Source organism: Podarcis pityusensis, assembly GCF_964106645.2.
Source record: "Podarcis pityusensis genome assembly, chromosome: 1".
NCBI classification, from domain to species: domain Eukaryota; kingdom Metazoa; phylum Chordata; class Lepidosauria; order Squamata; family Lacertidae; genus Podarcis; species Podarcis pityusensis.
This window is the reverse complement of record NC_138028.1, coordinates 84,586,549-84,658,235: the sequence shown is the minus strand read 5'-3', so window position 1 is coordinate 84,658,235 and position 71,687 is coordinate 84,586,549. Positions and strand designations below refer to the sequence as shown.

Genomic DNA, 71,687 nt, shown 5'->3' with positions numbered 1-71,687 from the left:
ACAAAAGAAAGTCTTAATCAACATGGCATGGTCTTAAAAATAACCTGTATTTTAACTGGTCAACTTTGGCATAAGTCAAACGCTCCCTGCCTCCTACATGTCTCTCTTCCTGTTTCATCCATCTCACTTCCTCCATAAGCCTGAAATTACCTAAGAACCAGATAAACACGAAAAATGATGATCACAAATAAAACTGAGCAGAGTACACAACAAAAAATTAGGAGTCAAATTGCAGGAAAGTACTTACCTTGGGTAAACATAAATTTTAAAGAGGTGTTTAAAGATCACTACTGCCTCCACCTCACAAATTACCCAAGGGAGAGCAACCTAGAGGATAGCTCAGCAAATGGTCATTTGCTGGTGATGGAAGGACAAGCAGGGGCTTTATGGAAAATTGTAAAGATTGGCTTCTACCTCCAGTGAGAGGCCACCTGCCAGGTATCCTGGTCTCCAGTTGTTTAGGGTTTAAAAGTCAGCATGGAAACTTTGAATTTGGTTGGTAGCCAATTGGGAGCCAGTGCAGATATTTAAACAGTGGTAGAAAGCTTTACATCCTACTAAGCAGCCTAGCAGCTCTTATATAATATTTGTGAATCTTAGGTTGTTTTTACTCTCACTTTCACACTTATTTTTAATATTTGTTTTGAGTTGACTTTTTTTTAAAAAAGAACAACTAATTAATAGCAACAAAACAGATTGGCCTTTTTTTGGGTTTTTGTTGCTATTAATTAGTTGTTGTTCTTTTTCAACAACAGGGGACAGGGATATGTACATTCCGAAGTGTAACTACCCTACTTTCCCCACCCTCCCAATGCACACCACCCCAAAGCACTGCTCACCTTGCCATAGCCACCCTTGCCCAAAACACGTAGCAATTCGAAGCAGTGGGGCCCAATGCGCTCTGGGCCATTGTTGACAATACTCTCAGAGATTTCAATTTCCTCATAATGACCTGGCACCAATCTGTGGAAGGGAAAGAAGGACAAGGGAAATAAAGGAGCAGCAGAGAAGGTCCTTCAAAGTGAAGTCTGACAGTTAAATATATAAAAAGAGTGAAGAGAACCACTGAAACCACAAATTGTCATATGTATATGTGTTGTATAAAGGTATAGGCAGGGACTCCAAGATAAGTTAACTTAAGAAAGTTCACAGAAAGCTAATTTCCCATTTCCTCCTTCCCCCTGCAAAGCCTCCCTGAACCATGTGGAATGGAGCATTATTGTAGAGAGGCAGGACCAGGAAATTTACCTTCTGTGAAGTTCCTTAAATTACGTTACCTTAGAACACAAGGAAAGAGTGTTTAGAAATGAAAGAAAACCATTACTCCTCTGGCAATCTGACAGTCTAGATCAGGGGCAGGCCAACTGGATCCTTACCTCCTCCACCCACCGCAGGCCAACTCTGACAGGTGAAGAGACTGTGCATTCAAAGAGCTATAAATGCTGATCAGGGGTTACAACAAGCCTCTTTGAAGACAGTTTTCCTCTGCTAAATGGCAGAAGAAAAATGTCTTTTTGCAGATGTGGTTTGAATCCAAATCATGCTTGCAAACAGGAAACTTTAATGAGGCTAGCTCTCGGCACCAAACAGCTGGTGAGGAACTCTCTAGCCCAGGTGATCCCAGTGAGACTTACTTGCAGAGAGCGCCATTTGCCAAAGGACAACCCGAAGGGCACTTTTGGCTCCTGATTTGCTCCTTTGCAGCTGTATATTTACCTGCCCCACACCTGATGTCACAAATGACATCAGGTGTGAAGCAGGTAGTCATGGTTTGGGGTAAATGGCCTCAAAAGCAAAATCAGGACCCTTGCTGAAGTCTAACTAGAGAATTGACTTTCCTGACAGGTGGGAGAGGAACAGCTTTTTCACACTGTGTGAGAACACATTAGTCACATTCTGACTAATCTACACAGCAACTGCTGCTTGCTCACTGGAACGGAACAGAACAAAAGTTGAAAACTAAGGCAAACAGAGTAGATAAGGGTTCTCTGATAGCAAAAGGTACTGAAGGGTATGGATACACTGGTCCACACTTTCCTGAAGTCTTGTTACTGTAGCTACAGGCACAAGACTAAGTTCACATACTCAAGATCTCATAAAATTCCTAGATTGTCAGCACTGAACCCACTGCCAAAGAAATATAAGCTATCTCTGATGGCTAAATGGAAGCTCTGTATCCTGTTAAATGTCCGACACTGCTACCATCACCTCCATGCCCTGCTTTGTGAATGCCCTGAAGCATCTGATCTAGCTGGCTGTTTTTTGGAAAAAATATATGCTCAGCTACACAGGCCTTAGTCTCCAATTCAGCAAGGCAATTATATTACCTCCAACATATTCCCTATGAGAGTGGTAAACAGTGGATTGCATTGACAGTGGAAATCGAGTGGTGGTAGTTTTAATAAATTTTGCATGTAGCATCCTGGTTAGCTTTACTTCTCCCATCCTATCCCTTTGTTGCCACCCTTCCATCAAAAGGCTGACTGTAAGCTCCTTAGGGCAGGGCCTGTAATTTGACTTACACATTCCTTTGAAGTGCCGTCATGTAACAATGACAGCACCATATAACAAAATGACAACATGCCTTTGGGCTTAGGGGAGCCTCTAAGTACTAGATGCCAAGACCATATGACTAGCTGGGACTACAGATGGGCCCCCAGTGACTCACCACGGCAATTCTTGCCAGTCTGCCTATATCTCAGACAAGAAACCTAGTCCAGACAAGCCTGAGAGGCAAGAGGGACAGGGTAAGCTGGTTGTGGTCAAAGAAGCACAGCAAAATCCTCCCAGGGATGCAATGCAGGACTTTGTATTATACTCACTCAGAGCCTGTGTGGCGAAGATCTGGGTCCACCTCCTGAAAAGAGGGGGGGAGAGATGGAGAGACAAAGCAGAGGTCAATCAGTACCAGAGAAAATGGAGTGTCCCAGCCCGTGTGGGAGACGTATTAGGCACTAAGGCTGCAAATATGCTCCACTGAAGCTCAGAGGGGCTGCCTTCTCAGTAGACATGCACAGGACCGCACTGATGGGCTGCGATCCTGTACCAACATGCCTTGAAGGAACCCCCTTGAGCTCCGTGGGGTTTACTTCCGAGTAAGGATCTATATTATTGCGCTCTTACTTACTGCCTTAACTTGCTTCTTCCCTCCCTCCTTTCCACTCCCCAGCCTGCCTTCCTGCCTTCCTTGCTAGGCCCACCCCCTTTTCCCTTCTATCAGTCTCTAACCCGCCTCACCAAGGCCCCCAGTTCAGGCTCCTCCCCGTCGCTCCCCTCCTCCGTTTCCAGGTCGATGTCGAAGACGCCGGCCATAGCAGGGGATCCCCGATTACCCCCGCGGCCTTCCAGGCCCCGCCTCCCTGAGTGTCGTCATCTCCCCAGCGACGCGGGTGTTATCGTCGTCATGGGACCGAGGCTTCCGCCCTTTCTGCGGGAGCGTATCATAGAGAGGCGGGAGAAGAGTGGCCGCACTGGCACCTCACTCCCGGTTTCCTGTTTTAAGGGTGCGGGGAAGTGGTCGTCTCCATTTTACACCGTGAATAAAGAGGGAGAAGTGCAACACCTTCCTGCACGCGCACCCCTTTCTACACACACACAGTCGTTTGTGGTGTGTTGGCAGAAGGGGCTTAACCCTTCCGTTTGTCGCTCCAATTGTAGCGACAAACGGAATTGTAGCGACATACAGTAGTCTGTTTTAACCCCACTAAGCATCTCGGGTTGCATAGGCAACGCGGGAAGCAGCGTTATACTGAGAAGACCATTGGGTCCAACTAGCTCAGTATTCTGCACACCGACTGGCAGCGCCTCTCCATGGTTTTGCGGTTTTTAAAAATAATTTATATACCGCGCTATACCTGGGGGGGTCTTAGGGCAGTTCACAGAATAAAATCAAAATATAAAACCACAAAATACACAATAAATATAAAAACAACAGACCACCCCTGGGGTGTGTCCCAGCCCTACTGGAGATGTTGGAGATTGAACTTGAGACCTGGAGGCAAAACAGATGCCCTGCCACTGATAATACAAATAAATTATTATTTATACCCCACCCATCTGGCTTGGTTTTAAAGCCACCCCAGACGTCTTGCCTGCTGGGGGAAACCTCAACATGATAGTGAATTAACATTTTTCTCTCATTCAGAATGTTACAGCTTCCAATCTAGAATAATAAACTTGACCACAACCAGCTTATCCTGCCCTTCTTGCTTCTCAGGCTTGTATTTAGTAAGGCATATATGCTCCTTAAGGGACGCAGGTGGCGCTGTGGCCTAAACCACAGAGCCTAGGGCTTGCCGATCAGAAGATTGGTGGTTTGAATCCCAGCGATGGGGTGAGCTCCCATTGTTCGCTCCCTGCTCCTGCCAACCTAGCAGTTTGAAAGCACGTCAAAGTTCAAGTAGTTAAATAGGTACCGCTCTGGTGGGAAGGTTAATGGTGTTTCCGTGTGCTACTCTGGTTCGCCAGAAGCGGCTTAGTCATGCTGGCCACATGACCTGGAAGCTGTCTGTGGACAAACATCAGCTCCCTCAGCCAGTAAAGCGAGATGAGCGCCTCAACCCCAGAGTCATCCATGACTGGACCTAACGGTCAGGGGGTACCTTTACCTTTACTATATGCTCCTTAAGGTCAGGACAACTTGCGGTATCTTTGCTCTCCATCCTCATCTAGATTTGGCCCTGAAAGTCCAAGAAGTGTGGGTGCATGGAGGGTAAGTTTAAGTCAGCACATGTGTCACTGCACAACCTGACTAGATAAAGTCGCTCAGATTCGGGAAGAGGTAGACGCCACCGTGGGAGCAGGGCCGGGGCGGGGGAGTGCTAGAGTCCTGTCTAGTCAAATTGTGTGGGATCAATTCCAATCTGTTACCTCCGAGGATGTGGACAGGCTGCTTGGACAAGTGAAACCAACCACCTGTCTCCTTGATCCTTGCCCATCCTGGCTTATAAAAGCTAGCCGGGAAGGGCTGGGCGATGGGCTTCGTGGGGTGGTGAATGCTTCCCTCCGTGAGGGAGCCTTCCCAGACCCGCTGAAAGAGGCGGTTATTAAACCGCTTCTTAAAAAACCATCTTTAGATGCGGCCACGATGGCCAACTATCGCCCAGTCTCAAATCTTCCATTCCTGGGCAAGGTGATTGAGCGAGTGGTTGCTGAACAACTCCAGGCACGCCTGGAAGAAGCGGACCATTTGGATCCCTTCCAATCGGGATTCAGGCCTCATCACGGGACTGAAACTGCCTTGGTCGCACTGGTTGATGATCTCCGGCGGGCTAGGGACAAAGGTGAGAGCTGTTTCCTAGTTCTGCTGGATCTCTCAGCGGCGTTTGATACCATCGACCATAACATCCTTCTGGACCGTCTTGAGGGGCTGGGAGCTGGGGGCACTGTCATACAGTGGTTCCGCTCCTTCCTCCTGGGCCGTGTTCAGAAAGTGGTGGTGGGGGATGAGTGTTCAGACCCTTGGGCTCTCACTTGTGGGGTGCCTCAGGGTTCTGTCCTCTCCCCCATGCTTTTTAATATCTATATGAAGCCGCTGGGAGAGATCATCAGGGGGTTTGGACTGGGTGTTCATCAGTATGCAGATGACACCCAGCTCTACCTCTCCTTTAAATCAGAACCAGTGAAGGCGGTGAAGGTCCTGTGTGAGTGTCTGGAGGCGGTTGGAGGATGGATGGCGGCAAACAGATTGAGGTTGAATCCTGACAAGACAGAAGTACTGTTTCTGGGGGACAGGAGGCGGGCAGGTGTGGGGGATTCCCTGGTCCTGAATGGGGTAACCGTGCCCCTGAAGGACCAGGTGCGCAGCCTGGGAGTCATTTTGGACTCACAGCTGTCCATGGAGGCACAGGTTAAATCCGTGTCCAGGGCAGCTGTGTACCAGCTCCATCTGGTACGTAGGTTGAGACCCTATCTGCCCGCGGACTGCCTCGCCAGAGTGGTGCATGCTCTGGTTATCTCCCGCTTGGACTACTGCAATGCGCTCTACGTGGGGCTACCTTTGAAGGTGACCCGGAAACTACAACTAATCCAGAATGCAGCAGCCAGACTGGTGACTGGGAACAGCCGCCGAGACCATATAACACCGGTCTTGAAAGACCTACATTGGCTCCCAGTACGTTTCCGAGCACAATTCAAAGTGTTGGTGCTGACCTTTAAAGCCCTAAACGGCCTCGGTCCAGTATACCTGAAGGAGCGTCTCCACCTCCATCGTTCTACCCGGACACTGAGGTCCAGCACCGAGAGCCTTCTGGCGGTTCCCTCACTGCGAGAAGCCAAGTTACAGGGAACCAGGCAGAGGGCCTTCTCGGTAGTGGCGCCCTCCCTGTGGAACGCCCTCCCACCAGATGTCAAAGAGAACAACAACTACCAGACTTTTAGAAGACATCTGAAGGCAGCCCTGTTTAGGGAAGCTTTTAATGTTTGATGTATCATAGTATTTTAATATTCTTTTGGAAGCCGCCCAGAGTGGCTGGGGAAACCCAGCCAGATGGGCGGGGTATAAATAATAAATTATTATTATTATTATTATTAGTGATCAAGAGGTATGTATGTGAAGACATCAGCTTTAGCTTCTGGTTCTCATGCTTTGTGGAGTTTGAGCCAGTTCAAGAGAGCGTTAATTTTGTTGCTAAACCTGCAGGGTTTGTTGTTAGCTGAATCACACCGCAAAGCCACGGTGCCTATAAGGGAATCACAGCTGGTGACAGCTTTCTGCTTTTACTAGAAGTTTATGCTATGTGTGCCATTTGATTTTTTTCTATCTACACAAGTCTTAATTTTTCTGCAAAAATTCCACCTTCTCTTCCATGGAGTGAGGTTGTTCAACAGTGGCCTCTTGTGATAGTTCCAAGTACTGCTATGTTATCCTCTACGTTTACATGGATCAGAAATGAGTCTTGCTGAACCAGAACTCTTCAGTATTTTCAGACCCAGAATCCATCTTTAGGTCAACCAAGAATGCATTTGAGAATCCACTTCTTAATTTTTCTACCATTTATTTGTTTGGGGGTAGTATAGCTGTTGTTACACACCTTAGATCAAGTTGTGACACCATGCTGCCAGTAGGTTAATGTGCTAATAGACCATAGCTATAGCCTGCTTTGGCTAGTGTAGCAAATCTTGCAGCACAAATCACAAGGTATAATGAGGAAATGAAAGATGTTTAACATATCTGCTGACTGTTGTTTATTTGCATAAACACTTGGTAAATCTTAGGTGTGAAGAGCTGTAGCACCAAGAACACAGAAGATATTCAGTCTTTCCATTCCATCTGTCTAGTTTCCACTCACAAGTGTGACACTTTTGCAAAATATATATTTGATTGTCAGAATACTTTTCCTGCATGTACTGGAAACAATTTCAGAATTATGTGAGCATGCCCTCAGGGTTTGTTTGTTTTACATGTTCAACATTTTAGGAGTGGGGGTTTGTTTGTGATGTCCACGAAGTCATTGAACTGGGTAGATGTGTGTGTTTTTAAAAAAAATGTTCAGAAGGATGTACATTTGCATCCAGACCCATCAGTTGTAACATACGACAAGCTGCCTGTACAGAGAACTGGGTCAAGTCCCTAGTCCTTGGAACAACAGTTCACCCAATGTTCCCATGGGGCTTTATCGAGCTAGAAAGATATGTTGTGTACAAAATAATGTTCTGAGCTAAGGGCTAATACAAACAAGAAAATCAAATGATCAAACTTTTATTCGGACAGGTAGGGGTGCATGTTAGAATTTCACCCCGAGACTTTGTGCTTGTCCTAGCCAGCAATAAACTCTTTACAAAGGCAAAGTGGTGCAGTTTAGTGTTCAGGTACCTGTGGCCCTAAAGCAGTCTCCAGCAGTCATAGCTGAGTTCTGCTCAGGCTTTGAAGTGACTCCTTCCTGCTTCTGCTCTTCGGTACAACTCAGGCCTCCGAAACACATTTAGTTCTCGCCATTTCAACAGGCCCCCAACTTTCCTTTCAGCTCTTTGTGCTGGTTCCTTGACCTTTCTTCTCCAACCCTCTGGTTTGCTTTTCTCAATTATAACAGATTCCTGGAGCTTTGCTCCTGACCTGGAGAACTAAATGTTGAAAAGACGACTCATATCACAGGACCAGACTTCTGGAAAGTTCTGTTCTGTAGAAGGCAACATCTCAGAGAGACTCCAAGGTTGAGAGGAGGCCGCCCTCTGCAAGGCCCAACAGATTGCTAGGCTTTGCAGACTGAGCAAGGTAGGCCAAGAGATACTTTTGATATTAATTCATTTGCATCCTGGACCTTATTCCAGACAGTGTTGTAAATAATGTGTGTTAGAGGCAACAAACATTCAGTTTTGAGCAACAATTTTGTGAAGATCTCCATTAACCCTTATTATATCACAACGATAAGACAGAAACAGAATCTTCAACATATTTTACAGGGATAATAACAATTTATAACAGGGAAACTTTATAAATTAGGGTGGGGGCTCAGATTCGTAGTTTTGCTTTCTATGGCAAGGGAGTCACAGAACCCAACTATATTTAAGGAAGTGAGATAATCTCCTCAAAATAATTGGGGGGTCCCCTTATTCTTCCATTCATTCATATTCACCTCTATTTTTCTTGCTCCATCGCTCTCTTTTTCATTTCCCAAGATTTCCTAGGTTTCCTTCCTTCTCTGTTGTTTTTTATTCCTTACTCTCTCTCTGTTAATTCTTACTTTATTCTTCTATCTTTCATGTTCTTTCAGCTACAAAAAGTTCAGGGGAGAACAGTGTACTGGCTGCTTGTTCAGTGGGACAAGAATCTTAAAGTAAACCTTGGTGCTATGTTGAATGCAACTCATAGATTGCCTTGGACCTAATCTTCCACCTTTTTAAAAAAAGTGTGGTTCTGAATCTATCACCACACATCTGGTTGGACATATATTTGCCATTGCCTTTCCCAGTGGCAGCATTTAATCAGCATGCTTATTTTTTTACACAATAATTTAATTTCACAGCACCAAAATGAAAAAGCCCTTTAACACAATTTTTAAAAACAAAAACCAGGGGTCCCCCCTCCCATTAAGCAGCATTTTAGTATTGTTTCTTTCCCACCTCATCTTCTAATTTGCTATTAAACACTTCTAATTTGCTGTCTCCACACACAAGACCATGTCAAGCTCACTAGAATGGGAAGATAGTGAAAATGTATACTGACAAAGAGTGCTGCACTCCTGAAATCTGAAAATTGCAAGTGTACAAAATTGCACATGCAGCTTACAATAGTAGAGCAATGGTTGTGTAGTGTTAGGAGCTACCAGCCTTAGACATACCCAAATACATCTGAGTTCAGTGGAAACTATTGCATCGTAAAGATGCTTAAGACTGCAGACTAGTAAGAGTGCGCTTAACACATTCTTGAGTTGGTTTGTTTTTAGAAAAAGGCAGTAAATTAAATCTCCTAGGATAGAAATCTAGAGCGATCTATTCTTCACTTTTCAAGAACACTTGTGCTGGTATGGGCTTCCTAATTAGACCACTGTGGAGTAGGAGTTAATGGCTTATTTGGGATGTGCTGATGTTAGAGTTAGTAACATGACTAATTCTAAATTAATTTTTTTTAACGTATGTTTGTACCCCCGCCTTTCTTCCATCCCAGAGTTCAAGGTGTAATGTACATGGGGTTCTTGTCTGATCTCCCATCAAAGCAGTGTTAGAAACTGAAATATGAAAGCTAGGAGCTAAATGGCACCTTAAACCTAGGTTATGGGTGCAAAAACGGAATGTCTAGGCGAGCTTTTTTTATAACAAGAATACAAAGCTGAAAATGAACGAACTGCAGTTAAAATATTACATTCATTATTCACATGGTCTAGTCCTTCCTCTGCCCACCCCCCCAAATATTCTTAAGAGGGTCTCTTCTCCAGTCTTCAGAGAGTAGCTGGAAGTAGGGAGGCAGAAAAAGGTCCGCCTTTCCTTCCACTCTGCAGTTTTAATCTGAAATCTTAGGCACAGAACTGCACCCAGAGCTCAGAAACTTTGCACTAATGAAATTCCCTGTTGCAAAATGTGCCTAGAACAATGGGAGTTTCAAACACTGCATCAAAGTACTGACTAGACCCAAACAAACTTTGGGTCTGACAAGGTTTGACAAGGTTTTGTATCATATTCCCTCAGACCATACCTTGGAAGCACATCTACCTTCTGTTACACAACCTTGTTATTTGTCTTTAAAAGATCCTTCACGTAATACTTGCCTTTCTGCAATATGCATTGGCTTTGTAGGGCTTCAAACCACTACTTTTGGTTTAATCCACAATGGTTACGATTCCAAAAAACAAAGCGTGTACAGTGTACACAGACAGGATTATTACTGCAGTAGCTCTTAGCTCTAAACAGCTCTCGAGTATATAAAACTTTGAGCTGGAAGCTACTATTGCAAAAACAGTGGATAAATTTGGTGTTTGCATTAAAATGGTGCCTGTGGATTAGGAGATTGCAACTAAGTGCTATGTGGAGTTTATTAGTTGGGTGTGTGGGTGTGTAACTAGAGACATGCAGTTGAAAGCTCTTAGCAGGGAGGAATCCACAGAATTCAGATTCCAAATTGGAGTTACTGGATCTCATCTGGGAAAATCAAGATTTGGATAGAATCATGAGTCCACTTTACAGTGGATTCCTTTATGAGATGGTCTGAGTGCTACAGCACTTCCTCTGTGCCCATTTTTTTTTTAAAGACCCAGGGAAGTCTTCCAGCCATCCACAGCCTGGAGTGGTTAGCAGGGCTTCTTGCCACTCTCACTCTCAGAGTGAATTATACAGCAGAAACATGGCTAACAATGTGCAAACACTTTAAAGAACAGGACACGATGGACTTAGATCCATCCCCATGTAGTACAGTGGTACCTCGGGTTAAGAACTTAATTCATTCCAGAGGTCCGTTTTTAACCTGAAACTGTTCTTAACCTGAAGCACTTTAGCTAATGGGGCCTCCCACTGCCGCTGTCACACGATTTCTGTTCTCATCCTGAAGCAAAGTTCTTAACCCGAGGTACTATTTCTGGGTTAGTGGAGTCTGTAACCTGAAGCGTCTGTAACCCGCGGTACCACTGTACTGGGACAGACTGGCCTTTAATGTGTCCATCTACCTCTAGAGATCAAGTAAGCTTAGAAGGTTTGATTTTGACATATTGCTGTTAAGAAGAGTTAATTATTGTGCTAGTGAAGTGGAATTAGAAACTACTGTAGCTGCTTTCTGGTAGCCCATATATGCAGCTCAAAGCCTCCATTGTTGATGAACTAGAATCAGACGTATTTTTTTACTGTAACATGACATCAAATGAAGTGTAACATGATGAGATTGGTTGTCACCTGCTTTCACAGGTGCTAATAGATGTTAAGAGGCGTCCATAACATTGGTTGAATTCCACATGGAAGCCACTCCACTGTTCTCTGATGCAATGTCATGTGGCTTGGACCTGCAAGCTGAGATTCCTGCATCGCAGGGGAATTGGACTAGATGATCCTTGGGAAACATTCCAACTCTACAATTTTATTAACCTATGCAAATATGAGGGTGAGTCAGATAGCTTGGGTAGTTTGCTGGTTGCAGGGGAAAGCCCCGCATAATCTGCCCTGACCACATGGTTGCAAAATTCACACACCATGTGGAATTGTATTGCAGAAAGATGACTTCCACATGGGTGCATGTGTAAAGCACAGGCAGCAGGAATTCCACCAGCCATATCAATTCTGATGCCTGTTGCCGCTTTTGGAAAATGGCAACAATCTTTACCTAATCAGAAAGGAGGGAAAATATGTAAACTTTACATGATCAGCAAGTGGGGGGCAGGAATGACATTCTATTACTTCCAGCAGTCTATAAATTCCAAAAACAATCTCCCATGTACTTCAGCAGTTATCGCCAGTACATTGATTACAGCTGCACTGTGATGTTGGGATTTTTCAAAGATGTTAAGACTTGTAGGTATAGATGGGTCCCCACAAACGTAAGAGTCCAGCTGGATCAGGCCAAAAACTCATCTAGCCTAGCATCCTGTTCTCACAGTGGCCAAGTGGATGGCTGACAGATGCCCACAAGTAGTACATGAGAGCAGAAAAGCACTCTCCCCACTTGTATTCCACAGCATCTAGTAGACATACTACCTCTACTAGAAGTAACACAGCCATTGTAGCTAGAAGCCATGGAGAGACTTATCCTCCATTAATTTCTGCACACCCCTTTTAAAGCCATGCAAGTCAGTAGTCATTACATTTCCTAGCAGCAAATTCAGTAGTTTTCAAGTATGTGTGCTATGAAGAAGTAATCTATTTTGTGTGTTTCTTGTACTACTTTACTCCATCTTCTTTATGGCATTTTTTTGCCCCTTATGAAAGCAATCAAGTCCATTCCCTCATCTCCTGTCTTCTGAGCTAAACATTTCTAGATGAAACTTATTTCCTTGACTCTTTACTGTTGGGTTTTTCCGTGGTAGTTTTAGCAACCCTCAAGAGTCCTCTTTATTACCCTGTTGATCTTGTTAGCCTTCTCAGTGGCTTTTGATACTTTGGATCAGATGGGAAGAACAGCTAGCTTTTTGGAGCTGGCTTTTCAGCATTTTTCCTTTTTTGTTTTCCCACCCTCAAAGGGTTGTTGTTTGTGATGCTCTTTGGCATGGGGTGTTCCAGAATACTTTTTCTCATTAATGCCGCTTAATGTCTACATCATCTATGAAGGCACTGGGACAGCCTTGGAATTCTGTATCACTAGCTAGTCAGGACTGACAGGCTGACGCAACCAGTGTCTGGAGGTTGTGAAGGAGTGGACTAGAGGGGAAAAGCCAAAGGGATCCAGACAAGATACTGCTGGTGGGGTAAACCTAGGCTGTAGAAGTGATTAGTGTGTCCATGATGGATGTGGTGGAGATATCCCGATTTGAATACATTTGTAATCTAGGTATAGTTCTGGATCCAACTCCTGGATAAGGAAGTATTGGTGGTAGCCAGAGGAAACTTTTACCAATGGTGACCGTTACATAGACTCTGCTTTTTGGAGGTACTCCCCTACATTTATGCATGCTTTTATAGCTTGACTACTACAATGCGGCCTGTGGTGTTTCCATTTAAGATCACCAAGAAACTGCAGGAATATATTCTTGCTCATCTCCTGATGGACTCTGGGAGGCATTAGCATATTCAGTTAGTCTTGTGGCCTCTGCACCGTCATTCTGTTAGCTTCCAGGGCCAATTCATGGGACTTACCTTTAAAGCTCCTCAGGGCCTGAGACTTGACATGCCTTTGGAGCCATCTCTCCCTGAATCAATCCAATAAAGAGCCTTGGTTCAGGAGCATCTCCACCCCCATTGCTCAGTCTGGACACCAAAGTCCTCCTCTGAGGGTCTTCTGGCGGCTCCCACACTTTGAGAAGTTACAGGGAAGCAGGCAGAGGGCCATCTTGGCAGTGGCATCCTCCCATCAGATGTCAAGGAGATAAAGAACTACATAACTTTTAGAATACATCTGAAGGCAGCCCTGTATCGGGAAGTTGTTAATGTTTGCTGTTTTACTATGCTTTTATATGCACTGTAAGCTGCCCAGAGTGGCTGGAGAAACCCAGCCAGATGGGTGGGGTATAAATAATACCCCTTGTATCTTCACTTTATGAAGTCCAAACATCAGCTGTTAAGAGAAGGGCCTTTCTGCTTTTTAAAAAGCTGTAAGACTTACTGGTTTAACTGCTTACTCTTTAGCAAGCTGTGGTTTCTGTAACTAGCATGTGTTGTTTTTAAGTCTGCAGTTAATTGGTTAGCAGCATGAGGGCAACTGACATGCAGAAACCCAAGACCCCATTAGTTCTAGAAGGTTGGGTGGGCTATCTTTCTACAAAGATAGGTTCTCCGCACCATTGGTAGAGAACCTCTTCCACTATGCTAGAAGCCCTCTGTTGTGTCCTTCACTATGGCATTGAGACTTATTAATATAGACACTGTGGCTGTTGTCTTCTTTTCTTAATAAAAATCATTTGCTGGTTTGGCACTCCAGATATGTTGTCCAGTTCTAAACATTCTGGTGGTATCTCAGTCCATCTATTGCCATATGACTTTATAGAAATCAGCAACTGCAGACTCCTGTGCCAAATCCTGCCTTTAGAGAGGTGGCTCCTGGCCCCTTCAATTACCAGCTTTAGAGGTGGAGCACTGGCCAGCCACCCATCGTGATCTTAGTGTTCTTCTTAGTGCAGGAAGACTAGGTATTCACCAGAGATTTATAGAAGTTACATTGTGATCTGAGACATTTGGTAGGCTCCCAGCTCAAAGGCCAATGGAAGCGTGGATTTTTCTAACACGGGTAATCCTCTCATGGGGATACGTTAAAATGTTACCTAACTAATAAAGACCCATGTAAGTTTGCTCTTATTCTTCACCTATGTAGGTTAACATGCAGCTTGGTCAGCCCTCCGTATTCTGCCGCTAAAGCCCTGTACGGTATAGAGTTACACATGCTGAAGGACACGCAAGATTGTGAACATTGTTTCTACCCACGTGGTCAGCAAATGACCTTCATGCTGGCACTCCTGTTGAAAAACTAGAGAAGGCTTAAACGGAAGAGAGGATAAAAAGTGGGGAGTGCATTTCAAGGCAGCACAAAAACCTGCAAGATTTAACTGGCCTGACATCATGCTGCTTATTCAGAGCCGTTTACAAAGCACACTGATGTGTTTGGTAACCAAGAGAACACAAAAGCACTGGCCCAATAAAATATTTTTATGTGCTCTTGATATTCTCCCCCCCACCCCAAGTTTTTCTTCCCTTGGCACTTATTTTGAGGGAAGAACTAGCATGGATTAGATGTCAAAAGACAGGGCTCCCTGAGTTCTGACCTCTCCCAGTATCCCTGGTAGAATGGTTAAGGCTACAGAATGTCAAATGCCTGGGACTTGTGCATTCTCCATGGCTGAACAGAAGTGGCTTGGCAGTTACTTCCTCTCCCTTTCTCCACTGCTCAGTCCCTCTGCCAACAGCACCCCTTACCCCATTTCATTTTACAGCTTTGGACTTTTTACCCTCCAGCACTTTCCTGCTGAAGCACTTTTCTCACGCTGCATCACGGCAAAAGCATTACAAATTCCATGACATTATGGAATTACTTCATGAGCAGAAGTTAATGCAAATTGAGAAAGTTTGCCAGACCTTTTCCCCCCTCTCTCTTTCCCTCTCTTCAATATGACTACTGCATTCCGGTCACGTAATTAGGTTTCTTCATGGTACGTTTTGTATCTAGAATTCACGAGCTTGCTGGTCTTAGTTAAGTACAAAGATAGTTTTGTGAAGAGAAGGCAGGAAATGTGTGGGGTAGATCCAGCAAATGAAGCTTTGGTTCCAATGGCAAGGCCTGAAAAGTATCAGGATTCATTCCAAAGCAGCAGAGAAGACTACTTTTCACAGGTCATTCATAACTATGTAGGTGAGGGGTTGGTTAAAGCAGAACCAAGGTAAGAGAATGACAGCTACACCTACCTCACCCTCCTTATTGGAGAATGTCAAACCCCTCCTCTCAGTCATTTTGGTTAAAGAGAACAGTTCAACTGAGTAGCTCTGCCTAAACCTGCAAAGTGCTTAAGACAAAGAGAGAGCTGCTCTTTCCTTTCAGGAATTGGGGAAGGGGATAAATTCCGGTTCAACTGCTCTAAACACCCTAGGTCAGAGGAGAGAATACCCTTGGGCAGAGCAGTGCAGAAAAGAACATCTGGTCTGGGTGCTGAATGAAGCCAGTCTTTGTTCTTCACATAAGATGATGAACAGCCAAACTCTGGAACGCTATTTTCCACCCCCCCTTTGGGAGCAGCTTCTTATAGAAGCATCTGGAAGCCTCCCTGAAGTGAACAGGTCCATGAGGTGGGGGGTGGCGGCTGTGAAGAGACTTCTCCATCCAGCGAAGTCCTCCAAAGTCCACTTGCTTCTCAGCGGATCTTCATTCTCTGCCAGGTTTTCTTTCACCAGCCAATAAGCAACTGGATATTGAGCTCTGGGGCAGGTGCAAATAACACCTCTGCAGTCTGGATGTTTTTACACGGCATTTTATTGTGGGGGAGGAACTATTATGCCTGCCTGGTTACAGAAGTGTTGGGAAGGATAGGCAGGCAGGAAGGCAGGGTCACCAACCCATGTTAGGAGGGCACACTTAACTAATGGTCCTGCTGTTAGTCACCCAATCATGGGCACCCTGAATCTCTGTTCCTGCCTCCCCTCTCCCCCAATGGGATCAATATGCCTGTCATTTTAAGCCTCACAGGCTCTGGAATGTCATCCCAGGCCCTTCAGGTGCTCCATCCTGCAACTGCTCTTTCAGAAGCTGCAGGAAACCCATGAGCTATTAAACAAGTGTGGTAGGCTGATGGACCCTCGAGATGCTGTTGGACTGCAGCTCCCATCATCTCTGATCATTGGCCATGTCTGGTTGGGGCTGACAGAAGTCACAGTCCAACCGCTTCTGGAGGGCCAGAGTTTTCCACTAGCGTGCTAAACAGACAAGAGATGCTCTTCCACCATGCCAGTCAAAACTGCTTTTGCTTCTTTTTCCTTTATGCTGGTTATAGGCATTTTTAAGGATGCTGGTACTAAATTGGTAATGTCACTTATTTGGGGATGCTAGGACTATGCACAAAGCATTACTACTTCACCATAATTCAGAGTGGTGGCAAGGTTGTGGCTTGTTATTGCAGAAACACTCAGGAATGCTGGCACTATGGTTTCTTAGTAGTGTAGGGTCTTCAGGGGCATTGGAAGGGGCTTCCGTCGGAAGGCTGATTATTTTAAGGTAAGTCAGGAGTGCTGGTGCTGTTTTTCACTGGAGATTCTCATATGCTAATGTGTTACTGGTGGGTGCTTAGAAGCTGTCACAGCAATATCCTACTGTAGGGTCTCTCTTGGGACACTGCAGGGAGATTGTTACAGCAGTTTCTCTTGCAAGCACTGAAAACTTGGTTGGCGGCTTCTCCCAGCACCTAAGCATGCATGTCAGAGATTGCCACAGCATCACTGTTTGCCCTCTTGTTATTTCTATGGTCATTTTATGAGCACAGTATTGTGCATGCTCATTAGCTCCTAAAAGGATCACGCGGCGCTAGGATGTTACTGCGGGGGTTTGCAAGTGCTGAGTCAGTGGAACTAGCTTGTTAATGTCTTACATTCTACTGCTCTGTAAACATCTGTTATTGCAGGCTTGCATATGGTCCTTTTGTTACAGTAGGTTGGCAGAGGAGTTTGCGGGACTTTCCCGTAAGTAGATGTTTGCATACAGGGGTTCGATGTTGGGGGGGGGGGAGAGAATGCTCAGAGTCAGATTTGCACTATTTTGCTCTTGCAGGATCACTGAAGTATTGTGGCTGGTGGGGACTGTAATAATTTTTTGACCCCAGCCCTCTTTCCACTGATTTTGGAAGCATGAAGTAGGATCTCTCCAGGGGATGCCTGGCCATGAGCCAACAACTTTTCCCCCAGCGGAAGAAAGGGAAAGTGAAGAGGCGAGATCTTGCCTCTGTGTATGGTGGCGGGGAGGAACAATGTAGGACCCAAGGTTGTAGTTGGGGAATTAAGCAGAGCTGCAAATAACGGAAGAGGAGATGACTTCAAAAAGGGTGGGACTCTGCATTGAATAGGACCCCCCCGCAAAAGGAGGATGTGAGCCCATTCAAGGGTGTGAATGGTGTGTGTGTGTGGCACTTACCAGAGATGGCACCAGATGGTGCCACGCTCCTTCCTGAGGGAGACAGCAGCCACTTGAGAAAGACTGTAGGAAATAGGGTGTTTGTGTAATAATGCAAACCCCAGTGGTGAGTTGGGAGCAAGGGAAGGCTAATTTAGGAGCAGGGGCAGGCAAGGCTCCCTCTCCGGAGCAGGCCCAGGCTCAGCTCCAGACGGAGGGAGCCATATCTCCAAGGCTATTTGAAATGCGAGAGGAAGTGGGCCACAGGGTAGTGTGGGGAGTCGATGCCCAGCACCTGGCAGATGCCCAGCAGCTTGAGGCAGGCCTCGCGGCGGCTAGAGCTGGCACAAGCCACGTTGCAGTAGGGCTCCTCGTACTCGCTGGACACGAGCTCGTCATCGAGCAGGTTGAGGCGGATGACGCCACGCTCATGCAGGGCCTGGAGCGTCTCCAGGCTGGCCGTGGACTTGAGGGCCTGCAAGTGCTGCGAGACCAAGCACATCACTCCCACCAGGTGCATGCGGGGGGAAGAGCGAGCAGGCAGGAGGGGGACCACCCCACAGGCAACCATGACGGAGGCCAGCATGATGTCCACGCCGTAGATCTCCTGAATCCAGTCGCGGAGGTAGAAGCCGCCCATGCGGGGGTTGATCTCGATGAGCTTGGGGCCGGATGCGGTCAGCTTCAGCTCCACGTTGAACACGCCGTCGGTGAGGCCGCAGCCTAAGCAGCACTGGTAGGCAGCGCGGATGAGCTGCGCCTCACGGTCAGGGGGCAGGCAGGTGGGCATGCAGGCTGCCGTTTCGGTGAAGTTGGGCACCCGGGTGGGCCCGTTGTCAGAGACAAAAGCCCCCAGCATCCGCCCTTCGTACATCACCAGATCCACGTCGTGCTCAGTGCCAGAGACATACTCCATCAACAGCATGGCGTTGCCCCAGCCCAGCCCGATGCCCGGGTGGTCTGAGTCATCCTGCAGGTCCCTGGAGATCTTGTCAAAGTGCAGGTGGCACTGCTGTGCATCCTCCACCAGCTTGACCCCCACAGCCCCGGCCCCGTACTCTAGCTTCATGACCCCAGGGAAGCTGATGTGGCTCGCAGCCCGCTCCACATCCGTGTGGCTCTCTAGGTGGCAGCAGGGCACGGCATAGAGCGCTGCCGAGGGCCAGCGAGCCCCCTCTTTGCGACGGCGCAGCAAGTGCAGGTGAGTGCGGCTCTTCTGCTTGGCCACGCGCATGGCTGTCGGGGAGCTGCAGCGCAGGCCCAGCCCTTCGCACACCAGTGCCGTCAGGACCATGCAGTCGTCCCAGTAGGAGAGGCAGCCGTCCAGATGCAAGCCCCGCTCCTGCACAAGCCCCAGCAGCTTCTGGGCATGCTCTTCATCCCTCTTGTGGTCTGTGGTGTCATAGTGGATGAAGGTCTGCACCAGCTGGGAGGCAAAGTGGTTGGGGTCGGACTCCACCAGGTGGATCTGGGGATGGGAAAGATCAGAAAGAGAGCGAGAAAGAAAGAGGGGGGTGGAGATGGGGAGAGAGAGAGAGAGAGTGGGGTAGGAGAGAGGTAGGAGTGGGAGCAGGGATGGGGAAGAAGGAAGGGCAGACACAGAAGGGCAGAGATGCAGAGAAGATGGGAGAAAAATCAGAGATGCATCACTACTGACAGTACCAGAGAAGGACAGCTCCTTGGGACCAGGCACGGCACAACAGCCCCTGGGAAGTAGGCTCCAATCTATGGGCAGCAACTCCCCATCTTGCAGGCATCCCATTTGTGCTCAGGTGGGACAGCTTCCATTGGAACCCACAGGTTTGGCGGCAGGGGTGGGAGACAGGATCTGATCCTTCTCTACATGCCTGCTTCAGCAACAAGAGAATTTAGAATGAGGAGACATTGTCCTCTAGGTGTAGGAGGAAGAGGTGCTGGGGAAGGACCCCGGCTGGCAAGAGGGCGGAAACAAAAAGCTGAGCCAGGTGGTTGCATGGGTGTGTGTGCAAAAGGGAGTCACTCTTCTGCTCTGTGTGTCCACTGTGCCTCCTTAAACTGGATTCAGTTTGCATCAGGGAGGTGCCTCCATTCAGCTCACTGGGCTTTGTGAGCCATAAGCATATCCATTGTGTGCCTTTAAGGCTTACGTTACACCGCTTAATATAAATAGCTTAAGTAAATAACTAAACAAACAAATAAGCCGAGTGGATGGGTAAGGCAGCCTTAACGGTTTCACTGATGATGATTTTAGCAGGGACATATAGCAACTCCAGAGACATGGGGACATCCAAGCAGGCTCCCCCCACCACCACTTTAAAGTAACTCCAGAGCACAGCCATTTTCCAGGAGAATAAAGGATACAGACTGTCCCATTGTGAAGACCGTAGCTGTTGACATAGACTCTGGTCAACATGTTTTGTTCAGGGTCTGAACTGCAAAATGGCAGCAAGACTCCAACAGGGGCAAATTCAGCCCTCAGAGGAATAAACTGGCATCAAGGCACTTGGGCTTTTGAAAGAAAAATGGGACTAGTTGCTGCTGGCTAAACCACCAGCTGTCTCCTCCTGCCAATTTAGTTTTCATTTCATTACAACATCACCACCACCCCTCCCCACACATACTATCCCCATATCTATTCTGCTTGTCAGTCTCCCGCCTATTCCGAGGGGGGGCCCTTTGTGGCTCCAAAGGTAATCTAGAGGTCCCAGAAACAGGATAACCCAGGACAGTTCATTCTTGAAACTGCACTGTACACCCATGTCCTCCAAAGGAGACAATAACCAGCATGGTTATGTCCCAGCACCAAGAACGGAACAGGGTTTCTCTTCTGAGTTTGGAGAAGCCACAAAACTACAATGTTTAGGAAGGTAAGAATGAAAGTCACTTGGAGACCTTTAGTTAACAAGTGACTAACAAGTCTAATAAATAATGATACAAGGGATGGGAGAGGCAAAGCAGGGGTATTTCATTGAAAAGGTTCTTTTTATGCATCCCTGCTGCCTCAGCTGTAAGGCTCCCATCCCATTTCCTTTAGCCTGTGACTTTAAACAGCTGCACACTGTGGTGGAGAAGCAGTGACAGAAGACGCTTTAGCCTCTGAAGCCTCCTGGCTGCTATAGAAGGCCAGGAACAAGGAAGCAAGTGCTGCTTGGCAGTGGGCAGGTCACATCCCACAGTGGCCGATTCTGGAGCCAGACTGGGATCTTGGGGATCCAGAACCCGCACAGCAGTCGTGCCTCATGTTTGCTTCCTACCATTTTTAAATGGAGGCAAGATGTGGTTAAGAAAGAAGCAGACCTGGCTACGCCTGAAATCCTCAAGAACTCACTTCCATCCCCAGTGACTCGTCCAACTTAAAACTTGGTTCCAGACTGGGCTGTCCGATGCCCTGCTCGAAGTAATCCTGATAAGATGGCCAGCCTCAAGAATAGCATGACCGGGGAGCAGCAATGCAGCAAGCAGGCCAGCTCCACTGGCGTAAGTGCATAGCACAATGGTGAGCCCTTTTGATTGGCAGGGGGGCTGTGCCTTTCTCCCCTCTCTGTGCTTAGATGGCACCCATAAAGTTTATATTATATGGACGGGGGCTTTAGGGGGGTGCTGCTCTAGTTAGTCCATCCTGCAGCCTGTGGGGGGCTGCATGGCTCCGGTTTCCGCATCTTACTTTTAGCCCGTAGTCCCTGGCTGCCTCCCAGACGAACTTTTTGCTGACTCCGCCGGCCCCAATGACCAACACGTGTTTGCCCTCCATCAGGTGGCACTGCGTGCGACGCATCATCGTCTCCACCAGGGGGCGTGCTGCCTCGCCCGCTGGAGCCCCCACCACCCGGCCCATGGACTCGAAGACGGAGCAGGTCTCTAGGCACAACTGCGAGTTCATCTCCAGGGCCACCAGCTGCAGCACCTGTTCCTCTGAGCTTAGGAGAAAATCCACACCTGGAGAAAGGAGAAGCAAAGGAGGCCCTGTCAATCAAGAACGTGTGGCTGAAGATCACTGAACTTCTGGTCAGCTCAACCATTAGCCAAATCCCAAGGGTGAGTTGATGGAACAAATAACCCCACTGAAGTAAGAGCTCCTTCATTATACGTATGAGCAGCCCTGGTAGGATCTGCTCTAAAGGTCCATCTCATCCAGCATCCCATTTCACATGGATTGCCAACCACATGCCTGCCCACAGGAAACCATCAAGGCAGCAGTACTCTTCTGTCACCCACTAGGATCTGATAACTGAGCATCCCACCCTGCTTTCTGAACATGGTGCTTTTTACAGGGCCAACTTGACAGAATTATCCTCCAAAAATTTATTTTATTTTTAATTCCTTCCCTAATGATTCCTAATGTGGAATCTGCACTTTTCACTACTGCTCCACACACTGAGAAGTTGTGCCGCTGCTGCTGTACCTCTCGCCCCGCCAGTTTCCTCGCCTGCTGTCAGGCCAAATTTGCAGCTGCTGCTGGCTCTCTTGCCTTAGAGGTTGGCAGCTGGCAGCAACCCTTTTCCTAGGAGCAGCTGGACCAGCCCCTCATTCCGTAAAGGCTGGAGTCTTAGACATTGGGCCAATAGGGAACATCTCTCATCGAAATGAACTATTGGGCCAAATATGTCATAAAGACAGAAAAGGCATGAAAGAGAAGAAACCTCAAAGGTGCACTAAGAACAATGGATTAATCCAAGTATGGGGACCTGTGGTCCTCCAGATGTTGTTAAACTCCAACTCCCATTAGCCCCAGCCAGAATGGTCAAGGGGTGAGAAATCAATAAATAAAATAAGCAAGGGGAGAAGAGTGTGCATGCAGCTTTTGTACATCTGCAGGCCACTGCCATCAGGCAGTGAGAGAGAGAGGATGAAAAAGTTTTGTACAGTACACGTCATACAGTGGGAAATAAATCTAAATTAGAATTAATGGTGTCTCATAAGCTGGTCAGTGAGATCAAAATGTAACTAACGGGCAGCAACTGGGTTTGTCATTTTTTTGTTTGGTTTTAGGAAGAATGATTGACGTAGGAACCTGTTGCTCAAGCATTTTATTGAGGCAAAGAGTTCACAGAAGGCATTACAGCAGAAGTTTCCACGATAGCAACTCAGGCTCCATCACTGGGCTGCAGAAACTTAAGGGATTGGTTCTTGCACTACCAGAAACATACACTGAAGATATTGGGGAATCATTACTTAAGACAGTTTCATGTCCACATCAGAGGCCGGAACAAAAAGGTGTCTGCATCTCTGGGGCTGTGGGATTTCAGGGTCCCAACCTGCCACTGGTTCAAAAGGAGGAATTCAGCACCACACTTTGCCAATCATTCTACCAGTGCAAGGATTTCTGAACACAAGGGCTTGGCAAGGACTTCCCCATAGCTGATTAAAATTGAGTTTTGCTTGCTGGTGCATGGCTAAGTGCAGCTGCTTTGCACTGCTGCCCCACAGCTGATGGAGACTGGGCTTGAGGAACGCTGATAGCCTCATGCTATTCTGGGCATCGAAAGTGCAGGGCCCCACAGTGTCTTAGAAGCAGCCTCCGTAATGACTTGACAGGGTAACTCACCAATGATGTCGGTTTGTGCTCGGCGACCACCTCGTTGCTCAACTGACAGGCCAGCTTCCATGTCCATGAAGGCCTTCATGGCTGCTTCAGCCTTCTGCTTTATCTGGGCATGAATGGCTGCAATCTGGGCCTCATCCTTTAGTCCCCACTGACGCAGGCTGCTCTCCAAAGTCTGGGGCACTGTGGCCTGGTGCTTCAGGGGCTTATCTGCCCGGCCCACACCACACACTACCTGAAAGAGAACCAAAAAAATGCATGCAGTCTCTCTGGGCTGCTGTCATTCAAGCACCTGTTCCTCCAGTTTGTCTTAACATCTCCATACCAACAGTCCAAATTGGAATCTCTCTACTTTCTTCTGTTCATACAGTGGGTTATGGTTGTGTGCATGCAAGGTGTCTGTGGGATTTTGTGCCGGGATCTATGATTTCTGGAGTCTTTCCAGGTGAAGGTTAGAGACTGTGAGTGGGACAGTTGATAAAATAAGCTAGCCTGGTTTCAAATAAGACATTATTTTGGAGTCAAAAGATCACCCAAATCTACCAATACCAATCAGTGTTTGTGTGTCTTCCCTACAAAACAGTTTAAAACTGGGCAGAGCCACTTATTTCCTTGCCCTCAACCAACAATTTGTTCCCCTGAAAACAGGTAAGAGGAACGGACTACAGTACAGGGCTACAATTTTTCTGCCAGTGAGGATTCCTTGGGCTTTCTTCCCCCGATCTGTATTGGAGCTGTGGGCTTTGGTTACCTTGCTTAGCAGAGGCTGGTCTTTTCGGGATCTGCAGACAACAGCACATATTCGGACTGCTAGATTGGGCTGTGGAGATGAATTGCCTGGAATCGGAGATGTAGGAGAGGGAGGGAGAGGGAGATAGAATATATCAGAGAGGCAAATTGATAGGAGTGGGGCATGTGGAGGGGAGTGAAAAGAAGAAGGGGTGCCTCCAGACTGTCATCATTTTGCAGGAGGGATTCAAGTGCATGCTGGAACTTTAGCTTTGCACGTTTACAAGGTACCAAAGGGCTCTATTGGCTTAGCACAACAAATGCACTTTTAAAAGAAATACTTTCTGTGCTTTGGAAAGTGACAGTGCGGGATAAACAAATGACTGGTGGAAAGACATGTAAATACCCCAAATGCCAATCGGGGATGAATGCAGGACAAATTGCCCTTGATGTATAACTACCCCATAAACAACTCAGAACACTTGTCAATAAAGACCAGATGTAATCAAACCTCTGCATAAGCTTTCTGCAAGCAATTTGGGATGAATGTTCAGTAAACAGGTCATCAGAAGAGGCCCAAAGTCTGGAGTACAACCAACAATGCAACATGCCCCTGAAGGATTATCAGATTCCAATATGGTAGCTTCCCCAACCTGCCCATGCCATCTTTTGCCCACTTAGATCCCTTCAGGAAATAGCTGGTTCAAGGCAATTCTTTCAGATGCTCTGGAGTGGGCAAGAGATGACATGAAGCAGTCAATGGGAGTGACTCACTTATGGAGTAAACTATCATAATTGTGGGCGCTAATTTGGAGGACAGTTCATTATGTGGACCGACCTCAGTGAGAAGGGATGAAAATATATCCCTTACATGGGGAGCCGTTCGTGTCAGGAGGGCCAGGCCGGACCACATGAGCAGTGGGAATGAAGGCCTCCAGCAAAATGCTCTCTTCCTCTTCCAGGGTCTCCAGCAGCGTGAGGACAGCTTGAAGGACGCATCCCTGTTCTGACTTAGCATGGAATGACACAGCTTGGGCTCCGTTCCAGCGCCAGCCTGATGGTTTTACCACCACCTATAAGGAAGAACAATAGAGACAACACTTAGGCTCAGAGGATTATCTTGGCTCAAATTCCAGGAGTGAGGAACCTGAGGCCCTCCGCATGTTGCTTTACTGCAAGTTGCACCCACCCTGACCAATGGCCATGCTAGTTGGGGCTGATGGGAGGGCCATCAGTTGGCAACCCCTGTCCCGGATACAGGAAGTGCACTGCTCTTGCCATATAATAACGCACCTTTCCAAACCTCCTGTTTGTAGCTTTCCATCTGAGGTTCAGGGCTCCTCACCTGGCTATAGGACTCCATGGCGCCACTCTGCAGGAAGGCTGCTATTTCCTCCTGCAGCAGGTTGTCCTGCCCCTCACGGCCGCTCAGCTCCACCATGCGGACACGCTGCTCCTCTGTCACACTTCGCAGAGGCAGCGGGCGCTTGAAGGTGAAGGCCAGGGTGGGGGGCACAGCCACGCATGCTTGCTGGTCCATCAGCTGGCGGGTCAGGAGCTTGTCCTCCAGCAGGCGAGCTAGCTCTCCTGAGCCCCCCGTGGGGCAGTCGAGGTCTCGGGCCAGTTCTGCTGCCGACTGGCCCTGCACCTTGCAGGGCCCAAAGCAGCCAGTGAAGTAGGTGACACGGCGCGGGGGTGCAAACTCTTCCAGGGTTGTGCGGCCGCCGAGTTCAAAGGTCACGGCCTTGAAGACCAGCAAGGACGACTCTCCCGGGTGGGATTCTGATGGTGCCTTTGAGAGCCAGGCTGGCGACAGGCAGAGCAGCATGTTACCTGGGGAGGAGAAGGCAGAGAGCAAACCCAGCCCATGAGCGTGTGCAAGATAAGACTCACACAGCAGAGAAACGTGCCCTGAGCTGGACCAGGGTGGCAAAAATCTCTCCCCTGCTCAAGGTTCTGGGAGGGGTTGCCAAAATGTGGCAGCCTGCGCGACAGTCGCGTCAGAGTAATCAGCAGCAGCTGGGAGACTTGGCGCCTTACATGCTCTCAGTGTAGTCAACACCCTGATTATCTGCCCCAACAACTGCCTTGGAGCCAACTAAGCGGGAGTATATCTTATTCTGGCTTTCTGGAAAGTGTTACTCTGTCACGCTTTCCCATAAGTCACCTATGAATGGAGAGAGATTGAACAGGGGAAAGGAAATGGAATCATCTGTTGTGACATCATTAGCACCTCTTCTACATTTCCTCCCCATCAGTAGCCAGTGGCACTAATGCTCCATTTATATCACATTAGCAAAACTGGTCTGTTCATAATGCCAGTGCTTTTAGGGCTTACCGAAGTGACAAGTCAAATTTTACCCTCTAGAATAGGCATGGGGGAACCAGTGGCTTTCCAGATGTTGCTGAAGGTCAATGCCCATCACCTCTGTTAGCAATGCAGACTGGGAGTGATGGGATTTGAAGTCCCAGCAACCCTCTGGAGGGCCACAGAGGTTGTCCAGTCCTGCTCTAGAACCACAGACTTGGCAGGGTAACTTGGAGGACTTCTAGTGCACCCCACTGCAGAGTCTGGCCGATGGCTGTCCGGCCTCTGCTTAAATACCTCCAGTGAAGAAAGAGTCTACCATCTCCTAAGACAAGTCTGCTCCACTGTCCCAACAGCTTTTACTGCATCAGGGCATGTCTCCTAATGCTTAGTTGAAATCTGCTTCCTTGCAATTTCCACCCCCTGGAGCAACAGAGAACATGTCTACTCCAGCTTCTGTGTGATAGCCCTCCAGGTATTTGAAAACTGCTATCATGTCTCCCCTTAATCTTCTCCAGACAAAATACACCCAGCCTTCTCCACCAGCCTTCACCATTCTGGTCACCCTCTTTGGAACACAACCCAATTTTAATCTTTTAAATCTTTAATGCATTTTAATCTTTCAGGGGTCGTCGTCCCCCGTCCGAAACTAGTCAGTAATGCGGTATTCAATCCAAAGTTGAGGAGGGGAGCATGCCCAAAATATAGAAGATATACTTAGATAAGACAAAACCTTCAACTATAAATGCATTACTTTACAAAGTTGAAGGTTATTGCCTCTGTGTGGATATATATATGCTTCTTTGTTTTGGTTTCTCATTTTATGCATTGGCTATCTGAAACTAAACCCACACCCTTTTGTTTACCTCCAGTTCCACGGCAACAGATGGAAGGGTGAGGCATTTCCTTTGACCCACAGAAAAGATTTTCATCATGCAAAGTAAAAGTAAACTAAGAGAAACTCTTCACCATCACACACTCCCTTACTGAGATATTATGTGTGTGTTAACCCACAGCACTGGGGGCGGGGAGAAGCACTTCTTATCTTCTAAGCCAGCCATACCTGCAACTGAGCTGTCAGATTATCAGTTTTGGTCCATTAAGACAGAGTTTCAAAATCCTCCAGTTTTGTAACCAAATTCTCATACTCTGGCAGCGGGGAGGCAAAGAGGAAAAAACCTTCCCTCACACAGCAGCACTATAAGCCACTTCACCTCCAATGAAGTGCCTTGCAGTAACGCAGCTGCTCCATCCTTCAGAAATGTCTCACCTCGGGCAGCAGTAACCTGAGGCATATCCACTGTCCCTCCTACCTAATCTAATTTAAAGGGATGCAGAGTTCTTAACTCTTTTAGACCGCATTCACACCATACTTTTGAAGGATTTTGATGCCACGTTAATCAGAAATGGCTTCCCCGAAAGAATTCTGGGAGCTGTAGTTTGTTATGGGTTCTGAGAGGAGAACCCGTTCAGCTCCCAGAGCTACAATGCCAGAGTTCCCTGTGAAGAGGGATCTATAGTTTAACCACTCTGGGAATTGTAGCTCTGGGAGGGGAGTGGGGCATCCTAACAACCCTCAGCACCCTTAGCTAGGCATGGCCAAACTTGGCCCTCCAGTTGTTTTGGGACTACAACTCCCATCATCCCTAGCTAACAGGACCAGTGGTCAGGGATGATGGGAATTGTAGTCCCAAAACAGCTGGAGGGCCAAGTTTGGCCATGCCTGAGGGCCTTAGCCAATGACACCTCCCAGAATTCTTTGGGGGAAGCAAGCCATGACTATTTAAAGTGGTATCGTAGTGCTTTAAATGTATGGTGTGAAGGTGGCCTTAGGGAAACTTTGCCCTTTTCCACTTCGCCAGCAGCACTGAGAGAGGCATGCAGCCCTCACTTTACCTCTAGACGTTGGTCATTTTCAGATGGAACACAGGAAGTAGCTTTATACCAAGCCAGGCCACTGTTACATCTAACTCAAAATTGTCACAACACTGACTGCCAATAGCTCTTTAGGATTCAGACAGGGGACATTCCCAGCCCTACCTGAAGATGCTGGGGATTCAACGTGGGTTCAGGGATCATGCAAAGCAGATGCTCTAGCCACTGAGCTACAGCCTTCCAAAGAGCAGTCCCTACTCTCAGTCTCCCAAACTGATCATGTGGAACCTCAGGATTCCCGATAGTTGCAGGGAGGGAGCTGTGTGTATGTTCAGCATTTGTAGAATCTGTACAGTCAGCCTAACACAGAGAGGCTGAATGGGGACAGCATATGCAACCCTGCTTCTTTGTACATGCACTGTAGTCTGTCTGAAGACCTAAACAGAGCGGGGGGGACGACCCTTTCCTCATAATCTGCTGCTGTAGGGAAGCAGCACATGCAGAACCCTCCCCTAACAGTCGGGGCAACAACTGCACTAGAGAAGGAAAAAGCTATTCCCACCCGTGTCACACGCTTACGCTTGAGATTCACCAGCCATGTTGGGAATGGCTATTTTAGCTGGTACCAAAATTAGCGGCTACGCTGGGCAAATCTATTTCTAAGTGTATATGTGTCGGACAGCACAAAAGACCTTGTCTTTGTACAGAGGTCACCACGTTCCCATACCATGACAATACTAGAAAATAAAACCACGTGGAATTAATACACACAGGGAGAAGTGGAGGTAAAGTAGGAAGGAGCCCTCTCATCACACAGTGACTATGGAGGGCTCTGGAGATCAAGCTGGACTGCAGGACCAGAAGACTTTCGGGTGCAGACCTTTCCATTATTAAGACTCATTTCCTTGCCACCTTAGCAGATAGATGATTGAAAGCTACGAGGCCACAGAAGCCACTCTTGTATCTGTCAGCTGGGAAAGAGACTGAATAATTTCAGTTCTACAAGTGCTCATAGGTTGGGCTAGTTATTAGCTCTAGGAAACCACAGCACTTTCAGAACATAAAAAAAGGAGGGGGGGGGCATTATTTGGATACGCCCTGCTCTAAAACCACACCTTTAATTTTCCCTGCAGCTGGGAGCTGTCCAGTCTGGCTTCAAAATACAGAGGTCACCTTTTGAACGATCTCTCTCTCTTTCTCTCTCTCTCTCACACACACAATTCTAGTTTAAACAGCAACATAAAAATATGATGAAGTCTTAATTGCAAGCAGATTGTGTGCATTTTAGAGGCTGGATTTCCATGCCCTGAACACAGAAATGGTACCTGATCCTTTCCCAGAACCCAATGTTGCATGTGTATTCTGCCATTGAGAATCCGGCACTTTTAAAGTGCGAATTAGCCCTCGGAATCCCAGCAGAAATGGTGCCAGAGCATTCACTGATCCGAACAAAGAGTTGCCAAGCCCTATGGGAGGCTGAAGGGTGGAGGGATTGTGCCTTGGTGTGGGAGGTTGGAGAGTTGACCTTCTGGTTTATTCCAGCCCTGTTCTTCTATATGCACTTTAGCCAGCGGGAAATCTGAGCAGCTCAGCTGCCACAAGAGCTCTGGTTACCACCAGCCTGTCTCGGCCTCTGAGAAGAGACGGGAAGAATGCCAGGAATACAGCGCAGCAGCTGCCCAAGAGAGTCTCTAAGAAGCATGCATAGCCAGATAGCTTGGTTGAGACAGGATTGCAGCTAGAGACAGCATTCTGATGAATTTCAGGCACTGGGTTTGTAATGAAGTGGTCTGTTATAATGTACTTGTAAATACAATAATTATATTTCAAGCTCAGATATATAAATCAAAATTTGTCATGACTGAATCCGATTTCACTGGGTTGGGGAAAAAGATCCAATCCAGTGCACATGTCACTTCAATAAGGCTGAGAGAGCAATAGTTTGTTTTTATCTATCAAGTTGCCTGTTTTGTTTGTATAGGAATTGTGATAGCAAATTCCCCATCTTCTGGAACTGCCTCTATGCTGAGCATAGAGTTGACTTGTTTTTAACAGGGCTTTTGCATGCCACTGATCAAAAAGTCAGCTTCCATTACTTTTTCTCACAATGGAACAGCTGCACCGTTTCCTCAGGCGTAGGTAACCCATAATCCAGCTCTTCCAGCCTACAGTTTGGTAATGGCCTCCATAGATTGTGCTCTAACCATTTCCTTCTCTATGGTCCATCTGCCCTCTCTAGGAACCCACTCTTATCAGTTTAATCAACCCTCCCTTTTCCAAATGGTGCTGCCTTTATACCCATTTATTTTATTTTCCACCCTAAATTGCAATTGAGGAGGGGGAAGGCAATCATGACTGGAGATGCAGCCAGGGGAGGAGGAAAGAATATTTAACCATTTCCCCACATGCCACAGTTCCAAATAAAATTGAAGCTTGGGAAAGGGGCACTGATCCCTTGGCTACAGAATGTTATTTACACCTGTATAAACTCTGTGGCTGAAACAAGAAAATTTTGGCAATGTTAAGGGCCTAACGTGTAGATACGTCTTTGTATAGTCATGTTCTTTATTTCTACAATTACTGTAGGTATAAACAGTATTTTTATTTATTAAAATGTGTATTAAATTAACTAATTCCATGAATGCTAATGATGTGATTACATGTGAAGTGTAATGACATTAGAGCTTGACTGTTAGTCCCCAACCTTATGTGGAGTGTGAGAGCTACCAGGATGAACGTAAAACTCGATGGGTGGCTGGGGGGGGGGGGAGTGATAAGACTTTGCAATGGTTCTCACAGCTGTTTCTGCAGCAAGAGACTACAGGCTCTGCAGAGTAACCATGTCACTTTGTTGCAGCAAGAACAGAGACTGAATCAGACCAATTTTAAAAGTTCGAAAGGAATATGAGCGAAGAATCGCTTTCTATATATTTCTTTTGTTCCACTGTTTTGAAACTGCTATAAAGGTTTTCAAAACTGCTATAAAACCTGCTTACCAGTGGCAGAATTGTGATAAGTGTACATACTCTTAAGTGGAAATCTCAAGCAACTACCTTCATCCCTCTGAAAAAAACTACTACTGTCTTTCTGATAATGTATTGCGTCTCTTCCATTTTCTTTGCCTTGCTTTTTAAGACTCCTTTTCATCAGTGTGTGGGTTGTGTGTACGTGTGTGTAAGCAAACACACACTTTCCAGACCTCAGTATGCTTCTGGTGAAATAGGCAGTATTGAACAAAAGGTTGTGACATATTAAAATTGTAACCCTTTATTATAGATGACAGTTGGATGCATAAGGTTGGGTACAAATAATATACTGTTGATCTATATGGCTTGAGTCCACAGTCTGAGCCAAACTAGATGCGACAAGAGATCCACTGGTATTTCATTCGGATGTCTCCCTGAACTATTAAGAAAGTCTATTTTTAAAGCAAAAACATTTCCCTTCCTTGTCTTAACTTGCTTTACTCCATTGTTTGAGACTATTTCCTTCTAGCCCAGCTCATATGCTGCAAGTGAGCCAAAGGGGAGAGAAATGGGACAGAGCTTATTGACAGGAGGGAGCAAAGTTTAGTTCCTGTTATGTATTTATTTATTTTATTTAAAAAAAAACCCACTTCTGTCCCTTTTAACCAGAGTACTGCAATCAAATGAATAAAATACATACAACTGTGACCTGCGACAAAATGCTGCAGTGTGAAGTGCTGCTGTTCAGTGTTCCAGCCAGCCAGCCAACCAGCCAGGCCTTCTTTCAAGCTATTCCATTCCATGGTTCCTCATTCTGGTTTTCCACCCTATCCACACCCAGACACTCAGAAGGGCTACTGAGCATACGGAGTCCTCACTGGGCTGACTGCATTTTTTGTCCCCTTGGGGTTTCCTCCCCTGAAGTTTCTCTTTCTATTTCAGCAAACCTTGGGCTTGCTCTGAGCATGCTGACACTCCCTTCTTATCTCTCAGTAGTCCTATTTCAGCTACATAGTCAACACCCTAGTTCACTATTTGCATATGACTATGGCTCGTCTGTCACAATCATTGGGACCTAAAGTACCTTCATAATGTAGCCGGTCAGTTTGAACCAGTGTACGGTTTTGAGAGAATTATTGTGTTAAACACACGCAACTTTTTCATAATAAATTGACAAAACATGAAGAATTAAGCAGATATATTGTCCAAAACTGGTTTGAAGTTCACATCGTGATAATTGTTTCATAATATTTGAGCTGGCAATATATCACGAATCACAATGTGTTTAAGGGCTAGGCGATACCTGGTTTTCATCGTGATAACTCGCTAAATGTTTTCAGCAGCTAAAGCTCACAATATCACCAGCTAAACCTCATAATATCACCTGCTAAATGTTGCAGTGTTATCACCAGCTAAATATTGCAATCTACCACAATGTCTGAAATAAGGATTGAACTATACAGAGGTGAACAGGACAGCCTCACGACAGCAAAAATAAATAAATGGCGGCAGTAGCAGTGGCAGCCTGCAAGGCCTTGCAGCAGCAGCAGCAGCAGCAGCAGCAGCAGAAACAGCAGCAGACTGCAAGGCCTTGCGGTGGTGATAGTGATGGCACTAGCGGTGGCGGACTGTTAGGACTCGAGGAAGAGATGGGAGGCGGTGGCAGGAGTGGTGGCCACCTGCAAGGACTCACAGCAGTTATTGGGAGGTGGTGGCATTAGTGACAGCAGCCTGTAAGGCCTTGCGGTGACGGCAGGAGGTGGCGGCCTGTGAGGCCTCATGGTGGTGACGGAAAGTAGTGGCAGTAACGGCACTGGCCTGCGAGGCCTCGCAGTGGCGACAGGATTTGACAGGAGAAGCAGAGGTGGCCTGCAGGGACTCATGGCAGTGACAAGAGGTGGCGGCAGTAGCAGCATCCTGTGAGGCCTTACAGCAGCAATGGGAGATGGCCGCAATAGTAGTGGCAGCCTGCAAGGCCTCGTAGCGACACAAGAGGTGGGGCTTGCAAGGTCTCACTGTGGTGGCAAGAAGTGACAGTGGCCTGCAAGTCCTCCTAGCGGTAGTGGGAGGTGGTGGCAGAAGCTGTGGCAGCCTGCCTCAGCAAGACCTTGCAGGCCACCTCTGCTTCTGCCACTGTCTCCTGCCGCCACCACATGGCCTTGCAGGCCGCCGCTACTGTCACCACCATAACAAGGCCTTGCAGGCTGCTGCCACTTCTGCCACCCCCTGCCCACAGCCATAACGAGGATTCACAGGCTGCTGATTATTGTGCCCCTGCTGAGAGGCTGCCGCTGCTCCCCCTCCCCCCGTTGTTGATTCTGCCACTACCAGGCTGCGGCTGCTGCTGCCACCTAGCAGATTATTTGTATTCAATATGACTCATTGCAGTACTTTGGATTGTCCTGAATACCACCATTTGGTAGCCAAGCCCAAAACCAAAAGTGTCATTTGGATGCATTTTGGCTTGCCTGCTGCTGAAAGTGACCATGAGGTGATTGATAGTATCATCATTTATCAGTTTTAGACCCTTAAGAAGTAGCAGTTGCCAGGACATTGTCCTGTTCACCTCTGTATATTTCCTTATTTCAGATATCATATCTCGATATATCACGATGTACAGCTGGTGATAGATATCGCAATATTGAAAACCAGTTATTGCCCAGCCCTAGCAGGTATATACAACTGCTTGCTGTGACAAAAGTTAATTCCAGGTGCCTTCAGCTAGTATACAGGTAAGTGAAGCAACCCAGTGAGATAAAAGTTCCTGAAGATGAAATTTAAGCTAAAGGAAAGAATTAACCCCAAAGGAAGTGGATAAATTCAGTTGCAGACACCAGCTAGGGTGGAACTCTGTATGGTAACTCAAAACGGTAAGCAGCTCTGGTTCAATACAATTCAAGCTGCACAGCTTCTGTTTCAGAAACAAAATAGTAGGAAGTATCCCAGCCAGCAGCCAGTCAAGACGTGAGGATTCAAGCAACCTCTTCAGGCAGCCCCTCACAGATAGCTTTCCCCCCAATTCGGAGTTTAATGGTTCCTGGTTACCAAAGATAATGACATTTAGCCCCCTTCCCTTAAGGAGAATGTACAAAAATGGGGTGTGACTCACTAGAGTGACCTTCAAAAATGCTAAATGGTGTCACCTTGGGAGACCATCTCCATTGGATTTTAAGGGCCTGTGTGGCAAGGAAGCAAAAAGGCAGCCCCTTCTCTCCTTCCCTCTCCCGATTTCCTGGTTTGCCTCTAGAGGAAAGCACTGCTCAATTCCTCTATTGAGGAGAAAGGGAATAAAGCTAGTTGCCTCTTACTGGCAAGATGCTTTAGTGGGAGGCAAAGCTTTGGAAATTCATTGACTGCCTGTGGGAGCTTTAACCTAGTGGTCCTGCTGGGTGAGGTGAGGTGGGACACCACTGGACTCCTCAGTACTTCACCAGCCATGAGTAAGGATGAATGAGTCACCCAGCAGAGCCAAGGCAAAGAGACGACCGAAGGCTTTTGGCTATGGCATTAGGATGGAACTCACCAGGACACTGGTTGCCACCTTCCAGAAGCACAGACAAGTATGAAGTGGGAGAGCCCAAGACACAGATGGTTATGTCTGATGGTCCAAACCCTGGGAAAGAAAAGAAATGAGTTGGTGACCTGATTCTCATACTAGATCTGGGAATCCTAATGTCCCACCTCCATGAACTCCACATGCTGGGATTTGAAGAAAGAATCACGGTAATTAACTCTGCTCTCTTAGCCACAGCCCATATTCCAGAGTCATTCTACAGATGGATTCAGATGAAGCACTGAGGTGGAACTGGTGATGATGCCACCATGTGATCTACCTATCACATTTACCATTAATGCGGATGCTCTGACACATTCCAGGTTAAAGGAGAGAAACAGCAGCCATCCAGCCAAAGGACTCACCTGTTCGAGGCTCCTTTGTGTGGTCAATTGTCTCTGGGAGCCCCTCCTGCTGCAAGGTGCACTGCAGCAGGTCATAGTAGTAAGCTGTCCAGGCCCGGGCCTGTGCATCCTCAGGGCTGATCTTGCAGTCCAGAGGCACATCCCGGCGCCAGGCACAGCGCAAGGGGCTCAGGGGTGGTAGAAACCCCTGCTCTGCCCAATCCAGTTCCTTGGGAGTTGGAGGTGGCTCTGTGTGGATCTGGTCCAGAGACAGCTACAGAAAGAGAAAGACAAAGAATTGGGAAATAGGCCTGTAAAAGGAGAAGGAACTTAGCCACAGCACAGATCCCACCAGAGAAACGGGGAGAAGATCATTCCTGCCAGTAGCCAGTGGAGAACATTGGTCTTTTCCCAGGCCTTTGGGTAGTTAAATTATATATGGCAGTGATGGCCAAACTTGGCCCTCCAGCTGTTTTGGGACTATAATTCCCATCATCCCTGACCACTGGTCCTGTTAGCTAGGGATGATGGGAGTTGTAGTACCAAAACAGCTGGAGGGCCAAGTTTGGCCATCACTGATCTATGATCTTTTAAACTGTGGGGGGTTATTGTTTCTATCTGCTATTATGTTACATTATATTGAGAGAGAGAGAGAGAGAGAAAACTGCCCTATGATCCACAGATGAAGGGTGGTATAGACATTTTAACAACAACAGTGCTCAAGGGTCTGTTGCTGCAATGTGGCACTGGCTGGCTGAGTAGCTTATCCTCAGTGTCATGGAGGACTAAAGAGGCTGGGAACCCATGGGAGAACTGAAGAATTTTCACATAGAAAGGCAAGATGGTACTAGCCAGGTTCTGGTGTTGCCCAGACTACATCTAACAGGTTTTTTTCCTTCATGTTGTTTAACCGCTACAAAAATAAACATGTCTCAATGAGAGACAAAAAAAGGAGGCTATTGTGGCTAGAACAGAGGGAGTTCAACAAAAATGGGTCTTACGAACAAGTACCTGGAAACAAAACCCAAAACACCCCCAGCAGAGTAGACAAGAAAAAGGCCTACTGAACCAATGTGTTTTGTACTCTACTGGTTCATCCTCAGGGAGTTACAGAACAGTAATTCAGATATGCTGCATTTTCGAATTACTGTTGTTTTGAGTTTCCCCAAAGAGGGACCATAGGGTCCAAATGGGAGCTATATATGGTGCGAGGAGAAGAAAGCCAAAGAAAGGCTAGACTCACCATCATTCCAGGTGAAGATGCTGCAAGGAAAGAAGGAAAAAGAGATATGTGAATATATTTTTGTACTGCTTGTGACCCAGGGCTATCCCACCTCCAAGGGGGGTTTATGAATGGTGAAATGACACACTTTATTGTGCTCGGCTGTGAAGGTAGAAGGGCCAGGGAGACGCTACAATGGAACTACAGTGCCTGATTTGCTGCCCTCACTACACCCATGAGCAAGAGGATATCTGGCTTTTAACTTGCCATCTTGAAATCAGTCATGCTTCTTTAGTCCATACTGAAAAGAGAACATTAGATTACTTAAGAACTGACAATCTGTTACATGATTTTTCAATGCCCATTTTTGTCTTGCGTGTGCACATATCAAAGAACAAAGGCTGTAAGTTTTAAGCAAGGCAACCCCATGTATGCTTCCCACTGCATTCAACAGGGTTTACTCCCTAGTAAGTGTGTTGAGGATTGCAGCTGACCAGCACTGACAGCAATCAAACAGTGCTGTGCTCATCCCTATTCCACAATGAAGGTTGGCACAGAGAGGACAATTAGAAAACACTTGCAGCTGGTATGTGCCTGGGGCTCTGTGCTGGGCTTTTGGGTGTGTTTTGGTACCAGGCAAGTGCCCTGCTCTGTGTATACAGGCCAGGCTGTTTTCTGAGCAGTGCCCTGGGGATCAGTGAGCTGTGAAACTCCCAGTTATTCAAGAAGATTAAGGGGGCATGGGATGAGGTTAGGATTAAACTAACATGCTCACCCACCCTTCCTCCTCGGTCTACTACTGCTGGCTCAGAAGGTTCATGCAAGGCCTCCATTTTATCTGGTCTGTCAGTGGCTTTCCTGTCCCACTAGATAACAATTGCCCCAGTCCCCAAGAGAAGGCTGCCCAGCTGCCAGAAAGGACAACAGGGGGGGTGTAAACATGGCGGGTTTACTGCAAGTACTCGGCAATCGTTTTTAATTACTTATATGCGATTTAACACACATTTTACTTAGCAAACAAAAATAAATTATATTAATTTAACCAAAATATATTTTAAATTCCCATGTCATGGTACAACTTTTTAGCACCCCTCATTTTTGGGAATTTGAAAAATTCAGTGTGCCTTATTGGCTACCCATCTCTACATGCCGTATTTTTCCGTGTATTAGGTGATGTTTTTTGACTCAAAAATTGTGTCCAAAAACGGGGGTCATCCAATACACAGATAGTGGCATGGGTGGGAGAAGCGGCGTGCCCTCCAGCCAGCGGGAGCACAACTTCCCCTGATGCTGCTGCGTGCAGGGAACGATTTAGGGCGTGTTTCCTGCCCACAGTTGCGTGGGGGGAGAAGCTCAACAACTTTGGGCCATCTCCCCTCATTTTCTTAAAATTGAGTCCCCCAAAACCGGGGGGGGGGGTGTCTTATACATGAGGGCATCTTATAGACGGAAAAGTACGGTACTTGTGCACAAATGCTCTGCCAGTGAAGTATGCAAATGAAAGTTAACTTGATGCGAGTTTCTCCATTTCCCTAATGTATATCAGCAGCAGCAGCAATACATTATTACAGAAAAGCAAGCTTCATCTTGGCCTCTAACCCTCCATGATGCTTTCCTGCAAGACTGCATCATGGTGCCAAGGTCATCTAGTCCTTTTCGTGCAACAAACACAGTCATCACCTTTATATGCTTGCTGGTAACTGGCAGTAGCACCAACCCAGAACTTCAATATATTACAAGGCTCCTGTGCCTTTAATAATTTTGAAGACAAGGATGTTTGAGCAGCTGCAGCTTCTCCCTCTCCAGGACTGCCTTTGCACAGAAGCCTAACCTGTCTCACAAAGGCATTGTGTGGCTACACGTTGTTTGTTTAAGGAACATATATCCCCCTTTAGCTTCAAAAAGAAATCAACGTGGCTAACAATAAGAAAACAATAAGCACAAAAATACATAGATAGGTAGATAGAGATATATAGATACAGATACAGTCATTTTGTTTTTTTATTGTATTTTTATTGCCTATTTTATTTCTTACATTGCATTTTATTGTATTACAATTTGAATTCTATGGCACCCTTAGAAATGTGTAGGACTAAGCAATATATAAGCGTCATAGCAATCTTCAAATGGTCCATGAGGGGAAAGGTACCACTGGCTAAGTCATTCTGGTGCAGAGTAACTTTCTTCCCTGATTCGTAGGAAGGATGTGTTGATAGCAACCAATACTGCTATGGGCCAAGCAACAAGACAAATATATTTAAGGCAGGATTCCTGCATTTGTTTCCTGGCTCTCAGAGGTTCTAGATAAGCTCCTCTGACACACCCATTTGAGGCAACATCACCATTCAAACAAAACCCAGCTACTACTGCATTTTTCACCCTATAGGACGCACTTTTTCCCCTCCAAAAATGAAGGGGAAATGTGTGTGCGTCCTATGGGGCGAATGCAGCTTTCGCTGAAGCCTGGAGAGCGAGACGGGTCGGTGCGCAGGACAGCCCCACCGCCAGCCCCACAAGCTCGGGGGACAGCGGGGAGGCGGAACGCCGCCATCCCGCTGTCCCCCGACCTGGTTTGGAGGCTGGCGGCGGGCTTCTCCCTCCCTCAGCCCCGCAAGCTGCCAGAGCGATGCCGAAGCTGTGCGCAGCTTCTGCATCGCTCTGGGACCCGTTCTGGGGGCTGGGGGAGGGGGAAGCTTGGGCTTCCCCCGCCCCGCGCCGGGGGGGGGAATAATTTTTTTCCCCTTTATTCCCCCCCCCCAAATCTAGGTGCGTCCTATGGGCCGGTGCGTCCTATAGGGCGAAAAATACGGTATATACAATTTGAGCTTCATCTTGAAATGATCTGATGAAGCCACTTTCTTGGATATTAGTTCCAATTTTTTTCTAAACGCTAAAGTCTCCAGAAGCTATTTGAATTCACTATTCCAAAGCAATGATTCAAATATAAAATAAAAGCATGTCATTTAACAACAACAAAGTTTGTACAGCTTGTCTACTTCTCATTAGTTTATCCCTAGGGTCTCCAATGTGGTGCCCTTAACCCTCCCGTTTTATTTGTATTTTGGGGAGGCAGTTTTACCTGTTTGGAGGGAGGTGGGGTCTGAGCATCACCTGTGGCACCTACAGCAGTTACTGCAATTTCCAAATATGTCTTCAGGTCCCAAGAGACTGAGAACCCTTGATTTAAATAACTACTGAAACAACCATTAATGATTGAGATAACCAATCCCTAACAGATGGGCTTGCTGTGATCAAGGGGTTTTAACAGCTAGACTTTCCCATTCTTTGCCACATTCTGTATATGAATATTCTTATTAGGCACATGGAGACTACTTATCCCCATTCCCTTTGCAGGTAACATGAGAGCCACTGAAGGTGTGAGCTGAAACAGCATGCAGGGGGGAAAGTACTTCCTGGCTCTCAGCCCACTGCACTTTCCCCTAGTCTGTAAGGCATCACTTTCCCTCTTCACCCTGTCTATTCTTGGATGCTACTCCCATACATCCAGATATGTTAAAGAAGTACCTGGGAAACAGACAGAATCTGGAAGAATATTAACAAACATGTAGGGTTACTTCCACCAATAAAAACATCAACTGTAGCTCCAAGGTTTCTTATAAGCCAGAGGCAATCCTATCTCTGCAATGATGAATTCCACACAACCATAAAGGTATTGGCTGCAGTCCTGCTCACAGGATACTTGAATTCCAACAGCATCAGTGAAATTGTGCTGGTTGGGAGTGATGGGAATTGTAGTCCAGAACATCTGGAGCATCCCAGGTTAGGGATGCCTTGTGTGCCGTACTGCTGCCACACCCTTCCACAGATTGGCAACATGACACTATGCACTGTTTTACAGCAGGGCTGGTACCCTGGAATTTAATGAACAAAATTACCACTGATCTGACGGTAGACGATTCCTTTCATGTGCTCACCATCAAATCTGTGGATATGGAATTCTCCCAAGTGACAGTATAATTATAGCTTTAAAATGGACATGTTCAAAACCTATAGACAATCTAGACAGGAACACAGCAAGATGCCTTATACTGCTATGACATTTGGTCTGCTGAGCTTAGTAATGGCAACAATCACCAGCAACGAGAAGAGCAGTAGCACCCCAATAGTCTCTACAGCAGCAAGTCTTTTAAATCCTAAATCCCTGAGTCTTCACTTGCTGTGAGTCCCACTGATGAATCAGGGATCAATTTTTAATCTGTGATTAAAGCTTTAGTTGATTAATCTCACCAATTAATCAATTAAGGCTTGAAGCTCTACCTACTTAGTGCTCTAAATTTGGCAAAATCTTGCTTCCAAGTCTAGCTAGGGTAGAAAGGATTACTTGAGTCTTCAATAATTCAAGTAATTAATTCATTAGTAAATCCATTAATAAGTTTTTTTTTTAAAAAATGGGGCCCATTAGTAAGATTTTAATCTAAATTGAACTATGTGAAATGGGTACTTGGTGGCAAAAGCACAGCTGTAATCCATGTACACACACACATATTGAACTTAATCTACAAAGGAAGAAGTAATTCTGCCTGCAAGATTTTTTGTCAAGAGAACCTGTTATCTAGTACAAAGAATAACAGTTTGAATTGGCTGCTAAATAATCACTGAAAGCCCAAAGGTTAATTATCAGTTCACTAGGTGAGGCAAGGGACGCGGGTGGCGCTGTGGGTTAAACCACAGAGCCTAGGACTTGCCAATCAGAAAGTCGGCGATTCGAATCCCCGCAACGGGGTGAGCTCCCATTGCTTGGTCCCTGCTCCTGCCAACCTAGCAGTTCGAAAGCACGTCAAAGTGCAAGTAGATAAACAGGTACTGCTCCGGCGGGAAGGTAAACGGCGTTTCCGTGCGCTGCTCTGGTTCGCCAGAAGCTGCTTAGTCATGCTGGCCACATGACCCGGAAGCTGTACGCCGGCTCCCTCGGCCAATAAAGCGAGATGAGCGTCACAACCCCAGAGTCGGTCATGACTGGACCTAATGGTCAGGGGTCCCTTTACCTTTTTTAGGTGAGGCAAGGGAGCATGCAGTCAGGCTTCATTTGTTTTAAGGGATAGATCCCTTTCTTTAGGGAAAATGTCACCTGCATTTCTGCCAGGACTGCGCAGCTGCTTTGCTGCTGCAGAACTTACCAAGAGAGGTGATTTGCAGTTTACACATTACCTGGCAGACGTTTGGTGTTAACTCCAATTTATTTCCCACTGGAAGTTCTTGCAGTAGCACAAACATCCCTGTGTTAAAATGGGTGGTGCAGGTTATTTTAGGGCTGTGCCATCACATGCTTCCCTTCAAACAGAAATGGCTGAACGGTGGAGTGTGGCTCTGTCCACCCCATCCTGTCCCTTTGGGATTGCCCAGTTCTTTATTACATCCAGGCGGAAAAGTCACATCTCCTCTTCCAAGACACATCAGTGTCACCTCACAGCAGAAGTGGACAGATCCAGCAGCAGTTAACAGCCCACCTCTCAACTTTCCCAGAAGTGTGAAGCACTCCTTCCTGAAGTGCATGGCCATCCTATGATTGGCTGGGCTTAGCAACCTGTCACTCAAAGCCACCTTGGCATAAAAGACCATAAATGCATGGTCCATGTGATCTGTTTCCCCTCTTGCCACCAATAACAAACCATTGTTCTGTTAGCTTTGCCTGGTGTAGAGTTAGACCAACATCCTGGTGTGCTGTTTAATTTTCATTTTGATTCTGGACATTCGCTGTTTTGGATTTGTGAATTTCTGGACACACTCAAGAGCTGGCTGTCCCCTGCCCCCCGCATTGATTAAACCTTCTCGGTTAGGCTATTAGTTCTTAAAGTACCTGGAATATCTGAAGAGGAGATGGGCTGAGATGGCCAAGCAGGAGAGCTGGAATTCAGCTGATTGTTCCTTTACTCCTGAATAGAGCACCTTGAGGCAGTGAGAATCCCCTTGCCCTAGGTGACATTAAACAGGTGGTGGCAAGCAGAGAGGGAGGGGAGGGGAGTGAGGAAGGAATGTCACCTGTTACTAGGGGACTACCTTACTGGGTTGATGTAGCAAGTAGTGTGCTGCCCTCCACCATAGTGAGTAGCCATGCCCAATACAGCAGCCTAGGTGAGCAAGCACCTGCTCACGGCAGGAAATGGTATTTAGGATTTATGCAGAAATGGTATTTAGGATTTATGCACTCTCCCTGTATGAGACATAGAGTGTGATAAATCATCGACTGTCATCTACTGTTTTCCTGCCAGGCATATTAAACTGGATGGGTTGCAAATGATCTTGGCAGCAAGGCTGACAGTTTTCTACTGGCCCCACAAAGCTTTTGACATGAGCTGGTGATCATGATGAGATCTCCCGGTCTTAAAAATTTATTTTCCCCTTCTTCCCTCTGTTGCTTAACCTGCTGCGAAGAGCAGATGAGGCCAGCTTTCCTTGTCCGTTGGCATCTCTGAGTTTGGGTGGCAAACCACACATATTGACTCACTTTACCAAAGGCAATGTGTGCTTTTAGTCCCGAACTGCCCTAAGCCTACTTTATCGAGCTAAGTAAAGTTTAAATGACCACCAGGAGACTGGATGATTTCCCCAAACCATCTGGGGATGTGTTTGCATCTCTCCTTAAAATGGAAAACATTCATATCAGAAGTTTTAGCTTGCCGTTTCATTGTTATGAAAACCTAATTCATAAATTGTTGTTTGGGAAACTGGCATTGAGTAATGTGCTGATGCAACTTGGTGGTTGGTGGCATGTATGTCACATCTGCAGTGCGGCTGGAAACAAAGGTTTACTTCAAATCAAATGAATCCCAAGTAAAAACTGGATAAACAAACTGAGGTTAACACCTGACTCCACAAAGCAGCTTCCTATGCTTATGCAGCTTGAGCCTGTTCCACCAGGGGTGGGCAACCCTTTTTGTCTCCTTTCCAGGGCTGCATTCCCTCAGTGTCATCTGACAAGGGTCACATAATGGCAGTAGGCAGAGTGAGAGTCAAAGTGGGTAGGGCCACTCCTTTTTCTCTCTCTGTCTGTCACCTGCTTTCCCACTCCTTACCACTTGCATGAAACTAGGGTTGTGTACACACTGTATCTGTAAGCACATTCAGAATACCTTACTTCCCTCAAAGAATTCTGGGTAATGTGGTTTACTCCTCACAGAGGTACAATTCCCAGCATCCCTTAACAAACTACAGTTCCCAGAATCCTTTGAGGAAAGGAATGTGCTTCAAAAGTGCTTTAAAGGTATAGTGCGTATATATTTGCATCTCCCCCCGCGCCGTGCCATGTTTAGGAGGTTTATTTATGACATTTCTATTCCATCTTTCCTTCTTTAAGCTCAAGATGGAGTACTTGGTTACCCCCCCCACACACACATATTTTAGCCTAAGAAACTGTGACTGCCCCAAAGCTGTCCACTGAGGGGGATTTGAACCCGGGTCTCTCCCCAATCCTAAACTGACACTCTTAACTACTATGCATCTGCTCATCTTTAGTTCATGAAAGCATATGCCACAATAGATTGATTAGTCTTTAAGGCACCACAGTGTTCTTTGTTGATTTTGCTCCAACAGACTAACCCAACTTCCCCTCTGGAAAATGTCTGAATGAAAAAGGAGAGCATTTTTTTATGATTTCCAAAAAGCTACACTACCTGGAGGTGCCTCTTACTTGCCAGAGACAAGGGGTAAGTCGCTGCTCCCAACCACTGGCTTACCAGCAGCTTTCTCAATTGTTTGGCTCTTATCTAAAGTGAAAGCAGGGAATGATCTGTGATCATTCAACAACTTTGTGTAAAGTGTTGGCTGCAGCTATCATGTGATGAGTAATGTAGATTCAGTAAAAGTGCAAGTACTTGTCCGAGGAAAAATAACTTTGGATTTTAATTATTTGAAAGACCATTCTTTATTTCAGCTCCACTTGAAAATCTTCGCTCTTCAAGCCTGCATCTAGGAATTGGAATGGCACTGAATTGAATGTCTATTATCTGACTGCCATCAACTATTTCATGAAGTCAAGAATGCCACTATGTAGAGGGCACCTTATTCTTTTTAAAAATTTCATTAGGGTGTCGTTTCTTAGCAACAGCAAGAGTGAAGGGTAGGTTGCCTTTCATCACGCAGAAGTTCCTGGGGCCAAACCCAGAGCCACGGTCAGGTGTGGGAGCCCCTTGCCAATCCCTGGAGCTTTATAGCCCAGCTCCTCTGCTTTGCTGCTGCCTGTTCACTTGCCCTCTCCAGGCAAGCAGGCAAGCAGTGAGAAAAAAGGGCAGGAACATGCTTTGTTTTCCCCCTCTATGTGATGGTGTGCACTAGGACCCAGAGGGAGAGGCAAACTAATGGGTGCCAGCAATAATAGAGAGGAGGGGGCAGGTGCATTAAGGGGGACCCAATGAAAGGACCATGCCTAACCCCCTCCCCCAAATAAAACCCCTGGAAGCAGTACAGTACTGTGTTGGACAAGCCTTGCAACAAAGCCAAGCTCCTCCCGTTGGCCACCAGCTGGAACTGCAGGCATCTCCAAATATTAGCAACAGTTGCTACCTAGGACGGTCCATGACTCCATCTTGCTTGCCTTAAGAATCAGAGTTGATGCCTGAGGAACTGGTCTGCTGCCTACTTAACACAGCTTCCTTTAGAAACTGACTTTTGATAGCATTTTTCTTTTATAGTTACTTCTACTTTATTTCTGTTTTAATTTTGTTTAAGGTATAGCTGCAGGCTGACTGAGGTACCAGCATTACCACCAAAGGGAATGTGAATAATTCACTATTATAGGACCCTTTGCTACCGTACTTAAAATTTATAGCAATATGTTATAACTGGTTTTTTATGTTATTTTCATTGTTTCACAGTAACAGTTAATGAAATTAGTTGTTCATTAGTTGTTCTAATGAAGTTAGTGCTTTAAATACACTTTATCATTCCTTGAAAATATTTGACAGAGGTCAACTAACTAAAAGCTTTTTTGGGAGTGTCATCTCAATATTACCTTTCCAGGATGCAAAAGTGCCACCACCCAAAGTTTAATATATTTTCTCACCTGAGATTACATATTCCTTTGGCTGTGGTAACCACAAGGCACCATTTCATTTGCCCCCCAAGATAATATCAGAAGGGTCTCCATGGTGAGAGAACTTGAGATGCAATGGGCACCAATGCTGGGGACCCTCAAAGCAAGCTTCATTAACTATGAACCCTGAAATTTGAGAGTGAAGTGGACAATGTTGGATTTCTGGGTGTTAACCACAAACTCCGGATTAATGTTTCAATTTCTCAGTCTGGGGGGCCCTACAAAACACAGAGTTTGCCCTACAAAACCATACAAAAGGTCTGGAGGGGACCCCAATTTCAGGGTTCACTGTTGATGAAGCCCTCAAAGCACAGTAGTGGCATTGTGTTCATCTAATAAAGGAACTTGTATATTGTGATTTAAATAATAATAATTTTTTTTTACTCTGTGTTGTTGTTGTTTAGTTGTTTAGTCATGTCCGACTCTTCGTGACCCCATGGACCAGAGCACGCCAGGCTCTGTGTAGCGATCAGCAACTTGCCCTGAGACCATGTGGTGAAGAGAAGGATATAAAGCCCCTAAATAAACAAACTTCTATCACTTCCTGAATGCTGTTAACAAGTCCATTGGAGACCAAGTTCATGGAAGACAATCTTACTCTGCTAGGAGTGATCGCCAAAGAAGAAAGACAGAGATCCCTATTGTGTTAAGTTTATTCCACACGGGATACTTTACAGTCAATGGTTTACATATAAACAGTGGAATGGCTTCCCCACGTTGGCAACTGCAAGGTAATATAATTAATCAATCATTACCTGCCGACCCAACAGCTTCACTGAGGAGAGACACCCATGGAGTGCTCCTGTTCTTTAGGACTTTTATGCAGGGGCTGCATCTAGGGACATAAGGTGCTGCCTTTTACCAAGTCAGACTTTTGGTTTGTCTAGCTCAGAACTGTCTACACTGACCAACAGCAACTCTGCATCTTTCAGGGTTTCTCCTTGATCTACCTGGAGATGCCAGGGAGTCAACCTGGGACTTTGGCATGCAAAGCAGCAGCTCTCCCCACCCGCTGAGCTTTCCCAGCCTTCTCTCCAAGCTCACTGCTGCCTTAATTTCTTGTGCCACGCTGCCCCCAGCACCCACTGCCACAAGCCTGGAGACTCACAGATAAGAGCCCGCTTGGCAGGTCTTCAACTCACCAGCTGGAAGGGTGAAGATGTCTCATAACTATTTGATCTGGTTGGGTAAAATTAGGCCACAGGCATGGGGAAAACGGTAAACAGAAATACCTGTACATTGTCAAATTCACCGAGGAAGAATTACGGCAAGGGCACATCTTTCATGGAGCTTGGGCTGTGGCATGGATCAAATGGCTCATATGCAGGGCTTCTGGTCCCCTACCCTAAGTCCACCTAGCCACATGGTGGAGGACGACTGTGGGGCCCTTGTACGTAGCACAAAGTCTGCACAGCTGGCTTCCTATTACAGTGGTACCTCGGGTTAAGTACTTAATTCGTTCCGGAGGTCTGTTCTTAACCTGAAGCACCACTTTAGCTAATGGGGCCTCCTGCTGCCGCCGCCACACGATTTCTGATCTCATCCTGAAGCAAAGTTCTTAACCTGAGGTACTATTTCTGGGTTAGCAGAGTCTGTAACCTGAAGCGTATGTAACCTGAAGCGTATGTAACCTGAAGCGTATGTAACCCGAGGTACCACTGTACTGGTAAGGGGGAATAATTCCAGGGTTGTTTCAAATTTCTCTCTGTGTGTATAATATTTGTGTATTTGTGTTAAATTATCTCTCTGTGTGTGTATCTCACTTAACGCCAAAAGAAGCTTTCCAAGACTCCCATGGGGAATGCAGAAAGTTGCCTGCATCTATGTTCTAAGCATAAGCCCTTGGCACTTCCCAGCACCACCTTCCTTTTGTTAGCACACACCAAGGAGGAAGAGGGAGGGCTTTGAATGTATACCTCCCCCCCCCCCCATTTCAGCTCCTGCTTATGTGCAGGAGAAATAGTGCGTCCAATCTGCAAGGGGAGGTGAGAACAGGCGTGGGGCGGTGTGGGGGGAGTTACTCCAGACCGTTTTAATCGAGCAAAAAGAGAAAAAAATTCAGGCGACGATTTCGCGTGCCGATATTCCTACACCAGTGTAAGCATCAAGATGCTCGCAGGCTCCCTTGAAGCCAGTGCCCAGTTGCATCAGCTGGGGATCCTAGCCTTGCCCAACCTTTTTTGTCCATAGGAACTTGATGCTTTTATTCCCCAGCCAATTCTAAAAAAGAAAAGGAAAGGGGGGGGGGAAGCCCAGGAGCAGGGCGATTGGCGGAGACGGCCCGTGTGGGCGGGACTTCGGGTCAAGCAGGGACCCCGCCAGGCGCTCGAGAAGCCCCTTTCCCTGCCCCCCACCGCCAGGCAGAAGAGCAGCAGCCTTACTGCACGTCCCTCAGCTTTGTGCTTCCCGCAACCCGCCTCCCGTCTCCCTCCGCGACCTGCAGGGCGATCCGCGCGCTTCTCGCAGCAGCAGGCATAATAAAAACAGGTTGCACCAATTCCAGGTGGCCCATTGTAACCGAGGGGAGACTTACATGAGAAGGGAATGGCATGACTACCGCTCCGTCCGTCCTGCTCACCAGGCGCACCGCAGTTCTTCAAGCGAGCCACACGCGCACACACACACACATACATACACACGTGGTCCCGGCCGACCCCCTTTCTTCCCTGTCCTCTCCAGCAACAGGCTGCGCTCGCGCGACCCCCGGGCGCCAGCGCCGCCCCCTCCCCCAACCCCCCGATCCGGGCCTCACTCCGGGCGGGAAAGGCGCCCGAGACCCACCCGGGGCTGGGAGAGAAACCCAACGTGCACCCCCGCCGCCCCCCCCCCCGTTACCTTGTTGCAGCGCAGCGGCAAGCGCAGCTCTCGTGCGGATCTGCGGGCGATGCTGAGGCCGGGCGAGCGGCGCGATCCAGCGCAATCCGATGGCGAGGGGCGGGGTGGAAGGAGCCGGGGAATGTCCAGGGATTAACTCCGGCGGGTTTTATATAGAAACGGAGCGGGCATGCCCAGTAAGGCGAGGCAGCTTATCGAGCATCGGGGCAAGGCGAGCAGGCACTCGCCAGCGCCGGAGACACCCACAGCCATTGACCGAAGCAGATAGGCGCTCCCGGGGGCTGGGAGCGAGTGAGCGCCGGGGTGGGTGTGCGCGGGAGCGTAATGGGCGCGAGGGGGCTGGCAGCGCCTCGCAGAGGTGGCGGAGGAGTGCTATGCAAAGCGGAGGTGGGAGGGGTTCCACCCGGGGGAGGGGAGAGGTGGGGGGGGTCCGGAGCCGAGGAATTTCTTGCTGAAAGAGCCCATCCGCTCCCATGACGTGCGGCAGATACACGCGGGGCTGTTGCTAACCATTTTGTAGCCCTCCTCTAACGAACGCCAAATGCTTTCTTGGTGAGGAGCCCGTTCACTCTCGCTGGGTTAAGCAAACCTTATTATGCCCATTTTACAGATGGGCAACCGAAGTGGCTTTCCTAAAGGTTGGGGTGGGGGGGGCGCTGCTCCCAGAACTATGTGAGGCACACGTTTTTATTATTTATTCCCTTATAACCTTTGTGCTCCCTTCCTCCAAGGAGGGTGTTAGCCGCACAACAATGGATGGAGGGAGCGGCTTAGCAACTTACTCATGGTTGACCCAGGAGATTAGAAACCACCACAGTGACATGCATAAGAAAAGGAGGAATAAAAACACCCAAAGTCGCCTGTTCCCCAACCCCTGGTGGGTGGCTAAAAACCAAATTCGAGGCTGGGAGTTCCAGTTTTGCACAGAAATGTTACAGGAGGTTCCTCTTGCATTTCATGACCTTTTTGGCTTCACAGTTTTATCTTTCACCGCCTGGTCCCAGGTGTATACAGCTAGCACATCTTGAACCCGATGTGGCGGGTTCTAGTTCACAGGAGTGTCTGCCGCAATAAATCACTTTGTCTTAGATAAATGTGGATTACCCATATATTAGTGAACTGATAACAACTTAAGGGTTTTAAACATTTGAGTATGTGAGCAGATCCAGCTATCACCTAAATGCAGCAAGGAAAAACTGAACTTGGTTGCACTGCTACCATCTTCGCATACATTAATAAAGCGGAGTGACAATTTCTATGTATGTATATAAGCTACATACAGTGTAGCTGATACACCGTACTTCCCCAAGTACATCCAACTGAATATGGGGTTGTTGTTTGCAACTTTGTCGTGAGTGTAGTTTGAACATCTAGGAAATGCTGCCTGGAAGTTGGAAACATGCTTCATAAATAGCATCATGGATTCCACGGCTACACAGCGTGTCCCTGGAGCATGGGCTGCGATAGGGCCTGAGTGTGCTGAAGCAAATGTGTGTGCAGCACAGGAAGGGCACAGACAAGCTGAGGCGGGGTCACACTGGGACAGTGAGACTTGAGACGCTGCACTACAGCCAGGCTATTGCACTGGAATGCACTATACTGTGCTATATTAGATAAATAGTCTGCTGCTTTTGTTAAGAATCCCTGAAAATGAAAAGGTGGACACTTCAAAACATATGCCCATATGATGGTGATGACTGAATTTATTACCCATCCTTCAGTTGCAGGTCCCAGTGCATATTACAACGATTTAAAATTCAAAACTAGTTTGGGGAAACCTGGGTTAGAGAGAAAAAAAAGCAGGTATTATTTTTGCTAAGACCAGTCTAGGCTGCTCCATCTTTCTAGTACCTGCATGGTGCTTCAAATTCCCATGCCTGTGGAGTATTCAGAACACTGGCAAAATTTTATTTCTGCTCATCTTCTGCAGGAGTATGTTTAGCACTGTGAGCAGCAATAGAAGTATACATATTTTAAGGGTTTGGGGATAAGGTGGCATTTATTTATTTATTGAGTGGGGTTATTAGTTTGTTTTCATTTTTATTATGTATTTTGTATTTTTGTGGTGTGAACTGCCCTGGGATCTTCAAATGAAGGGTGGTATACAAATTTAATAAATAGTAATGGTAACAGTTAAAACAAATTATAGTCACAGGAAAAGAGTGAGCCCTGAAAGCATATTTCTCATGTGCCAAACACTAGGCTAAAGAGGTGTATCTCCAGCATTTGGAGGAATCTTCCTTGGAGTTGGCTGGGACAAGAGGCTCCATATCACAATGCCCTGCAGGTCACATACCAAACTCCCCATAGCTGTTCAGCAAGGAAAGCCTCACCATCTCAGTCCTACTTCTCGCCTCCTAGAGGGGAAGCATAAATCGTGGCATTGTGCTCCCATTCTTTGTCACTCATCTTCCAACCACCTCCAAAGGTTACCAACTATTGAATGGACCTATCTATCACACGTGGCTGGGGCAATCCAGCCAGATGGGCAGGGTATAAATAATAAAATGATGGTGTTGATGATGATGTGTTCAAATTATCTGCCCATCTTCATGTGAATTGTAGCCAAGGATTAGATGTTAGAGAAGAGGATCGTAAAGGAGTATTTCACTCCACTGCTTACTCCCAATTTCTGTCTGTCCAGAGTCTAGGAACATCCCTCACATCATCAGCACTGTGTACTGGTAATGACATTATGACAGACAACTTCCTTTTCTTTCTTTCCTTCTTCCTTCCCTTCTTCCTTCCTTTCTGTTTTCCATTGTTTCTTGACACACAGTTTCATATGCAATATAATGCCAAATCTGCAATTATACCATACCCATGCGTGTGGGCAAATCTGTCTGTTTCAGTTTCTCATTTTTAAATGAATTTCAGTTCTCAACATCTCAACTTCAGTCTGTGATTTTTATAAAAGGTCCTCATGAAAAAGCATCAGCTTTTTGTTGCAAATGTGTCCTAATATACACATTTGTGCATGTACTGTTGCACAGTACTGTTGGACAATACACATTTCCCCTAATGCAAAGTCATTTCCCCATATGCAATGTGTTTTGTCGGTCTATTTTCACTAATATATGCCTGTATATGGGCACTTTATTTTGTAGACATTGCTTGGTTGTGGAACTGCATTGCAAAATTCAGAGAAATGCAAATTTGAAAGGATGGCTCCCTTTCAGTCGCCATACTATTTAAGAAAGTGTGAATTAGGTAGGTTCACCTTCAAATGCAAATTGAATCCCCCCTCAATCCCTACTTGGGAGTAAAACCCACTGGATTCAGTAAGCCTTATTTCTGAATAGACAGCCATAGGATTAGGCTGCATGTGGCAATGGTCAATATTGTAATCTCTCATATGCAGGCATAATGGGTTAGATTTCTGCAGACAGAATGGCAACATTTCTGTGCTATAACCTAAACACTTTTAACTGTTACAACATCCGCTACGTTCATAAATAACTCAATGAAATGCAATTCTCTAAACGTGCTTGGGATATTCGAACAGCTCTCAGCATCCAGATAAGTCTGCAATTCCCATAATTCTTCAGGAACAGCCTGAATCCTCTTTTTAATGTGTTTGGCATCAAATATAACTGCACAAAACAAGTGGTAGAGAGTATAAGCAATAGCTTTAACCATGGCCATATATGAGAATTTGGGGCTGCTTTTGTTTAGTATAAGCAGATGTCCATAATAAGTACAGGTTAGCGAGGGCATTGCTGTGCTCCTGTTTATCTAAGGTCAGTGGTTCCCAACCGGGGGTCCGCATAACCCACCCAGGGGGTCCGGGGCACCATTCACTTAACAAAAGCTACCCTAAAGGCATAAAAAAATTTCAAAAGTAGGGGGTCCATGGCTTGGCTTTTGAAAAACAGGTGGTCCAATTGGGAACCACGGATCTTAATGATTATATGACCTCAGATCCACACTTTAGTTTATGAATGGATACCCACCACATATACTTTTGCAAATTGTTCTGAAGTATTTTTATCTTCTGAAACAACAAAATCCCATGAAACCATTGGGGGAGAGCCATAACTCAGTGGTAGAGCAGCTGTCTTGCATGAAGAAGGCCCCAAATTCCATGCCTCCAGGTACGGCTGGGGGAGACTTCCACCTGGAACCCTGGAAAGCCACTGCCAGTCACGGTAGACAGTGCTGAACCAGATGGACCAAGGATCTGACTCAGGATAAGGGAGCTTCCTGTGTTCCAATATTTGAAAATGATTTTTAGTCTACAATTGCAATGGTTAGATCCAAACAGATGGATAGTTTCTACCTCCTAAGTATCTTACTAGCTTTCCAGCATTATTCCCTTACTCGGATTTTGTAAAATACTGTGGAATACAAGGCTTAATCATAGCTAAATCCCTTCACTGGATTATGCCACACACACCCAAAAAAAACCTACATAGAGCATCTAAAATTGCTGTACTCCACCTTTGCCAGAATAAAAAAAACATCCAAGAAATGCATAGCTGAAGGTCAAACTTGTCTTCTTACACAAGTAGACCTCATAATAACTTAACTGCTTCACTGGATCAAGGTCTAAGTCTATTTCAGAAGGCTAGCCAAAATCCCAAAAAACTCTGTGATTGGCTGAGCCAGATGGGTGGGGGGAAACCCTGAAGTACTGCACAAGGTCCTACTGCTCCCTCCCCAGTTGTCAGCAGCCCTGTCATAGGCATGGTGAGCTCATCAGAGTAACACTTTGGATTGTGGCCTCTGGCACCAATATCAACCAGCCAGGTGCATTTCAGACACTCTCGGGGGCAGGGCATGAGGGAGGAAGCCTTCCTCTAGGTTTCATCCCCCAAACCGGGCAACCAGCGGTATGCTTCATTTGAAAAAAATATCCTGCAGAAACAGGAATATGCCATTCTAGGACTCAGATATGGCTTGCAGGATCAGCAGCCTCTCCCGAGGCCTGTACTCCAGTAGCCCACTTTTATATACCCAACAATTATTCCAGGACAATAATGAATAGCTCATTCGGTAGAGCAAGAGACTCTTAATCTCAGAGCCCTGGGTTCAAGCCCCATGTTGGGTGCTTGCGGGGGTTGTCCAGATGGCACCTGAGGCTTCCTTCCATCTCAACATTTCTACAAAATCCTTGCTGAATGGGAATTATAACTGTAAGAGCAAACCACTAATGTTGTCAGGAGTGTATACATGGCAAAGGGACACAAGACAAGCCCAGGTTCAGCAAATCAGCCCTCTTTTGTTCCCAAAAGTTGCCAGCCAGATTAATTTACAGTATTCATCACACCATAATCAGGATGGTATCGCAGTTACCTCGTGCTGTTGAGCACTTCTACTGTAATGTCCATTATTGGCCAGCAGGACTAGAGATGGGATACTGAGTAGATGGGCCAGTATGGGCAGCTCTCAGAGTTCAAAGGATTACTGTCCAAAAATGACCCTTAATATAACACCCTAGAGATTTTGGCCATGGGAATAAGGCTTAGGGATTTACAAGCTGCATTCTGCCTTTGCACAAAGTTGGATCGTCTCCAGTCCACATTCATCTGCACTTGCTTTGGGGCTCCTGCACAACAAAAAGAGTCTGAACATCCAATAATACAGAGATCACAAGAGACTCCTTGTGAGGAAATGGAAATTTTAGGGGCCAGTGTTTTCTCAAGGCAGGAGGTAATCCAAATGAAGGCAAACACATGCATGCAAAACCATGGTACTAAAGACTTCAGCTTCAGCAACGGCCTACTTATGTAAGCCACATGGAGGGGGTCAGACACAGGTAGATTTGGGAAGCCAGCAGGAATTGCTAAGCTGTACCAGGGACTTTCTGCCACGTGGCCTGGGAAAGGAGCTTGTCTGTCCAATGCCAGATTTGCACCCATAATAAAGGAAGTCTGGCCAGAATGAAGAGGAGTTGTACTGCTTTTTTCAGACTGGGTAGGAATAGACTCTGAATCCCCTTGAAAACAGAAAATGAATGGATGATTTCACTTCATACTTTTAGCCCCAGGAAGGAAAGACAACACAAATTCCATCTTTGTGTTGAGAAATGGTCAAGTCCTGAGACTTTATACTGTTGGAGAGAAAATACCATTGCTCAGGAAGAAGAGAATAATACACAGCGGGACATGATTTCACTGTAGTACCAGCGCTCACCCGGTTGAAAAAGCAAGCCGGCTTTAAAGAAGCCATTCTGGGGAGAGACCTGAGTTCCAATCCTTGTTCAGCCATGAAGTTCACTGGGTCATCTTTGGCTAATCGTCCATCTCACTCTCACCTACCACAAGAGGAACCAACTTGCACCCAAGATTTGTGGGGGGGGGGGCATGGTCGGGAGGAGGCCGAGCAGGGAGTCCTGCACAGTGCGGCTTCCTCTCTCATGCTTGGGAGGAGCCAGCCATTGAACCCTCTCACACTTGGCCCCCTCAACACTGAGGGGGCCGAATACCCCTCCACCCCTAGGAGTTGGCATGCCAGCCTACCACAGAGACTTGTTTATGAGAGCAAAATGGAATCACACACAGGAAGGCCACTCTAACACTCATTAGAGGCAGACAAAATTAGCAGATAAATGATAAGAAATAGTAGCTTACCCAATCAGCTGTGGTGAATGCCTTCATACCTCAGACTTCATGTGTACCTGCCTCTCCCTAGCCTCTGCATTTAGCTATATAGGATCATAAGCAAAGCTTCCTGTATTTTAGGATCATCAGAGGCAGATTTAGGGGAGCGTGGCTGGTTTGTCCACGCGGCGCTGAGCTGAGAAGGCACTGTAGCAATGACTTAGAATGTAAGGCAAGAGGCAGGGGGTGCTGTATTTTGGAGTCACAAAGGGTGCCACTGCTATTGGAAAGCCCAATGTCCACAATTGCCATGCATTTAAAGCATACCCCTCCCCCGAATTCTGGAAACTGTAGTTTGTTAAGGGTGCTGAGAATTATAGCTCTGTGAAAGGTAAACTAGTTCCCAATATTCTCTTGGGTGGGGTGGGTGTGCTTTGAATGTACAGTGGTGTACGCCGTCTCTGTTTGCACAATCCCTTTCCCAAACAGCTCTAATCATTTGCATCAGGTCATGGAAGAGTAGAGAGGAAACACTCTGGGTCATGGGTAGGCAAACTAAGGCCCGGGGGCCGGATCCGGCCCAATTGCCTTCTAAATCAGCATGTTTTTACATGAGTAGAATGTGTCCTTTTATTTAAAATGCATTTCTGGGTTATTTGTGGGGCATAGGAATTCATTCTCCCCACAAAAAAACATATAGCTCGCCCCCCACAAGGTCTGAGGGACAGTGGACCAGCCCCCTGCTGAAAAAGTTTGCAGACCCCTGCTCTGGGAGAATGGAGGCCAGCACTATACAGAGAGGAAGCATGCCCAGATCTGCCATAAAACTGGCTGCTTGCCTCAGCTGCAACTACATACATAAGATGACTCTTGCGCCCAAGTAGCAAGTTATTAGGACAATTTTGGGCACATTTTCTTCCTGTACTGAATGATTGCCAGAGGGGTGCAGATTGACAGGTGCCGTGTAGGAAATTGCCAGCATCCACACAGATCAGAATGTTGGCAAGATACGTCCTCCAGGACTCCCTGGTGCGCTGGGAAACCAGGAATTTAACTAGGCTGGATATCAGGTGGCGGCCTTGGACGCAGAAAAGAAGAAAAGCACAACGCCTTCCCGTTACAAATCTGGGTGTTCCAGAATCATTAGTGCTGCAAGTGATACTTCTGAGGACCAAACAAGACCCAGTGTGGTGAGAGCCAGTGTGGTGTAGTGGTTAAGAGCGGTAGCCTCGTAATCTGGGGAACCGGGTTTGAGTCTCCGCTCCTCCACATGCAGCTGCTGGGTGACCTTGGGCCAGTCACACTTCTCTGAAGTCTCTCAGCCCCACTCACCTCACAGAGTGTTTGTTGTGGGGGAGGAAGGGAAAGGAGAATGTTAGCCGCTTTGAGACTCCTTAAAGGGAGTGAAAGGCGGGATATCAAATCCAAACTCTTCTACTCTTCTTCTTCCAGTGGTTGAGGGGGGTGTCAATGGGGTTAAGAGATGAAGGGCACAGGGTTCCACTTTCAGATGGATGATATCAGAGGTGCTATGCATCAGGCTCCCTTTGCTCTATTCCTGGCATAAGGGGGTGTGGTGGAGTCTGGCTCTGTAAGCGGTGGAATTCCGTTTCAGGATCCGGCTCAGGAGATTAGACTCTTTTTCTGTCTCCATGTGGAACAACCTTAACATGCCCTCTGTTCAGTTCTTGTAAATGTAAGGCAAGGATCAGGAAACACTTTATGAGTTAAGATCCTTCATGTCAAAAGGCTCAGGCATATCTTGTTGCTCCTGATCAAATCTAAACAAATAAATCATTTGCCAAAACAGAGAAATCAAAGACCAAGAATCCATCCTTAAGGGAAGGTTAACCAATGTGGTGTATTTCAGATATAATAGACTACAACTCTTATCAGCCCCAGCTAGTATAGCTAATGGCCATTAATTATTGGAACTGTAGTCTGCAACATCACAAGGGCACCATGTTGGTTATTGTAGCTTTAAGGAAACTGCCCCAAATTTAGCAGGCCCTGAACTGCACACAGAAACAGCTTCCTTTTACCATTACCTACAGACATAGAGAGCAGGTTTAGGAAGGATGTGACTGGGATGTTAGAGGGTTGCCACCTCTCCCCATTCTGCAGGGCTCCTGTGCCTTCAACAGCTGCCTGGCATGCAGAAATTCAGCAGATTCAGATTTTCTTCAGCATGAAGATACAGTGGTGAGGAATGTTCATGCAACTTTAAGCTTTCTGTGCGAACTGAGACTCTGCCATTCCTCCAATGAGCTCAGGTCAGCTTTCATGGTTCTTGCATCCCCTTTTGAGAGAGGTTAGGCTGAAAGATGGTGACTGGCCCAAGGTCGCCTCAGTGAGCTTAATGGCTGAGTTAAGATTTGAACCTGGATCTCCCCAGAGCTAGTTATAACACTTCAACCACTACACCACACCGGAAGCCCACGCTTATGCCCAGGTTAGATTAACTGAAGAGTAGAAGCAAGTTCTATTCAATGGTTTCCTAATGAAACAGGAGTAAGAAGTAACTTAACAACTAGGTACTATATTAAAACTAAGTGTTAAGGAATGAGCTAGGGCTGCCATATGTCCGGATTTTCCCAGACATTACTGGGATTTCAAAGCAGAATTGACGGGAGGGGGATTTCTGAAAGGTAGCGCTTTGTCCTGATCTACACACATAAAACAAATTCATGCACAGGCGTCTTCCAAAAACCCAACCCAAACCCAAAAAAGTCCCTTGGCAAATGGTAACGGGGGCAGTGCTTTTTTCGGGGGGGGGGGGGAGGGAGCAGGGGTATGCATTTTGTGAATCTTTGTACTTTTGTCCATTTACTGTATTTATTGTTCCCGATTTGAACTATAAAATGGTGATTTTCTTGAGTAAAAATGAGACTACCCCAAACATTTTTTTTAGAAAAAAAGCACTGAAAGGGGGCATGACTGTGAAATCTGGAAGCCTGTAGTCATGGGCGGTGGATACAGATTCAATCGTTCTCACTCAAGGAATGAGTCAGTTGAGTAGCTCGGCAGCTGTATCCGTGACTGAGCAGTCCTATTTAGAATCCACTTTACTCACCCCGAAAAGGGGGAGGGGCTAGAAAGGTGCCCTAAACATAGTCTGCCTCCCTTTTTCCCTGACTGGATTACCGCACCCAGTGGGGTCACCACCCAGTGGTTGTAAAAGACAATTGAACTTTGGAACATGGAATATACAGACTTTGTTGGATAAACAGATAATGAGCATCCCTAATGCAGAACTGCCATCATTGCAAGAGAGTTGCAATGTTTTAACATCAATATTGCAGCACTTCAAGAAACCCGAAGAGGAAAGGGACAACTGAAGGAAGAAAAAGGAGGCTACACATTCTTCTGGAAAGGTCTACCTGAACAAGAACGTCAAATACATGGAGTAGGTTTTGCTATCAAAAACCATCTTGTGAAGCTCTTGTCAGAAGTCCCTACTTAATGAGCGGCTTTTAACCCTTCTAATAAAACTCACCAAAAACCAACAGGCTACTATTCTAAGCGCTTATGCACCAACACTGGATGCCAAGGAAGACATTGAAGAATAATTTTATTCTCAGCTGGATGCCATCCTATCAGAGATACCTAAGGAGGACAAAATTATTCTCCTGGGTGATTTCAATGCAAGAGTTGGACAAGATTTGGATCTGTGGCCTGGGACTATTGGGAAAGAAGGAATTGGCAACAGGAACCAGAACGGAATCTAACTTTTGACTCTATGTGCAGTGCACAACCTTGTTATTACCAATACACTCTTTCAACAAAAAGATAAATTTAAAACATCATGGAGGCACCCTCAGTTGAACCACTGGCACTTCTTAGACCAGGCTTCCTCAACCTCGGCCCTCCAGATGTTTTGAGACTACAATTCCCAGCATCCCTGATCACTGGTCCTGCTAGATAGGGAGTTCTAGGCCAAAAACATCTGGAGGGCTGAGGTTGAGGAAGCCTGTCTTAGACTATGTAATTGTTCAAACTGAAGATTGCCATGATGTGCTCCTTACCAGTGCCGGACAGATCACTGATTAATACAGTCCACAATGGTTATCATGATTATACCTCAAAACAGGCTTCAAGGAAGGAAATCAAGGCACAAAATGAACACTCAAGCCCTTCAAGATCCTATTAAGCGGGATTGCTTCCAAACAACTCTTAAGGACCATCTGCTTTCAGAGTTCCCTGATAACATCAAGGAACACTGGACCAAGCTGAAAACATCCATTTTTACAGCCTGTGAACAAACTATTGGATACCAAACCATGAAACACCAGGACTGATTTGATAAGAATGATAGTGAGATTGAATGTATTATTGGCAAGAAAAGGAAGGCCTTTCAGATCTGGCAAAGAGATAGAAACTGCGGCACTAAGAAAAAACCCTATGCCAATGCTAAGGCTGAGGTTCAAAGAATAATCAGAGAACTACAGAACATCGGGTGAATTTATTATTATTATTTATTAAAAAATGCTCAACAGATCCAGCACTTAGCCAACACTCATGATTCACAGAGTTTCTTTAAAGCCACAAAGACTATCTATGGGTCAATAAATCATGGCACATGTTCCCTACGCTCAACGGACGGTGCCACACTTCTAAAAGATAAAGAAGCTATTGCACTGTGCTGGAAAGAATATTACCAGCATCTCCTAAACCTCAACTCCCCCGTAGCTGCTGAGTTCCTCTCACAAATTCTGCAAAAACAAATTAGGGATGAGCTTGCAGTATCTCCAGATCGGGGAGAGCTGTGTACAGCTATTAACCAAATGAAAAACAATGCCAGGAGACCTGATGAGATACCTGATGAAGTCTTCAAAGTGGGCAGAACTGAACTTACACAACAACTTCACAAGCTCATCGAAAAAAGATGGGAGAGAGAGATGCCAGCAGACTTTAGGGATGCCAAAATTATCAATCTCTTTAAAAAAAGGTGATAGAATGCATTGCAGAAACTATTGAGGCATCTATTTAGTAGCTGCGGCCAGCAAAATTCTTGAAAGGATCTCAGCAAACCATCTCCTAACTATATCTGAGGCTACACTTCCTGAATTTCAAAATGGTTTTTGACTTTCTAGGGGGACAGCAGACATGATTTTCACTGCTCCACAGCTTCAAGAAAAATGCAGAGAGCAAAACTAACCCCTGTATTTGGTGTTTATTGACCTGACTAAGGCCTTTGACACTAAATCATAATGCCCTGTGGACTGTCCTTCTGATAATCAGCTGCTCAGATAAATTTGTGAACATCCTTTGGTTCCTCCATGATAATATGACAGCAATAATCACAGATAATGATGGTTCTCAAAGTGAACCATTCACAGTGGGATCAGGTGTTGTGTTATCCAACTCTATTTATTATTTTCATTGCCATGATCTTACACATTGTCGAAGGGAAACTCCCCATCAGAGTAGAACAGATGGAAAGCTCTTTAATCTGAGTAGGCTGAAAGCAAAGAGTAAGGTTACCATAACTTCTGTCATAAAGCTTCAGTATGCTGATGACAACATAGTGTGCGCACACTCAGAGGATGACCTCCAAACCATCCTAAATATCTTTGCAGAAGCTTACAAATAGCTTGGCCTATTGTTCAACATCCAAAAAACAAAGTGCTGCACCTCTGCAATGCCACAAATCCAACTCAATGATGTAATGTTGGAAAGTGCTGATCACTTCTCCTACCTCAGCAGTCACCTTTCCACAAGGGCTGACATCCAGCATCGCCTGAGCTCTGCAAGTGCAGCTTTCTCCCAATTAAAGTGCAGAGTTTTTGAGGACTGGGGCATTCACAGGGAAACTAAATGCATATTTACAAAGCTATTGTACTACCAGCCTTACTGTACGCTTGTGAAACATGAACCACTTATAAACACCATCTCCAACTCCTTGAAAGATCACATCAGCGGTGTCTCCAAAAAATTCTACATATCACTTGGGAAGACAGACAAACTAATGCCAGTGTACTGGAGAAGCAAAGATCACCAGTGTTGAAGCAATGATTCTTTAACATCAACTTCGTTGCACTGGTCATGTTGTTCGGATGCCTGATTATCGTCTTCCAAAGCAACTACTCTATTCCAAACTTAACAATGGAAAGTGTGATGCTGGTGGTCAACAAAAGAGGTTTAAAGACTCTCTCAAGGCAAATTTTAAAAAATATAGGCTTAACACCAACAATTGGGAAACACTGGCCTGTGAGTGCTCCAACTAGAGAACAGCCTTTACCAAAGGTGTCATGGACTTTGAAGATGCTCGAACCCAGGAAATGGGAGAAATGTGCTAAGAGGTTTGGCAAACCCTCACCATGATCAACTCCTGCCTGGAAACCTATGACCCCACTGTGGAAGGACATGTGGATCCAGAACTGGCCTCCACAGTCACTTACAGACTCATTGTTAAGACCGTGTTCATAGAAGACAATCTTACTCGACTATGAGAGATGGCCAAAAAAGAAGAAGACCTCTTTATGCAAACCTCAGCAAATAGCTGCATCCTGATTGGCTAGGCATTTCCAATTTCAAGGAGATAAGACTATCTGGAGAACTGGTGAGTGTCATTGTCCTACATGACACTGTTTTTCTCTGGGAATTGGGGGTGGAGTTGTGCCATGAAAACTGTGAACTGACTTTTCCTTTACAAATCCTTTATTGCTATCAGTTTTCTGTAAAACTGAATGGAGCCATTCAGGAGCCAGGATTCTAAAGCACCTCATTTTGTTCTTTTTCTTTCTAACTCTTTTTCTTTCTAACTCACTGCCAGAATGGAGAGAAAGCATTTCTAAACAACAGCAACAACACAACTGCATCAAGATTGCAGCACCATCATACCATCTCTTCTCCCTATTTGGGGAAAAGCAATGATTATTAAGAATGATTAACACAGCACTGTCTTCTAAGCTGTGCACAAACATCATGCTAATGAGTCATCACAGCGGTCCATGGGGTAATGACACTTTTGTTCATGTTTCCTGAAAGGGACTGCAAGCAGGGTGAAATAGTATCGAGTAATTTACTCAAGGGGAGCAACAACCAAATAGGCTTCTGCAAGCAAAGTAATTTCTTCTCTTGGAAAGAAGTCACACAGTGAGCACACTTTACATGCTGAGGATTGGGCTGCAAGAGCTTCATGTTTCAAGTTGCCATGCTTTTCTGTGGCAGGGCTCCTGTGCCTTTAAGACAAAAATTCAACAGCCGCAGCATATGCACCATGCCAGGAAAGACTGTCAAACTTCTGTCTGTCCTACAGCTGTTACTTAAAGCCTTGATGTACCACCCTTCATTATCAAATTCCAGGGCAGTTTGAAACTTTAAAACAACAACATACTAAAATCATAAATACAATAATCTGCTAGTAAAGGCACCAAGAGCTCTGCCAGAAAAACATGGCAACCCTAGAGATGCTGCAGCCATAGAAACAGTGTCAAAGCAAGCAGCAGCAACCACCAGCAGCCTCATCCCCACTGCTTGCCTGCAAATGTAATGAGCTCCCATAGGCATTTCTGTACTGGACCAGGGGAGGAAACTTTGTCACTGGGAAGTAGAGGTTGCGCCAAAAACTGTATTCCCCATGTACCCACTGGGATTCCTTGCTTCCTTGCTAGTTAAGAGCTTGACCAGTCCAATAAGACCTAAGTACTGCCCCATCAGAAACCCATGGCAAAAACTACGTGGTCGATCCAATCCAATTAGACATGTTCCTTCCCATCACAGTCTGTACAATCAAAAATTCAAGACAGCCATGTTAGTGCTGACTTTGTTGTGTGCCACACACAGTGTCACATGATTTGGTCCTGCACTAGAGTCACAGCCTTTTGGTCAGAGGTCATCAGCTGCATGAATATGGTTTTAGATACCTCCTTGAGATTTACAGATGAAAATGTTCAGACAATTTGACTGGCTTCTAAGAACACTTATGATGGCTAAATGTCTTAATGCTTCAGTACTGGAAGCAGAGGGGACGCGGGTGGCGCTGTGGGTAAAACCTCAGTGCCTAGGACTTGCCGATCGTATGGTCGGCAGTTTGAATCCCCGCGGCGGGGTGAGCTCCCGTCTTTCGGTCCCAGCTCCTGCCCACCTAGCAGTTCGAAAGCACCCCTAAGTGCAAGTAGATAAATAGGTACCGCTTTACAGCGGGAAGGTAAACGGCGTTTCCGTGTGCTGCGCTGGTGCTGGCTCGCCAGAGCAGCTTCGTCACGCTGGCCACGTGACCCGGAAGTGTCTCCAGACAGCGCTGGCTCCCGGCCTCTTAAGTGAGATGAGCGCACAACCCTAGAGTCGGACACGACTGGCCCGTACGGGCAGGGGTACCTTTACCTTTTTACTGGAAGCAGAAGTCTTCCCCCCATACTGCAATTGTGCAGTGGACAGAGGACATGACTCAGGCGCCAACAAATAAGGTGACTTTCCATAAACATAAGAAAGATAAAACATTCTCTAATATTTGGACTCCTTATACAGTTCTATTTGCTTGGATGTCTAACAGCTGGTTTGGACAACTAGCCATTCCCCACTTCTGCTCCCCTGTACACATAGGACTCATAGCCTTGATTTATCATGATTTAGTTTGTATTGTAGTGCTTGTTTCTGTTTTGAAAATTAAAAAAACAAACTATTAACAGCAACAAAAAAGAAAAACTCCCTCAATAGTCACAAGTACTGTAATTCCTTAATAGAACCAACTAAATATCACAGAATTGTGAGTTCTCTAGAACTCTTCATGAAGCAAGATGCTGAATAAAAGCAGATGGGGAGAAAAAAAGGAGGGGGACTTGAAGCTGGGTAAAGTTCGGAAACAGGGAACCAAAATGAACAAAGAGGGTAGAGCAACTCCCCTTTGAAAGAAGGGTTACAATATTTGGGGCTTTTTAGTTTAGAGAAAATGTGAGCAAGAGGAGGCATGACTGAAGCGTATAAATTTATACACGGAGTGGAGAAAGTGGAACCAGGAAAGTTGTTCTCCTCTCATGATGCCTGAACTCATGGACATCCAGTGAAACTTAAGGTTGGAAGGTTCAGGACAGATGAAAGGAAGTACTTCTTCATACAGTACATACTTGAACTATGGAACTCACTTCCACAAGAGGTATGGACAGCCACCAACTTGGATGTCTTTAAAAGAGTATTAGACAAATTAATGGAGGACAAGGTTATCGGCTGACTACTAGCCAGGATGGCTGTGTTCTACCTCTACTGGCAGAGGAAGGATGCTTCTGAATACCACTTGCTGGGAATAGCAAGTGGGGAGAGTGCTTTTTCATTCAGGTCCTGCTTTGGGCTTCCTATAGGTGTTTGGGGTTGCCAATGTGAGAAGAAGAAGAGTTTGGATTTTATATCCCGCTTTATCACTACCCTAAGGAGTCTCAAAGCAGCTAACATTCTCCTTTCCCTTCCTCCCCCACAACAAACACTCTGTGAGGTGAGTGGGGCTGAGAGACTTCAGAGAAGTGAGACTGGCCCAAGGTCACCCAGCAGTTGCATGTGGAGGAGCGGAGACGCGAACCCGGTTCGCCAGATTACGAGTCTACTGCTCTTAACTACTACACCACACTGACTCTCAAACCACACTGGCTCTCTGAGAACAGGATGCAGGGCTGTTGGATCAGTCAGCACAAAAAAGGTCCCAATGTTTTCCTCCTGGTTTAATTCATATTCGCCACAGCCACCAGTCTGCCATTGTTGATTGCAAGGGAACAAATTGGGCAGATGCACTGGAGGGGTAGAGATACAAGGAGATTTGATAACAAGATTCCCTTGGGCTGATCTATGCGTTTCTGATAAATAATAATAATCCCCCATCGAGGGATGGGGTTACCTCAGTGCACAGTGACAAACCTACGTGACTGATCTAGAAGAGTGAGGATAAAGTCAATCCCATGTGCCTGTCAGAAATTCCCTCACAACTGACAGAATGGAGTCCCAGCCTCAAAACTCATCTAGCTTCTTCCATAGCCACAGTCCTGGATGCAAACAGCCCCCAGACATTTGTCTGCCTTCTGCTTTCTCCTTGTCACATATCTCATGTCTCTAAGCTTCTGTCTACATTACATCTAACTCTCTGTTTTAAACTCCTGCCTTTTATCTACAGAGCAAGTGGGTCCCCATTCAATTGCTTTTTCACACTTTGAGCCTGTGTGTTGTCTGAATGGTTCATCCCTAGGAAGTTACCCGGCTTAACTAGTTTTTTAATTCATATTAAAATATTAATTCCAGAGGATGAAAAGTGTCCAAACACATCTTAATATACATGGGAATTGAGTACATTCTAACACTTGAGGGTCTGATACAGTTTTAACACACAATCTTTAATTAAATTCTAACATTTACTGATCCCAGGAATTTAACACCCACAAACTCACAACAATACTATATATTTAACTAGTCACAGTTTGCTTCTTGCCAGTTGCCCTGGGCTTACAAAGCAGAAAGATAAGGCACACACTCTGGCCGATGCCACCAGTCAAGGGACCATGGATCACCGGGAGGCTACTCCTGCTGCCACCCACAAAAATACATCATAGCAGGGGAAGATCAGTCTGGCCCCATCCATCAGCCAGAAAATGAGCAGCATTCCCGCTTCCTGCCTGAAATAATTCTGTTCCAGAGCTTGATTTCCTGTTCCCACCCCATTGCTTTTTCAGTGTGTCTATTAGATTGCGAGCCTGCACACAGTCTTACCTTTTTTTCAATATCTATACAATTCTGGGGGGGGGGGGGGGAAATCACTTTATGTAGGTGAGCAACAACAACAATATAAGTAGAAGCATGTTGTGGAAATAGTTGTCTCTTACGATATGTTAAATATGCAGCTAATCCATTCCCTTTAATAGGTAATAGCGTTAATGCCCCATACATTCCAGGCCCCATACATTCCAAACCAACCATTCTTCCTGATCAGACACCCGTCCTCCCTGCTTCTGCCTTCCCGAGTGGAGCTCTTTCCCTAAATATCCCCAGGGGCTTTCGCAGGCCAGGCTCCTCCTGGACCACCACCTCCCCCTCTCATTGCCTCTCCTTCTTGGCATGCAGGCACCCGGCGGCTGCGATGGTGCGGGGGCACCTGAGGCCCTGCAGACAAAGGCAGCTCTGTGGGCCCCATTGGCTGGGAATTGCCTTTATCCTTTGTTTAGAGGAACACTTGTCATTTGTTTCTTCACGCACCAGGCCCTGCTCTGGCGGCCTGTGTTCCTTTCTTTCTTTTGTGTGCTCTCTCCCCACTCTCACTTTGTAAACAAGTAAATGGATTAGGAAACCCTTGCAGGGGATGGCCCCACCGTCTTCCCTGCACAGCATACCCAATGAAACAGAACTGGGCTGCCCCTGTCCACATGACCACTGGCACAATCCCATTGGGAGACAACAGGCCAAATCTTCAGACAACAACAACAACAAGCGAATACTTAGCATTTACATAGAGGTTTAAGCATGTTCAACAAGCCTGAAAACATTGCCTCAGTAATCCTTACAAGAACTCTCTGGGGAGAGCCTTCCCAAACGAGTGCAAATACCCTTCCCGCCTAATTTCAGAGAGTGGGTGCATTTGCAGAAAGGCCTCCAATCCTGGGGGGGGGGCACTTATGCATCATTCAGGAAAGGAGGAATCACGTCGCCAAAATGGGGGTCAAAAAGAGAGCACACATGTGCATTAAATCCACATATGAAGTGTGCTGAAATCATAGATGCATAATTGCTATCATTTAAATAGAAATACGGTACATGGGTGGCGCTGTGGTCTAAACCATTGAGCCTAGGGCTTGCCGATCGGAAGGTCGGCAGTTCGAATCCCCGTGACAGGTGAGCTCCCATTGCTTGGTCCCTGCTCCTGTCAACCTAGCAGTTTGAAAGCACGTCAAAGTGCAAGTAGATAAACAGGTACTGCTCCGGCAGAAAGGTAAACGGCGTTTCCGTGCGCTGCTCTGGTTTCGCCAGAAGCGGCTTAGTAATGCTGGCCACATGACCCGGAAACACTGTCTGCGGACAAACGTCGGCTCCCTTGGCCAGTAAAGCGAGATGAGCACCGCAACCCCTGAGTAGTTCGCAACTGGACTTAACTGTCAGGGGTCCTTTACCTTTACCTTTTAAATAGAAATAAAGTACATCTCACCATAGTGGGGAAGGCTCTGGCTAGGTGAGCTGTGTGCCTGTTCAGACAGCGGTCTAACTGTGGAGGGCGGCTTTCCCTTCTTACACATTATTAAACCAGGCTTGGATCAGACAGCCTGTTAAGTTGTGGGCGAACACAGACGACACAGCGATTCTTCAACAGCTCTTGTTTATTCAGAGGCCAGAATAGAACTGAACTGAAGAGCTCAGTCAGCCTGCTTATATAGAGCTCCAGAACAATGTAACTGTTGCAACTTTCTAAAACTATCCAATCACTGAACGTCACTTTCAATCCTTCATTTGCATACAAACTATCCAATCACTGAACGTCACTTTCTCTTTTTTTAAATGATATTTATTAAAGTTTCAAAAAATACAAAAAATACAGAATACAGAAAGAAAAAGAATAAAGTTTTTAAAATATAACCAAAAAATAAAAAATAAAAAGAAACATACCAAATAAAACAGTTAAAAAGACATTAATTTTCCATAACCTATCTTCCCTATACTTATTTCCCCGGACCTCCTCATACCTCCCTTTTTTGTATTCCAGTTCAATTTGTTAGTTCAGCAAATCCTTACCATTAAGCTTTTACCCAGTTGCAAACCTTTTTTCATGTCTTTTAAAGCATTACAGCTAAAAACCTCTTAGTTTCTATCCAACATCCTTCTAAGATTCCTTAATTTTACAATATTTCTGTAAATAGTCTTTAAATTTATTCCAGTCTTCTTTCACCGACTCTTCTCTCTGGTCTCGGATTCTGCCAGTCATTTCCGCCAGTTCCATGTAGTCGATCACCTTCATCTGCCATTCTTCCAGAGTGGGTAGATCTTGTGTCTTCCAATACTTTGCGATGAGTATTCTTGCTGCTGTTGTGGCATACATAAAAAAAGTTCTATCCTTCTTTGGCACCAATTGGCCGACAATGCCCAGAAGAAAGGCCTCTGGTTTCTTCAGAAAGGTATATTTAAATACCTTTTTTATTTCATTATACATCATCTCCCAGAAAGCCTTAATCCTTGGGCACGTCCACCAAAGGTGAAAGAATGTACCTTCTGTTTCTTTACATTTCCAACATTTGTTATCGGGCAAATGATAGATTTTTGCAAGCTTGACTGGAGTCATGTACCACCTGTATATCATTACCACCTGTATGTCACTTTCGATCCTTCATTTGCATAACTATCTACAGTATCCCCCTGCTGGCCCGGGGTGAGAACTTCAGCACATAACACAGCCCTTCAAAAAGATGGCTTACCTCTGTACAGAACACACACGGCTACCTTGCCTCCAATTACCTTAATGCATGGGCAGGGATATGTGGGAAAAGGCCTTCCCGCAGGTACGCACATCACAAGCTGTTGTGGGCTTCAAAGGGAAGTGTCTTTGGAAATGGACCAGCAGCCAGAGCAAATGTTTCCAAAACTATTATGACGACGGTAACATGTTTAAGCAGAATGCAAGTAATAACCATGGAACCAAAGAGCTGAAAGAGACCATGAGCTTATCCATGCCCCCTGCCCCCCGGGAGAATGCAGAGAATGGCGTCTGAAGGCAGACTATGCTATTACATTGTGAGGCAAAACTCAGCCTGGTCACATGGTGCTAGGCAAGGTCATTAGCCAGTCCTTACCTGGAGACAACTGGCACAACAGGTGTACATTAACATTTCTCCACTCATTTATATGCCAGCCATCTGAAATTATCGTAAATTCTACACATAGAACAGTCACAGGCCTATCCTGGAGATTATTTCTCATTCATTTTTCTGGTTTCTTTTCTTTTGTTTTCTTTCTATAAAGATTGCGAACAATCACGCCAGGAAGCAAATGAAAAAGCCCAAAGAAAGTAGCTTTGTCTATAAGCCACAATCTGATTCTTCTGATCCGATTTCAGGCTTTTCAATAGAGTTAAACAAAACCAAACTGGTTGTGTAACTTGCAATTCCGCCCCCACCCCTTGCTTCTGCCTCAGCAAATACAGTATAAAAGGTTTAACAACACAGAGCTTGATTAAGGGAATACAGAAGCCTTAAATGACAAAGCAGTTGTGCCCACAGCAGGAGTGGGGAGAAAAGAAGGAGCCAACAAAACACAGATCAGGCCACGAGTCTATGAACCACGTTTCCAGCAGGTCTGATATACAAAGGCCTTAGCCTGCCAAACCTGTGCTGGGAAACGGCTTTAGCAGCAGTCCAGTCCAACTGCTGGACAAACTTGGGAGAAGGGATAAGCAGAGGTCTGAGGCAAATGGATCCCCCATGCTTATTTGAGGGAAAGAATGTGCTTCCAATGTGCTCTAAAGGTATACTGTGTACGTAGCCATAGTCACCCCCCTACAAGCATTTCAAGTTTTCTTCAGTGCAGAGATCTAGGGTGTTTTCAGATGGCCATGCACATGACACCATCAGCCTTTTGCAATCAACCCATGTCCCTCCTTCCTTTCACCCATTTCTTCACCAAACATGGAAAATCCAAATTTTGTAAAAGGTCTGGGACAGCATCACAAAAAGGTGCAGATGTTTCTTTGCACTTTCATTCCTTAGCTTTAGGAGGGTATGGTTTTGACACGGGCAGTAGGGATGGGTGAAATATGTCAGTTTTGGTTTCTCTCAGTATCTCATTTCTCCAGACATCACTTCTCCAGATTCTCACATCAGTTTACAATTTATTTATTTTTTAAATCTTCATGAAAATTGACCAGCATTTTACCATAAATTTCTCCTAACGTACACATTTTTGCAAAGCAATTTCCCCCAACTTAATGCATTGTTGTAACTTATTTTCACAGATATATGAATTTTTACACACACTTTGTCCCAGTATATGCATTTTTGCACATTACTTGTCCGGAGAACTGCATTGCAAAATTCAGAGATACACACATTTTGAAGGATGGCTCTGTTTCGGTTCATGTATTGTTCTGGAAAGTGGGAATTAGGCAGGTTCACCGTTAAATGTGAACTGAATCACATTTCTCCTCCATCCCTAGGGAGCAGTGACATTCTGGGTAACTTTCCTCTTCTGGTTGCTCCTCACTTGATTGCACCCAAACCATTTTGCTTCAGCTTGCCATTTCTTTTACTGTATTTGTACAAATAATAGTTCCGAAGCTCAGAACCTCCAAATAGTGAATGTGGACATGTTGCTACAGCTTGTTGCTTAAATTTTTTAAAACATTGAATTGAAGGTCTTCAATAATTCTGGTATCTATTTATAACAAACCACCACTATAAATGATTCTGACCTTAAAGTGAGGTGGTATCTGGCAATTACTGTACATTTAACCTGTGTCTTTATATGGAACACTTAGGTCATGTTTTTCATTCATATAATGCTAATTAGCATGTGCCAGCAGAAAACTTAACTTCTTTCTTGACAAAGTGGAACCCATTTTTATAATAAAAAGGAAAGGTTTACAGAATGCTGAAGTGCCTTAATTTCAAAATACAAAAAGGCAATGCCAGGTGGGAAGGGTGGCACTTCCCTTCATAACACAGCAAAATCTAGCAAAAGGTGGTCCTGTATTACAAAGCCTGTCTATGTCCTCAGTTCTCCAGTTTCTCTTCTAGTTGGCATTTTCTACATGCACAAAGTTAGATGAAGACTTATGCAACTTGCTAGGGCCGGTGGGTTGCATGCATACTCAAAGTAGGACCACTGAAATAAATGGATCTAAATGACTCATGCCTAATTTTTTTTAATGAGTCTACTCTAAGTAGGACTAACATGGAACACAAGCCAATATGATTACAAATAAAGAACCGTTGGTAAAGGGAGGGGAGGACTGACCACTGCAAATCAGAATTTTGAGGTTTCTAGTGGAATTTAAAATAGAAATAAAATAAGTGCACACAGGTCTATGCAATGCCTGCCTACGTCTCAGCAACAACAAATAGTTGTGAGTGGTGAGAGTGATGAGGAGAGCAGTGGATGAGCTCTTTTTATTACAAACACATCCCAGCAGGATCTGCTCACTGCTGTGAATAGGGAAAGAGTACAATCAAATAGCAACAGTTCAGGATGGTGTGGATTGTCCAAGGCCATTTTACAACCAACAAACAATGGACAAACAATGGCCTTATGCTCACAAAGGCAGCATCAGAAAGCATACATACACACAACCATACACAGTCACCAATTCACACTCAAATCTAGGGTCTGGATAGAAATATGTGTTTTAAGTGATAGGCATAATTTTGTCATAACATCGCTTTTTAAAGAAAAGATGATTAAGGCATATTACTGACTTTCCCAAATGCCTGGGATTTTTTTCCTCAGTAAGATTCTACCTCATTTGGGCTCAATTCAATCCCATTAACTCTTGGATGCAATCATCATCATAATTTTACATTTGAATTTGGAATCAGTGAAGGATATTTTGCTGCTGAAATCTCAGCTGGGTGGGTCCTTTCTCTAGGCACACTCTGGATCACAAAAAAAAATGAATTAATAGTCAGAAATAAGCTTGTTAAAAGAGTAGGTTAGGTATTGCTTTGTCTGCCAGTTTCACTAGAAAGTTAGACTACATGTTTTATGGGCATCATCCTGATTTATTTCCAGGGAGATTAGATTGCTTTGGCTAATTATTGGGAAGTAAGTGCTTTCCCACCCTTTCCAGTATACTTCCCCATCACGTTGCTTATCACAGAAAGTCTGATATTTTGCAGAAGTGGAATGATTGCAAATGACCTCCCAATCTATAATTGTGCAGGCTGGATTTTCCAGTATGTGATTGAATCCCACCCTAAAATAGCGACAGTCTAGAAGCAAAACAAGAAGTTTGAAAATTTCATGAATGATGTAACACAAATTTTCGAAGGCAGAGGCTCAAATAAATGAGTCATTAGGGCTGGACAAGCCCATAGATGCACATGGGTCCCAATAAATCTCAAGCTTTGCAAACAAGTGTTGGATTTGCATTATGCCATAGTAGAGATGTTCAGAGTTTGTCAACCTCAAAATAGTTGGGGTGGTAT

At 45.9% G+C, this 71,687-nt stretch overlaps 2 protein-coding genes across 5 annotated transcripts in view; both read right to left on the bottom strand.

The window, feature by feature from the left end:
• Nucleotides 1-3,390, bottom strand: part of RPS6KB2 (ribosomal protein S6 kinase B2) — a 12,678-nt gene extending 9,288 nt beyond the window's left edge. Inside the window, exons 1-3 of one of the 2 annotated variants that reach the window (XM_081003025.1) lie at nt 3,238-3,390; nt 2,823-2,857; nt 840-963 (exon numbers count right to left, since the gene is read on the bottom strand). In XM_081003025.1, coding sequence (XP_080859151.1) covers nt 840-963; nt 2,823-2,857; nt 3,238-3,312 — 234 coding nt within the window. In that variant the 5' untranslated portion in view covers nt 3,313-3,390. The remainder of the gene's footprint in view (nt 1-839; nt 964-2,822; nt 2,858-3,237) is intronic. The other variant, XM_081003024.1, reaches the window with a different exon arrangement.
• Nucleotides 3,391-16,006: 12,616 nt separating this feature from the next.
• CARNS1 (carnosine synthase 1) lies at nt 16,007-48,391 on the bottom strand. 3 transcript variants are annotated; one of them, XM_081002994.1, is made up of 11 exons: nt 48,053-48,391; nt 41,987-42,101; nt 36,190-36,209; nt 34,968-35,220; nt 34,573-34,662; nt 25,246-25,733; nt 24,772-24,973; nt 23,923-24,008; nt 23,175-23,406; nt 21,294-21,565; nt 16,007-19,118 (listed from the first exon to the last, which is right to left on the bottom strand). In XM_081002994.1, exons 3-11 carry the CDS (start codon nt 36,193-36,195, stop codon nt 17,886-17,888), a joined length of 2,862 nt encoding a protein of 953 aa, XP_080859120.1. In that variant the 5' UTR covers nt 36,196-36,209; nt 41,987-42,101; nt 48,053-48,391; the 3' UTR covers nt 16,007-17,885. The 3 variants fall into 3 exon arrangements, with proteins under 3 accessions (XP_080859120.1, XP_080859119.1, XP_080859118.1); XM_081002993.1 differs by lacking the exon at nt 41,987-42,101; XM_081002992.1 differs by lacking the exons at nt 41,987-42,101; nt 48,053-48,391 and adding an exon at nt 47,751-47,835.
• Between the last annotated feature and the right edge of the window lie 23,296 nt (nt 48,392-71,687).

What these genes read in the sequence shown, in the direction of transcription:
- CARNS1 (XM_081002994.1), bottom strand. An exon ending in ACCAGCCTCTGCTAAGCAAG is followed by an intron (nt 23,407 to 23,922) that starts GTAACCAAAGCC and finishes GTTCTCTTTCAG; the next exon opens with GTAGTGTGTGGTGTGGGCCG. An exon ending in CCAGGGACTACGGGCTAAAA is followed by an intron (nt 19,119 to 21,293) that starts GTAAGATGCGGA and finishes TCCCATCCCCAG; the next exon opens with ATCCACCTGGTGGAGTCCGA.